Source organism: Thermobia domestica, chromosome 2, assembly GCF_964235325.1.
Source record: "Thermobia domestica chromosome 2, izTheDome1.hap1.1, whole genome shotgun sequence".
Classification (NCBI taxonomy): Eukaryota; Metazoa; Arthropoda; class Insecta; order Zygentoma; family Lepismatidae; genus Thermobia; species Thermobia domestica.
This window is the reverse complement of record NC_137455.1, coordinates 348,602,135-348,674,223: the sequence shown is the minus strand read 5'-3', so window position 1 is coordinate 348,674,223 and position 72,089 is coordinate 348,602,135. Positions and strand designations below refer to the sequence as shown.

At 36.5% G+C, this 72,089-nt stretch overlaps 1 protein-coding gene across 1 annotated transcript; it reads left to right on the top strand.

Moving 5' to 3' along the window:
- The first annotated feature begins 30,280 nt into the window (after window positions 1-30,280).
- On the top strand, window positions 30,281-49,447 carry LOC145678760 (uncharacterized). The gene is made up of 2 exons (XM_081749252.1): window positions 30,281-30,387; window positions 47,814-49,447. Exon 2 carries the CDS (start codon window positions 47,943-47,945, stop codon window positions 49,350-49,352), a length of 1,410 nt encoding a protein of 469 aa, XP_081605378.1. The 5' UTR covers window positions 30,281-30,387; window positions 47,814-47,942; the 3' UTR covers window positions 49,353-49,447.
- The last annotated feature ends 22,642 nt before the right edge of the window (window positions 49,448-72,089 follow it).

Here is a 72,089-nt window from a genome sequence, read left to right as displayed (position 1 = left end):
CCATCCGAGTGTGACGTAATGTTATGTTGATAAAGGTGGAACAAAACGAACCCTGCGATGCTTCCAATTCCCTTCATTCGCTGCCGCTCACTCAGCTATATTCTTAACGTAAATAAATCACTTTTTATGCATTATATATTATGTACAAGTCAAATGAGTACTATTTTTATCTTATTTTAATTATAAAGGTGTTATGAAAATAAAAAAATATGAAAAACTTTTCTTAGGTTGGGTTTGAACCCACGCTGAAAGCGATTATCATTCCTAGCACATTGTATTAGCACGCTCGACCACGAGGACCGACAGGCGGAGGCGTTTGATTTCTGCTATATGTACGCTGAATGGTGAGAAACCCATAACTTCAACCAATCAGAACCGCGTGTTTAATACCTATTGCTAGGGTCAAGCATGATTAAAAATATGGGTCTAGCAAATCACCGCCATGACACTACACCAATACTCATGCTGCACTCTGGTGGATAGCTTACGAATTATTGTTCCTGGTTCTTCCCAAGTGGTCCATCTCTACCAGACTTATAGCTTAGACGATGGAAAAGGACAGTAAACTTTAGTACATAACAACATATTTGCTTTAAATAAGAAACAATAATATTACGGAACAGCATCGAAACATAACTGAAAGTATTTCAAATGTGTATATGAGAAGAAAATTAGAATATACCATAAAACCAATGGGAAAGTGTTAGGTGGAGATGGTAAGGAAAACTGTTATAAGTAGTTAACGTAATGGAAAAAAGGTTATTACGACATTATTAGAAAATAAATTATCTTATTAGGAATATAGTAGAATATATGGTCGAAGGAAAAAGAGTATGGGAAAGAATAATGAAATTATTGGATGACTTACGGACTCTCCGAAATTGCAACAAGTGACCTGCCACTCATTACGAAATATTTACAATGATAATGAATATCAACTGACCCGATTTACTTTCAGTTATGTATGCAGACATATAGACGGCAATTCATTAATTTCGGATCAGGCAATATCCGTTAATGGATTCAGAGCATGTTCACAAATGATAGTGACTGCATTTTGTATCTACTGGATTCTTAAAATAGAATATCCAGAGGCAGTAATCACACTTAAATAGTATTAGATTACAAAGAGGCTCTCGCGATTTAGTCAAAAAATTTAAGTAGGAAATTGAACCAAACGAACAACTTATCACTTCCGAAAGTTGCTTGTTTTTCTATTATCTTTTCAATGGTATATCGGATAACACTTTTTTCATATAAAATTTTCAGGTGTTCTGTAGGGTTACATGGCGGAAAGTTCTATTGGCAGCAGATTTCGATGCACCTTCTGATATTTCCCTGTTCCATTTCGTGTTTCATCCTTTTATTTCCTGCCTTTGGTGATCTGATCTATTAGCATATAATATTTTATCTGACTTTGATAAAAAAAATTAAAGTTAAATGATGAAAGTGTCCCGAACAAGAAACTTATTATTACAAAAGTTGTTTTTCTGTCATTTTTCCAAAATTTTCTGATAACCCTCTAGGGCCTCATGATGGAGGGTCCTATGGTCACAATTAAAACCTTCCATAACATTTCTTTCTGAGATACTCCTGTTACGTTTTGTTTTAATCGTTAAATCTCCAGCCATTTGTTATTTATCAACAATGACGCTGATTGGCCATAAACTGACACGGATTGGACGTCGCAATTGACCAATCAATCTCCTTCCTCCCAGCACCTATATAATAGTCTTCTGTTTTCGGTTTCTCATATTTGACTCTGGAGACGAAAATACAATGTTGTCGGTTCTGGAAACGTTGGACGACGTAGAATTATCATGACTGAGTGCCCTTCACTGGACGGTCTATTTGCAACAGCTGGTGTATATAAGAAAAAAACTTCTGCTTTAAGTGGAGTCCAAATTACTAATCGGGTTTATTATCCTGGTCAAACGTACCTATCAGATCGAACCCGGAGTCACATGTATAGAAAAGAGGCACATTTGCGAATTTGCAATGTAAGTTCATTCTCTAGGATAAAGTTATATTTTTAAGCAATATATCATAGTAATTTTGATTGTAAATAATGAAAAAGAATTAAGTTCGTCCCTTCTCCATTACACAAAGAGAAAATCTATGATTCCAAGTATCAATCATACAAAATAATTTAAAACTTACCGATATTGTTTTGGCAATTCATTTTAGATAGAGAGATTACATTACAACAGAATGGTAGAATTTAATTATTGTTATTACAGTTTAGATTAAATGTGGTTGGCAAACTGGGTTTCTATATTCGTGTACGGGCAAAGACTAATTTGATGTCTGCAAATGTCTTTTACTAATCATTCCTTTATGCTGCGTCTCCAAGAATAACACATTTTATTACTCGTAGAATTTGCTATGTATTTGTATCTTTCAGATGTAATTACTTTGTATCGTCTTTGGTATTTTAACACCTCTTGCTCCTTTACCCCTTTTGATATAAAGCGTTGGTTTTGATATTGAAATCTGCCTAGGCGTTATTTCTACTGGCAAAACTTGTTTAGCACTTAATGATGTTTGAGACGCCTCGCCATTTCATGGGCTTTCTGTTTCAGTTTCCTCTTCGCTTTGGCGAAAACCAAAAACCACTCTTAACTGAAAAGGGAAGGACAATAATGCAAATGTGTAAATGAAAGCAACAAACATTATTCCATTCCTTTTACGAGCACAATCGAAAGCCCTGTGGCGGGACGGTTTTAGTTCCTGTGGTACGCCGCAAACTCGTGTGATCTTTTTTTTCTTTTTCTTTTTTTTTTCGTTCTTCGTTTTCTGCAGGCACCATCTCGCCATCATCAGACATTGAGGAACTCTGCTCACACCATAACACTATAGCATCGTTTTCTCTATATTTTTGCCTTCCCTTGTCCCTTTAACCCCTTCTGACTTTCCCTCCTCCCGCCTACGGAGACAAGTTCAATATCCGCTGATGCAAATAGCTCAGCATTCTCCTCTTCCCAAACCCCCCACTTTCCGCGATCCCCCCTTCCTCCAACCCGCGCTTTCGGCTTTATGAGAACATGTCACATAATTTCAGCCGTGTGCAAATTAGAGCTCTATTCCATTCTATACTATTCCCCGTCCCTATTTCCCCACATACTATTTCTCTCCCCCCACACACACACATTACACACACACATGCACAAATAAGCGTAAGAGCTTGAAGATCCCCTCGGGTCTGATTTCTATGCCTGGTATATTATATATTATTATTATTATGATTATATGTATGTAGCGTGTGTTTGATTTGCTCATCCCCATGGGCTATTTTAGTACTGTATAGCATTACTGTTTTTTTTTTCTGATGATTTCCTATACACTCCGTGGTGACACACTTATCAATTTGTTTTTTTTATTTCTTTCCCTCCCTTTTTCTTTTTATATACGTGTACATATATGTGTGCTTGCATATCTATGTATTGACGAACTCCCAGAAGTATTAATTAGCTTAAAAAGATGTGGAGATGCACATTAAACAAATATGGAATCCTCAGGTTCGATCTCATTTGAGTTTAGAGTAGACGACGTCGTGCCTATGAGTTTACACGGGTTAACCCGTTTATTGAAATACTATTCATTTCCAATAAGTGGAGGGCACGTGATAGAGTGTTTACCTCTGTTGCATGGGGTCCCTGGTTCGATCCCAGGCTAAGTAAGTTTGTAACGGACCATTGTGTCTGTGGGTTTTGTCGGGTACTCCGGTTTCCTCCCACATTTCATTCCACTAATTCATCCATCATCATTTATTTGCTTTAATTTTCCGTTTTCCTTAGCCTAAAGGGAGTAATCGTAGGACGTTAAACTGAAAAATTTCTTTTTCATTTCTTCCAAAAAGTAAGAATCAATCTTTTCAATCTTTTTTTAGTTTTTCGCATACTATAATTGTAAAATTTAAAATCCGAAGATTGACTTACAAAAAATGAACTTTTTAAAAAATTTTCATACCTCATGTCAATTCATTATGTTGATCATAAAAATATTAGTTAGGAAACTACAACCTCCTATCCAGAGATGTACGGAGCAAGTTTTTCTTGGGAGTCATGGCTTTTTTCAGTGTGGCCAAAGTTTTACATACTAATAGCAAACCGAAGGTCTTGTTTCAGGATGTGGAAACATTAATAACTGTAATGCTTAATTGAGGATTGTCCTCATTTGTAAGCTATGAACAGGCAAATAAATATGAATATGAATATGAATATGAATAATAATTTACCACGCATAGTTTACTGTAAAGGGATCTGTGTATTGGTGCTGGCGACCACATTAAAGACTGATAGGGACTGAACAATAGTTGATTGATTGGTTTTGAATACAATATATTTTTCAGTGAACAATGATGTGGTGCGTGTATTTTTGTCCGTGCTGTTTGTGTTTTGTGGGAATTAGTGTATTTTGGACAAGGACAGAGACCTTTGCCTTGTTATTGTGTGTTTATGTTGCACCGTAAGGAACGAGCAAGATGTGGACTATTGCCCCATAAGAATCAGCGACCGACTGTTCTGTGTTTAGCTGATTCAGCATCTTGTAATTATTGTGATGTAATTAATGTAATTGTTTTGCCATTTTAAATATATGATTGACTGACTTTCTCAAACTCCTCCCATGATCCTATACAACACCTCCCGTGACGTCTGGGACTCGCTATTTGGCTCATTGGTAATAGTTGGCGATCCTCTGGGCCCATCGTTAAATAGGACAGTATACTTCCGCCTGAGGGACTTGGCCAGTGGTTGTGATTCTGAACCACGAGAGAGTACAACGAAAAAGGTTCGAGACCAGAATACGGCAAGGTCTCTTGAGAGTAGAAGGAGCAGAGATTCAGGATACGAGACCTGATCTACGAGGAGGGACAGCCCAATACTTAGACGTCACGATGACCCCATGCCGTAAGCGTCGGCGGACCACCGATGGGCAACTAGTGACATCTCGCCAAAAATTGGCGGTCCCGCAGCGACGATCTGCGAGGGCCTCAATTCCGTTTTGAAAATTATACCACCAGCGGAAGAGACGCGACGAAACGCCAATGGACCACAAAATTACTCTCTCAAAATATATTAAACCATCTATATGTGTAATTCTTATACATTTTCTTTTTTAAAAAATGTAAAGAACAAATACTCGGAGTGAGCACGAACCATCAATCTTAGGTTTACTAGTCCCGCTTTCTGCCCAATTGGCCATGGAGGCGATGAAGAAAGCGTTACTTGTAGAGGGATAAATCGTTGAGATCTTTTTATTTTGGCTAATCAGAGTGCTCCTTTATCCGTGTATATTCGACGATAACCGTTTGGGATCAGATAAAATGCGCTCGCCATGTAATTTTATAACAAAATGACGCGTGTCTATTTACTTTATTTCATGGTCCTCCCGTATTTGTTTTCAAATGATCAGTGATAGTTACCATTTAAATTCATGCAATTATACGCACTCATCTCAAGATTTTTCACTTCATGATGTTGAGGCAGGAGTTACTCTTGACCCCTGGAGCTCACTTTAGGAAGAATACGTCAGGAAAAAATAATCTATATTACAAAATTGAAAGTAACTAAGTTTGTGATTCCTAATCTCTTGAACCGCCCGAAGGATCTCGATCACATTTTTGACGTAGATGGGGTTCTGGCCTGGGAGTGCTTTTGGCTATTCACTTTGACAATAGATCTTAGGGGAAGGGGAATTATAAAAAAGATAAATAAAACTTAATAACTCTTGAACCAAACGACCAATCTCGATCAAATTTTCAATATAGATGAGGATTGTGCCTGGGGTGTTTTTTATCATTTAATTTTGACGGAACAACATAGGAGAGGTGGAGGACAGGGAGATATACTAAAATCAATATATATAAAAATAAAAGTGACTATATTCGTGAGTTAATAAATTTCAGTTTCAGGGTAGATTTTAGGGGAGAGGGATGGGAGGAGGGGAAATATACACAAGTGAATGAAACTTAATAACTCTTGAACGATCCAACCAATCTCGATCAAACTTTCAACATAGATCAGATTAAAGCCTGAGATGTTTTCGTCATTTCACTTTTACGGTGCAACGTAGGGGAAGGGGAGATATATGTAAAAAAAAAAAAAAATAAAAGTGACTGTCTTTGTGACTTCAGCACGCTTAAACCACCCGGCCGATCTTAACCAAATTTTCAACATAGATGACGTTCGGGCCTCGATTTTTTAAAAAAATATTTTTACTTTGATGGACGAGTTTGGGGGAAGGGGATACATATAAAAAATAAATAAAACTTAACTCTCGAACCACCCAACCGATCTCGATCAAATTTTTAACATAGATGAGGTACGGCCCTGAGATGGTTTTGATCATTTCACTTTGACAGTAGAACTTAGGGAAGGATAGTGGATATATATATAAAACTTAATAGCTCTTGCACAACTGGACCGATTTTGATCAAATTTACAACCTAAATGAATCTTAAATCTGACATGGATTTTGTCATATCACTTTGACAGTATAATTTAAAGGTGGGGGAGGGAAGAGACATTTAAAAATGATCAAAAACTACCGATATTAGTGTAGAATCCATAGTTTTCGGGGCCACTGAGATGAACAATGACACTTCCGATGCCGTGGCCTGCAACATGGGGAGGAGAGGGGATATATATAAATAATCGAAAATGAGCAATACCAAGAAGTGCTTTGGTAATAGTAAAAAGTATACAATATTACAATATATTACAATTGTTATATCGTAATAACATATTACATTTTTTTCTTTATTTAACCCAGCGAACTGGGTGATTTATGCTAGTATATAATAATAATAACCTGATGCACATGACAGGTGATAGTTCGAGTTGGTCCCTTCGCAATTCTCTGCAACGAATCGAAGGAGCGCGGACCGAAATAAAGTCCACGTTGCTACGCGGTGGTAATTTCAACACCCCGACTCTAGACACCTCTTTCGACTCGACGAAACCTTGCCGACGAAACCTTGGACACGTCGCAATATAGAGGATCGGCATTTATCAGCAAGTTGGCCACTACATGTTGGCGACGTTTACGCCATGGGGTATTTTCCTAACAGACCCAGTCTCTCTTTACAAAAAATAATCTTTATGAATTCAGTTCTCTATATCCATGTTTACATTCCCAGAGGACAGCCTTCCGATCTCAGAAGTTCCTCAATTCGAGCTAGATCCCCTGCCATTGTTACTCACGGCTAGTGGCGTAAGATGGACTTATTGCCAATTTTCTCTTACACTCCCTCTTCACTACATAATTATCACACTTATTATTATTATTATTATTATTATTATTATTATTATTATTATTATTATTATTATTATTATTATTATTATTATTATTATTATTATATTTGTAGCTGTATCTTTAACCCTACAAAAGATTTCAACAGATTAGTTAAACTGATTTCTTCATCTTTTAAAAAACGTTTTCTCGTTATTATGTGCATCAAAATTTATCCTCTGCGGATGGGAATAAAGAGCATTATGAAGAAAGTGGATGTTCAGTTATTATTATTATTATTAAGTCTATTATTTAGTTTCTGTTTAACCGAATTATTGAAGTGCGCGGCATCGGAGTGCATTGTCCTCAGTTCAATTCTCGGTGGGAGCACTAACATTTACTAGTATTGATCAAGAATCATGAGGCTAGGGATACGCAAGAGACAAGATTTGAGACTGTCTTGTCTTGAAAATGTGCTGTAAAAGTGATGTCTCGACTCGAAAAATGTATATTTTTCTATTGGAAGAGCTGTGTCTTGACTCGAATTTTGTCAGGATAATTTTGTCTCGATTCGTCTCGTGCGCATCCCTACATGAGGCAATTGGAAAGCTACTAAAATAAGGGGTAGTGATGTCTTATCTAGAAGGCCAAATATAATACCACTTGGGAACGATACGTTGGATGTATCTCCCAGTTGAATGTTAACTATTCGGGTAGCCGTAGACGCTTTCATGGTCTGTAGCGTCAGGAAGTATTACCTTTATCTCCTGCAATTTACCTCACCTCTGTGTACTGAACGAGAATACCACACTTCGTGTCGCAAAAGCTCATGAAGTACGTCGGGTGACTATATCATCCACATTTCAGCTGTATATATGTACGAGTGTGCGAGAGCTTTTTCGTTGTGTCAATTTTTAGCACTATCCATATGTTTCAACCTATGCCACTGATCAATATTGCACTAATTATTGCTGTAGATAGTTCGTAATTATTTAAATAGACATCGTTTAGATTTCTCGTTCATATCTATACTATTATATAAAAGATTACAAGTTACCTACTCATGCACATAGAGTTCGTATTACTACGGCTAGAATGATGAAATTTTTACATGAAACCCATTTAATGTTAAGGTCTCTTTTACCATTTGCAATGTTGCATCACATGGCTTATGGACTATGGTAAACTCTAGTATGCAAAATTTCTGTGGTTCCCTTTTTCCTTGATACTCTAAGCTTACTTTGCTGAATGGTTAATCCAGCCCTGTGCATAACTGTATGTGAATAGACAATCTTAAACAATGAGAACATATAGACAGGAAAAGATGATGACAGAATTTCAGAAAACAAAGACATTACCTGAATTTAACAATGAAGAGTATAATCAATGGAAAGAAGATAAAATTATAGAAAAGAAAAAATCGAGAAAACAAAATATAAATTACTGAGGAAGATCAAAATTTGTAACTAGTTCAAATTTGAATTTGGGCCGTTAGACAGGTTTAAGAGTTAGGACACTTTGTCTTATTTTTATGTGGGTTCAATTACAGAGAATATTATTCACTTGTAAAGTTCACATCTTAACATTTCCAGAGAAAATGCTCAAAGGTACATACAATGCACTAGACATAACAGAACAAAGGAGAAATAGAGTACTAATTTTAGCAATTTTCGACGCGAATGGAGACAAACCACTCTGGTTCTCAATTTTTAACTTATTATCCATCACCTTTGTCCTTCACGAAATACCACACAGGACGTTTAACTAAAGATTTTTTTTCTCTTTTCTTTCTGCTGCTTGGTTCTATGTTACTCTTTGGTTTACTGGCCGCTCGGTATATTTGCTTCGTGTCGGATGCAGACAGGAGTTCCATCAAGCAGTCACTTGACAAACGGAGCGTCAGTCCGTGCTATGCGATGTCAGTTCGGTGTCGTTGTTAGACGCCAGAGTGTCCAGTTGGATCAACTAATGGTATCATTAAAGTCTTCCAGTAATGTAACTTTTAACTTTCGTAAGCTGCATGACATCACACAAACGGAAGAACCACAAACAAACTGTTGATTATAATCATTTTTTTAAAAAACGTAATATTTTCCTTTTATTTGCAGTATCTTATCTTTGTATTAATTAATTAGTTACAAAGCTTTTCACGATTTTTTTTTAATTCCTTTTTCTCAAAACTATTAGAACATGACAGACTTACTGATATGTTTAGCTTAATTCAGCTTCTTACTTTTATTCATTTGTAACCAAAAGATTTCAGTCTTTGGGGATTGTTTTCCACCACCAGCTTCCAGTGCTGGAAAATGAATGAAGTAGTCATTCACTAAATACAATAATAAATTCAACTCAAAATAAATGTTGGAGATGTAGCTCATCAGTACTAGTTAAATATTACAAGAACACAAACATCATTTTATATAAAAGTGCAGCAGATAAGGATAGGTACATAGATGAGAGTTGATATTCAAAGTCTGGCAGTGTCACTAACTGTTTCGATTATGCTCTATACCTTCTTCAGTAGATGTAACACATTCTACTCCTCTCTCTCTCGACCTAGTTGCTTGTGCGGAAGTTCTGAACGTAGTTCCTCCAAATTCTCCAAGCCAATGGTTTTGTCTCCCAGTAAGAGATACAAACCACTCCTTATGTCCTCCCTATTTTCATGTATGGTTAACCTATCATTACATACCGGATGTAAAAGCCATTAAAAACATGTAAAGTATACAGGCAAATAGGCACTTAAACTTTAAAAAATAGGCAGTAAAATAGGTACTAAAATGTAACTCGAAATAATGAAGATAAATACTCAATACAATTAAAAAATAAATTCAAGTCATAGATAATGTTCAAATAATATAGAAACATACCTATTTGTTAATATCTTCTTTTACTGTATATATGAAAATGAAGCTTGATATGTATTCCATGTATATTTGGTAAATACATTCTATACAGCACTCCAATCCAAATTTCAATTCAAACTTTAATTAATAACAATCCAAATTTTATACACTTATCAGTACACACAGCAGTACAAAAGTTTTACAGCACTTTATCAGTACACATAGTAATTCAAAGTTTTGCAATGTCTTATCACTTACCTTCTCGGAAGAGGCACAATTCTTTCTTGAAATACTAAAGTATATACATATTTTCTCCAGTAAAGTCTTATTTTGAAGAAAATGCATACAATAGGCAACATTAGGTACTAAAGCAATTATTTAGGCAGGAAGGGGCGAAATAGGCAAAATAGGTAAAATAGAATCGGCTTAAATTGAAAGTATAACTCACCTTATAAACTTTAAAACGTTATTTTTGATCATATCTTTGATATTAAAGAATAGGCATTTTGCTTAAAGTCCGGTCTCTAGTTTTTATACTCCGACCTCCTCTTCGCAACGTGTTCATGATGCCAGAGAATGACAGGTCGTTTTGTGAGTCGTAGACCTCAAAGCTGGGGAAATCACCTCATGTTCCTGTGTGGTAGCTTTCTGAGGAAATCGAAGTTCGAAGTCAAACCTCATCAGATAAGAATAAACAACAAATTTCATCTTTGAAATAAACGCAAACATAGTAACGTGACAATTTCGTATAACTGATGAAATCGGTGTAGGAAGCTAGAGGAGTGCCAATTGGACGCTCAAAGTATTCATAAATACCCTTAATATATGATAACTTCCTCAAGTACACTATAGTGACTCGGCAAAGTCATGAAACGTACGTAGCCAGACATAAGTAAAAAAATAGCAGATTGCAAAAAAATAAAAGTAATGAGCAAGGTTGTTGAAACAATACTATGGATAAAAGAAATCTATTTCACTTAGCTTAGTAAACCAAAATGATTTATAAAAATGCTTCCAGGAAGCTTTAGGCTACATAATCAAAGTCTTTTGTGATTAATAAAACATAATGAAATAATTAGAAGTAGTAGATGAAATAAATCTAAACGTCTGTCCATGGAATCGAACCAAGAGCCTCAGACGTAAAATATCGTTATACTATGTATCGTAATATAAGTCAATGTTGTTATGTAACTCCAATGATTTCAGAACTGAAACTTCGTTACTTCAAAATAAATTATAATGTTAAGAAATACTGTGCTGTATGAAAATACTAGTACTGCTTTCTAGTGGTTTAAATGTCCTTAATATACAGTTGCGTTACTTAAGGCCGTTGAGAATACGCCATGTTTGTTCTTTAGCCTATTGATTTATATAAAGTAGTATTCTTTTGTTTTCTTTAAATGTTTGCAATGCCGATAGTTTGAATTTATGATTTCTTCTCTAAGAACGGCCATAAAATATTAAACATATTTCAATTTAATATAGGGGCCGCGGTGGCTCAGTGGTCAACTATACGTTCGTGAGACTTCGTGCTAGTAACATCGTCTCTCGCTCGCTGACCGTTTGCGTTGTAACCCAGGACAAGTTGCGAAATTAGTTTGAGTACTGTGTTAATTCTCAGTGAGATACTTAAGTTTGTGTTAGTGTTTTGGATCTGCATATCCATATATATATATATATATATATATATATATATATATATATATATATATATATATATATATATATATATATATTATTTTTTTTCTTTTCGAAGTGATTTTTGTGGTCGTGTTTCGACGGAAAATTCAACATGAGTTGTTTGCGTGAGAATACCTTACGTATTAATTTTGGTCAAGTAAGTCAAAAGCCTACTTCAATTTTTATCCATGAATGGATACGAAACACATTCAAATTAACAATTGATCAACTCCATAGTATAGAACTGGACTACATAAGGAAACAACTGTATATTAAACTAGTCAACAAGGTGCTGTGTGAACGAATTCTCGCTTCAACTAATGGTGAAGTCAAATACACCGATAGTGACAAGGAACATTTACTTCCTATTGATCTTGCTGACAACAGCTTTACAGTTGTTAAAGTATCTTTGTGCCCCATGGAACTTAGTAACCAACAGTTAACTCGGGTTTTTTCTCATTATGGTGAAATGCAGTCAATCATAGACAAACAGTATTCTGCGAACCATGTTTATGTCACCCGTACTGGACGTAAATTGATTAAGATGAAGGTTAAACAAAATATTCCTTCATTTATTACAGTGTGTGGTTTAAGGCTATTTTGTAGTTACTCAGGACAAATCCAAACTTGCGCGTTGTGCAATTCACAGGACCATTTTGTTCAAGAGTGCCCCCGCAAAAAAGTTCCGCAACCCAAAGTTAATCCGCAAGTTAGAAGCTTCCCAACCGCCACCGCTCCGTATACCTCATAATCTTCCACACGAAAAAGATGCTTTGCCTACTGATAACTACACGGAATTTCCTCTGCTTACTTCTGCTCGCCCTGGTGCTGCAAGTCAAGATGTTCCAGCAGTTGAAACATCCTTCGATCCAGACATTCTCCCCGACCCACCTATGGAAGGGGTTCGTTCTACTGACCCGGAAGTTTTTGCTCCTTCGGAACCTACTGCAGTACCCTCAACTAATTCTGATCCCAAGGCCCAGGAAATTATCCAGGAAGGACAACTTGCTCAGGTAGGTGACCAACCGTCAGTTCAGGATATAAAAGTTGTTCCGAGTGCTCCCATGGACCATGATAATCAATCTGCCGTTGGGAGCACTTGGGAGCAGACTCAAACATCACACTCGATAGGAATGTACAACCCCTTACCAGTGACTCTGCTAGTGAATCTGATCTCAGTGCTACTGTATACGAAAAACGTAAACTTTCCAAACTAAAGACAACTGTTAGTGGAGTTTCGAAAAATTCTAAAGGAAGCCGTACTTCCGATGTTACCCTGGTTTCAGTTGCCCGAACCCGGGCCACTTTGAAAAAGTTGAAAGCTGGTATCCCCGTTGGGGAAGACTTATAATTATTTTCCTTGTTCTATTGTGGTCTATATTACAGCCTTTTATGCAGTGTTTAACATTTCGCTTCACTCTATTTTTGTTTATGATTATGTATAGTTTTAGTTTTGCCACCATTAACTTAAATGGATTTACTTCTCCTGTTAAACAAGAAGCATTAAGAGACTTTATCTACAAAGCAGACATTGATGTGTTGTTCGCTCAAGAAGTAGCCCTTCAAGAGTATAGTTATCTTTCACATCATACATGCTATTCTCGTTTTACGGAGAATGGGCTAGGTACAGCTATCATCTACCGTAATGATCTAGAATTTAAGGCCGTTAATGATCACCCAAATGAACGAATCTCCATTGGAATGCTTGACCGCATCAAATTATGCAATACTTACGTGCCATCTGGGTCTCACAAAAGGCGAGGGAGACAGGATTTCTTCAACACTGATCTTGCTCAGGCTTTATTTAATGGTGCCAACCCTTGTATTTTAGGTGGAGATTTTAATTCCGTTTTACAACCTATTGACCAGACTCCCAACTTTAACTTCTCTCCTGAACTCCAGCGAATAGTAGACACATATAATCTAGTTGATGTGTGGCGTCACTTTCGACCCACTGACCCAGGTCACTCATTTCATACTTCAAAATCATCCAGTCGCTTGGACCGTTTTTACGTAAGTCGCTCACTAGTAGCACAAGTACGAGATGTTACCCTCAAACCTGTCTGTTTTAGCGATCATTATGCTCTTGTTATGAGAATAACCCTACCAGTGTCAAAATTTTTGAGAAGTAGTCCTCTCTGGTATTTTAACACTTCTATACTTATGGACCCTGAATATCACCATTTAATTCGAGAGGAATGGAGAATCTTGTCTCCATTAATATCACGCTATCAGGGCAAACTTATGTATTTTTGGGATAAGCGAGTTAAACCTAGATTTCGATCCATAAGTAAGCAATATTGTATCCAAAGGAACCAAGCATATAATACTCAATATAACTATTACTCGCGCCTACTCAAGGAATACATGCAAGAACAATTGCGAGGCCGCCTGGTCAGGCCTCAAATACAAGAAATCAAAGCCCATCTATTGTCATTGCATAACCAACGAATGCGGGTTTTTTTGTTCGCAGCAAAATTGCCCCGGCCGCTGACATGGAACAGGCTAGTATTGTACAAATTCAAAAAGAACGACACAGAGGCAAACAAAAGTTGATTTCATCCATTAGGGGCAGGGATGGCCAAATTTATGAAGGTTTGCAGGTACTTCCCCAATTTGTTCAGTATTATAAACAATTGTATGCAAAACCTAATGTAAATAATGAAGATGAATCTCTTTTGGACTATATCCCTTCAATCCTAGATGTTAATGCTCAAGAGTATCTAAACAGTCCCTTTACCATCGATGAAGTTGAGACCTCCATTAGATTAGGAAAACGTGGCAAATCTACTGGAATTGACTCTCTTCCTTTAGAATTTTATCTTAGTTTCATTGATATTCTTGCCCCCTTTCTCACGGATCTCTTCAATGAATATCGAGAAAATTTTACTTTAGGAGAATCTCTCTCTACGGGTTTTACTGTTTTAATACCTAAAAAGTCTAACTCTACGTCTATTGATCATTACCGCCCGATCAGTCTTTTATGTGCCGATTTAAAAATCTTAACACGATGTCTAGCGCTTCGTATGAACCATTATATAGAAGAGTTGCTTAGTTCCTGTCAATACGGTCATGGACACCATGCGTTACTTTATGAAGCTTTAGCTAACATAAGATATTTTATAGCCTATCATGAGACTGCCGCCCCCACTCCTGTGGCCATTCTATCCACAGATTTTTCACAAGCTTTTGATAGGGTATCACACGACTATCTTTTTAAAGTCCTACACAAATTTGGATTTAATGGCATTTTTCTGTCCATGCTTCAGGGAGGGTATCACAACAGAATTACGAAATTGAAACTTAATGGTGGTTTAAGCTCCGCTATCCCTTTGTGTACTGGAATTCTTCAAGGTGACACCATGTCCAGTATTCTATTTAGTCTCTCAATCGCACCTCTAATATACGCGGCGCAGACCAAACTCAAGGGCATCAAAATTTATCACGCCTCTATTTCAGTCGCGAGTTACTTAGATGATGTACACTTCTATGTGAACAGTATTTCCACCTTCGACAATATTCAGAATCTTATAGATGCGTATCAAAGCATTTCAGGAGCAAGCTTAAATAAACAAAAAACAATGCTCCTCTGTATTCATCCAAAATATCAGGATCAATATAGTGCGTACTACACGGCAGTTAATTCCGTCAAAATCCTGGGTATTGAGTGGTTCAATACCATCAAACAAACCATTACTTTCAATTATGATATCATAGCACACAAAATACGTGGTCTTCTATTACGACATAAACCCCGCAATATGGACATGATCAGTAGAAATTTCTTTCTCAAACAAAAAACGTTCAGCCTTCTGTGGTTTGTTTGCTCTATTTTTCCTCTCCCTCTACAAACATACAAATTCCTCACGAGTCAAGCTTTGTTCTTTCTGTGGCATAATAAAGTGCTTCGCGTTTCACGTGAGCAACTCGTGTTACCTCCGGCACAAGGTGGCATAGGATTTCAAAACATATTGCTCCAAGGTCAGGCACTACTATTGAAACGAACCATCGACGTGTTCACGAATGATAGGAACAGTGTATCTAGTAACGTTATCTCTGCTTGTTTAGCTTGTGTCGACCTTCAAACACCTATTAATATTTTTCCTTGGGGCCATAAATTCCCACACCTGCGAGAACCAGTTCTTGATATAGCCTATGGGCTGATTGCCCGAAGCAACTTAGACCTCATGACTGTTAGAGCAATTTATCGCCGTTATGTGCAGACACAACACTTCGTCACGCCTCATATTCAATTGAAAGAGCCACAACTTCACTGGCCTTATATTTGGCGAAATATCAACGCTCCTTTCTTGACTACTCAGCAAAAATCTCTCTGGTATTTCATTGTCAACAACAAATACGAAACGCTAGACCGCCTCTTTAACTTAGGAATGGTGGATCACAATATGTGTTTTCACTGCAATAACAAAGATACTCTTGAGCATCGCTTACAATTTTGTACAGAGATTCAAAATATCTGGCACCATTTTAGCCTACTTATAAGTAAGATTTGTCGCTCGTCTCCCCACTACATTACGGCTAACAATATTCTTATTTATCCTGATTTTCATTATTTCCCTAATGCAAAAAATAACAGTGTAATTTGGCTCGCTGCATATACTCTTCTATATGTGCTTACCACACATCGACCGTATCATGTCGATGTGTATTCGTCTTTTCTGCGACACCATTTGCAGAAACTTCCTGTGCAATATAAACAAAAACATTTTGCCAATTATTTGGTTGTCTTAGTTTCATAACCTAGTATGTACTTTTCTTACCTGTGAATTGTTACCTATCTTTTAATCAACATGTTTTCTCTCGCCTGAATAACAGCCCAATGTGATGACTATAAACTCTTTGCAATAATTTGGTAGTCTTACTTTCATAACACTTATGTTTACTGTTCATAATTGTCAATTGTTCCTTCTTTATTTTATTTTTTATTTTTTTAATTTTTTTTTAATTTTATTTTTTTCTTTTAATTTATTCCAATTTACATTTCTATATAGTTTTTTTTTCCGGCGCATTGTTTCTGGATTATTTTTGTAACTGCCTAATGTAACTGTAATTCAATTGTGAATAAAGTCTTTAAAAAAGTGGTAGAGCGTTCACCTCTCGTGCTTGGGGTCCCGGGTTCGATCCCAGCTCTCGCCAAGTGAAGTTTGTGGTGGAGAAACACCGTGTGCGTGGGTTTTCTCAGGGTTCTCCCGTATCCTCCCACTTTCTTCATTCCACCATTTCATTCATTACTCATCATCACGGTCTCCTTTAGCCTAACCAGCATAATCGTGGGACGTAAAACTCAAAGATTTCATTTCATTTTTTGCAATTTAATATACTATACAGTCAATACCTAGACGGCCAATAGCGTAGCGACGGTACGAATCTTGAGATATCCAGTATCAGGAAAGCAAATTTTAGTTGATGATAGATCACAAAAGCTACCTTGAGAAAGATACTAACAATTTTCATTAAACTTGATGATAGCCCGTTTTTAGGTACAAGGATGCAAAATAATAAGTATTGGCTTTGGTATTTTTTTTTAAATCATTTAGTGGCATCAATAATCTATGTGGGAAGCATGGAAATGGTTTCAACAACTTTTATGAATAGAAAGCAATTTACCCAAGTACCGATTAAAAATGCAGTTTTGTATAGTAACGCTACTAAACAACATGTTAACCTATGAAGGAGACCAGGAAGAATCTAGGCAAAAGGAACATTTTTCCATATTTTAGTTAAATCAGATATAAGCCTGCAAATAAAACTAATGGTTAAATGGATATACTTTTCACAGATTAAAAATAAGAATTTTCTGCTTTACGTATATAATAGAAGCGAATTATTACAGAAGAAAAGGAAATTTTAATTGCAAAATATTTACTCTCTTGTATAAACAATGGTTCGAGGTATATATTTACTTTCTTATTTCTTATATATATATATATATATATATATATATATATATATATATATATATATATATATATATATATATATATATATATATATATATATCGTATTTGCCCATTTATATTTAGAAGACTACTAAATCTTGGCATAAAGAAAATCACTCTTTTTTGCTGCAGGTTCAATGTTTATATAAATTAGATTCTTTTTTAAAATAATTGAAGTAAGATTTGTGACTATATTCTAGAAGACAACTAACTTCAGATCTACAAAGCTTTTTTAATTTTTAGGGCTTTAGCTTACCAAAACTCCTTATTTATATTTTTATCCTGTTCGACGGGGAAGACAAAAAGTGTCAAGAAGTACTTGACCAGTCATCACCAAATTTGATGAAACTGTAGAAGATAAAAAGTTAGAAACCGCGTTATTTTTTCAAGTCGATACTCAAACCAGAAGTCTTAGAATTTAACTATTTCCAGTTGTAACGTTGATTACAATAGAGAAAAAACGGAAATAGATGGAGAGAAAAAAGGACTAAGTTGAATAAAATGCGAAACTATTTGTGTAGCAGAAGCTCTTCATTACTATTTCTCCGGCGACGAAGTCAACAGTATTGGTTGCCGAAATTACACTAGAATTATAAAAGTCCTTTTAGGATTTTCTGGGTACATTACATGTGAGTGTTAGCTAATCTTAACAAGTGCTAGATGGTGTCTATTAAAAACAAATTAAAATTATTGCTAAAATTTAAGTGTATTTAATTTGTAGTTGTATGTAATATATATATATTAGTGGTTGTATTCATACTTATAACATGTTTAAACTAAATCAAAACTTCCTAAGTTGCTGAGCTAACAAATAAACGATATATTGTAAATGTATTAAACAGATACATCTCTCTCTCTCTTTTTTTTTTTTTTTTTAATTTTAAAAATTCAGTGGTGTGCTCAGACTTTTGACAATGACTGTATATGTTCTCTTCAACTACGAAACTTTCAACACTCTTTAAAACCGAAGAGGAAGTATCCTCACCTACTGCTGACTGATCTCGTCTAGTTCGATAGATGAATGGGCTAAAACTTACGTTTGGTACTACGGAGTACTCAAAAGCTACGATAGAATATTGTAAAATACATTAAAATCAAATTTATGGTATGTTAACACCTCATATTTCTTCTTTGGTCTCTTAACTTTTGAACTAATTGACCCTTTTTTTTAAAAAAAAAAAGAAAAAAGAAATCGAAAGTATATATATTCAATGATTTACTTTCAATCCATTGAACGTGATCAATTCGTTTCGAAGTGATAGACAACAGGAATATGCCGTATTAATGCGCTTTGCAACTTTATTACACTCAACAATAGGCAATAGTACATTTTTCCTGGTTACTGTTCGTATTTCCATCATCATATAACATCCACAGCGTATCAGGAAAAGAATGGTGAAGTTTGGTTAGGTTACTAGCAATTTCTATTTCACGAAAAAAGTGCGGAATACTTTATTGCTTTCCCGGGAGAAAGACAAAAATAAACACACACCACAGTAAAATTCGATAGCGACCCATTGGCAGCACAATACAAGTTATAACCGTATTGAATTTTCACTCACACTCCAGCAAGAACATCTTCAGAAAACGCTTTCCTGAGGTGTGCTTTCAGATTACTAAAGCCGCGATTTTTTTTTTTTTCATTGCACATTATATTCATCATATGTCATCACAGGAAGAAATCATAGATCTGAACTTCTTGGTGGGTAACAAATTGGTCCTCCTGTTTCAATCTTAGGGAAAAGACTATCGAAGTAGTGTCGCACATCAACTTGGGAGTGAGATGGTATCTCATCTTGATGAAAGATTACTCGAAACGAGTCACTTCACAGTACATGTATCTGACGAAACACATGATTTTCAAGCATTTCCAAGAACACAATGTTGAAATATTGTGTATTACACAGGCAAAAAGTGTTGATGTCTTCCATAATACACCCACTTTCTGTCTCTTGTGTCCCGTTTCCATAGTAATCCCTCGCTTAACATCACCGTTCTTTTCGAAGACCCTGCGCTACATATAACAATAGTAAGCTCTTATTTGTATATAAGGTTTACAGATGATATGGCACTTGTTGCAGAATCTGAAGAGGAACTCAAGAAGATGTTAGAATACTTGAGGAAAGGCTATGAAAAATATGGGATGGAAATAAATGTTAGAAAGACAAAAACCATGATGATTGGAACGAAGCGGTCGTCTCATATATAAAAGCAGGAGGGGAGAAAATAGAACAGGTAACTACTTTTCGATACCTGGGTAGTATTGTTAGTGATGATATGAAGTATAAAAGTGAAATAAAAGCAAGGATAGGAATGGCGAAAGAAGTTTTAGGAAGAAGAAAATACTATTTTGTGGGACCTTGAATAAAGAGTTGAGAGAAACACACATAAAATGCTTCGTTTGGAGTATTGTACTGTATGGATCAGAAACATGGACATTACGCAAAAATGATGAAAATAGACTGGAAGTTTTTGAAATGTGGGTGTGGAGAAGAATGGAGAGAATTAGCTGGATCGAGCAAAAGCGAATGAGAAGTTCTTAGAAATGCTAGGGAAGAAAAGAACAACTTTAGATATTATTAAGAAGAGAAAGACAAACTGGTTGGGACATTGGCTAAGGAGGAACTGTATCATGAGGGACGTATTAGAAGGTATGGTGGCAGGAAAGAGAGGGAAGGGGCCAAGGAGACTACAGTTAATGGACGATATCAAAACAGATAATTCGTACGTGAAGACGAAGAGGCTAAGTGGAAGACCATGAAGTATAGAAGCTTCTCAGTTGCAGCAAGTGACCTGCCAATAATGGCAGAATACTTATGATGATGATGGGCTGCTAATTATCTGAAGTAACGATATGGGTATATAATTTCGTTCGGCGTCGGAATCGTTTAAAGTAATGGAACTTCAATTTAAAACATGAAATGCTTAAATAACTGTATTTTCTATCTCTGAACGTTTTAAACTAAAAGCATTCAACTGTATCCAAAGAAGACTACGCTATCTATACAAATAATAATCCTTCCCCACTAACAATTCAATCTCTTTGAATACTTTTTATTTTCTCAGACTGATGGATCTAAAAGTGCCTTTTGTTGATTTTTCCTGGCCATTTGAAAATAATAAAAGAAAAAGAAAGCAAAAAAAAAAAAAGTATCCCGAATGTCCATGATACGTTCTCCACTCGGCTCGTTTCCAGACATGTTTGACGCAGGTCAACCGCACCGGTTTGGATACTCTCCAAGAAACATTAATTGTAACCTCCCGGAACGTTCTCGTTTTCCACACGTGCACACAATTTCTTCCTTCTATCTATCTCTATTCAACATTATCTTCGTTTCTTTTTTTTCCCTATCCTCCTATTTTCATCTCTTTTTCTTCCATAAATGGCCCGATGTCCTTTATTGGCTTCGAAATATAATCGACAAAAAAAAAAAAAAATGATGGACCAAGTTTCTTTCTTAGCAGTTGATTACCGTTCTTGAATTGAAAAAAATGAATAGTCACTCTTTTTCTATTTTTCTTTTTCTAGTTACAAGTGGTTTGTGCATCACTCTTAGGGTTATGTAAGGCTACCAGATTTGTCAGAATTAAAAAAAAAAACTATTTTTAGGAAGGATTAAAATATGTGATATTAAGAATTTACGTATAAGAAACATATATGGTTTGATATGATAACGTAGAGCAATTTTAATTGAAAACTGGGACACTTTTACTAAAGAAAATAATTGCAGCATGTAGTAGTAAAGTCTTTCCAGCCTTAGAACGAAGTAGAGGTAAACAAAGCGAAATGTATTACTCCGCGGCTCACACGTGCTTCGGCGGCGAGAGATGTGAACAGCAAGATCGTCTGCTCACTTACTGTCGTTGCATAATTTCCAGACTATAAGGCTACAGTTTGTTGGTAAATAATTAACAGACTGACACTGACTACTGCTATGTTGGAGATTTGTATTTTCTTAAATACTTATATAAACGAGTTTGTCTCTATTCCTGTTGTCCTATTTTGTGTTTTATAACACGAGACAAAAACGGATTATTGTCACACATCGTCGCCATGAAACTCTGCATTCTACAATAATTTTAAATGAGTGGGGAAGGCGCGTGAACGCATACACATGCGCAATAAATACTATACGCCCAGATACGGGTGAGGTTGAAATAAAGCGACATCTGTTGTTAATTGTTATACATATTGCGCTTATTATCACAAAATGTAGGATAAATTCAGATATCTTTATTTGAAATTATTATTTTAGTAGGGATTATATTGCGGTAGGATACTAGTGCAGTGAGATCAACAACCAATCACTGGTCATCGACCCACTGGTAGTCAGGTGGGTTTGTTTACATCTACTTTTTTTAAGGCTGGAAAGAGAATAGACCTATATCACAATTCCTACCACGAACTCATGAAGTTCGGATTACGCTATATGTCCTTGTCTCATATATTCTCGGTACTGATGGGGACGGTTAACAGAAATCCAACCAAATTATGTTACACAAATCTTTGTTGATGTATTTTAATGAAGATTTTGTATTTCTTAAGAGTTCCATTTTCTTTTACTGACGGTCACAAAATCCTTGCAGGAAACCAAAATCCACAACCAGTGGGATTTGATTTGATTATCAGTTTTAGCGTCCCTTTCAGCAGCAAGGTTATATGAGACGTGGATCTACAATTTAACGTGAATTCCGAACTACATGAGCTCCCATCAGGAATCGAACTCGGATCTCCCACCCCAAAGGTGCGTACGCTTAGTGACGAGGAAGCTCTGACACCACCACTTGGAGTTCTGCTTGTTTTATTTTACAGTAGCTTCTGTTTTTGACATCAGAAAATCACGTTCAATCGAAACTGCATTATGATAAGGATTTTGTTGACTGACGAATGCTAAGATGTTATAACCAAACTATTTTTAAACATAGAACTGGAGCACCAGTTAGATACGAGATGAAGTCTAACCTGTAGCATTTCCTCTATAAATACTAAGCTACATCACACGGTTCTGTTGTTAATAATACGTCAAAAATCAGTTCCTCTAATTTATATATATATATATATATATATATATATATATATAGATAGATAGATAGATAGATAGATAGATAGATAGATAGATAGATAGATAGATAGATAGATAGATAGATAGATAGATAGATAGGTAGGTAGATAGATATACTTAGTAACTTATGAAAACATTTTAGCAATGACCAGGACTATACAGATTTTATTTATTTATTTATTTTATTAATTTATTTAATTCTCTGCCTGAGATTTAAAATGTCGGTTGTCTACTTTTGGTGCAAATTGAAGGAATTCCATATCTGAGACCCAAACAGCATGACCTTTTAGTGGTAAAAAGTTCGTAGTCCATCTACCAATAATTCAAAAAATGCTACGAATAAGTAATATAATATCTGTTGTCCTTTCTAGATTTAGACCCTTATTCCCCAAAGAATTATACTTTGTTCATCTTTTCATGTGAAAAATAAAAATGTATAACGTAAAACGTGTCAGAAAAACATAAAACTTACAGAAGAAACGTTAAAATCTGGCAACCTTAAGGTTATGCGTGTAATTGTTAGGGGATTATTTGTCAATGTCAACACTATTTGTGTCAGTGTTAGACGTATGTGTTAGTTAGTACTATAATTTATTTATTTATTTATTTAATATTATTTATTTCATTCATCTTTTCATGGGGAAAACAAAAAAATGTCTAGAAAAACGTAAAACTTACGAGAAACGTTAAAATCTGGCAACCCTATAGCTTTGAGTGTGATTGTTAGGTGGTAGTACGTCAATATTAACACTATTTGTGTTAGTTTTAGAAGTATTTGTGTCACCGCTATGGAAATACAAAATAATAGACCAATTCTGCTATTTTACGCTGTATTTTAAACATATACGGTACACAAATAATCACCTACTCAGCGTCGTTTAACTTCCTGTCAATGAGTATTTTTATCAATTATGTAGAATCTACTTTACTTCTGTTTTGTTTGTAGACGTTATTAAAGATGCCAAATCTTAAGAACTTTTACGTTTTTCTGGCAGTTTTACGTTCCACGTTCTTTTTCCCCGTAAAACAATTTCTTCCATTTTTAAAAACAAATAATACAAAGCATAATACTAGACATATTAAAAATGTTTTTGTGCGATTTTGTTAGTGTGGTTTTCTTTTACACTGAAATCCAATGAAATTTTCCAGTTTAACGTCCCCCAGATTATTCTCTTTAAGCTAAGGGAGACGATGACGAAATAATTTGCAGAATGAGAATGTGGGAGGAAAAGCGGGTAACTTGAGAAAATCAACAGATACAATATTGTCCACCACAAATTTACTTGGCTGGGATCGAATCAGAAACTCTATGGACCAAAAGTAAGCACTCTACCATTTTTAAAAGTTAACTGTCTTACCGAACGCTCCTCAGTAACTTAATTTCCCTAATTTTCACAATTTTAACTTCATTTTACTATTCCTCCATTAACTTTTAACAGCAGGGATACAAACATAGAAACATCGAAGACAGTTAAAATATCCCAAAGGCTCTTCTACCAGGAATAGACTTTGAGACCACGTACACCGAAAGCTCATGCGCTAGCCAATAGAGCAGCGTCCTTGAGCAACCGTGCACCCGAGATTTTTCTTTTTTAAGGTGGATCATCACCCGGAAGTCAGTACATATTTTAGCTCATTCCTTTAATTACTGCGCAGTGAAACGTTACATATTATAAATACAGTATACCGTCGATTATCCGAACGTCGGTTAACCGAACGACCGCTTAACCGAACTGTGTACTCGCTCGCACCTGTTACTCTCCCACCCTACCGTCCATCATCCCCCTCACTCCCAAACCAAGTTTCCCACAGTAGTCGCCGCACTGAGCCACTGCTGGCGGAAATTTGCTTCTAATGGGGCCTTCATAAGGCGCTGCTGGCCGGCCAAGCCGCCAGTCGCTGTGTTTCAACAATCAGCACACTTCTGTCGGTTTGGCACTGGCTGTAGAAGTAGCGGCAGTATCAAATCTGTTCACAGCAACAGCTGCGCCAGCTTAGAGTTGAGGCGTGCCGCTCCGCGCATGGCAAATAAACATGTACAGTTCGATTATCCGAACAAACCAGTTTTCCGAACACCCATGTCCCCCAATTACTTCGGATAATCGACGCTCTACTGTATTGTACTATACGATAGAGTTATGTTTCAGCTACAACACTGGACACTGATTCATTTGGTTGTGTTTTCTGATATCGAAAAAGGTTTCAAATAAAAGAAAATATATCATTCGTTTTACAATGAGCACACAAGATGGCACTTGCTGTCAGATCTTACTAGAATTGCTCATTTTTATGAAATGTTTATTTATATGTGTAAAGTATTTTAAAGTAACAATCTTATTACGAAATTGATATATTTTTGACCGTTTTTCGCGTTATGTTTCACATTTTATTCAAATATTAATTTACATTTAAGGAAATAAATTTTGAGAAATTTGCGCAGAACGCCATAATGCGTTGTTGCCAAATTTGTACGTTTACTGTGGTAGTCACAATAAGAAAATTCCTGGATTCTAGCGTTGCAGTTCGAGATGCAAAACTTAGCTGTGAATTCCGGTAAGGGTCGAAAATTAATTTCTCCAGTAAGTATCCAAGCAGAATTCCATGATAACTTCCTTTATTATCTGGCATAATTAAATACTTGAACTATCTGGCAACGCCACACTATGCAAGCAGCGTTTAGCATAGCACCGAGAACACTTAGTGATCCACCTTAAATTATAAGAACTGATTTCTCACAGATTGTTAACGATGCAACATAACGATGTAACATATTATGCAGAGAAAAAATGTAACAGGTTGCGTTTCTAAGTCCTATCTAATCGACACCCCAACCTTATATTTATGAATAATTTGATTTTAGCGCCTTAACTTTCATCTGTCAACACCCTCCTGTGTGTCTGATGATGCCTTAGAAGTGAGGTAAAGCTTTATTACGATAATCCTACAAAACCAACCGGCATGCATCTAGCGAGGTAAAAATAAAAAACTATCTATCTTGCTACAAAATGACACTAGAACCAGCTCTCGTAAGTAGAGTGAATATGTTTATACGAATTTCCAAAGTTTTAAAAATGAAATGACTAAAAAGAAATCTTTTAGTTTAACGTCCCACGATTATGCCCTTGAGACTAAGGGAGACGGATGAAATAAAATTAGTGAATGATGATGGGAGAGTTTATGGTATGAGAATGTGGAAGGAAACGGGAGTACCTAAACAAAGCCATGGATACGATTTTGTCCTCCCCAAACTTACTTGGCCGGGGGACTCCACACTCCATATGTAAGCTCTCTACCAGTGAGCCACCAATCCCTCTACAAAGTTCTTTCTGAAACCCCTGTATATTCTTAGGATCTAAGTTGTGTGTTACTTTCCTAATCATCATTACTGAGACGTCCAACAAAGGTGAAATACAAGTAGCTCTTGTATTGGTTACGTGCTACAGAAGAAAAGGCCGAAAGAAAGCGTGCTATCATAGTATGGCACTTTGGAAGATTTTTATCTTCCACTAAAGTGTCCCGGTTTCAAAATATTGCAACCTTACAGATTTCTAAACATTCGGAGATGACAGAAATACGTATAAGTTAATCATCCTCCACTTACAGAGTTTGTTGCAGTTCCAAAATTTCACAAAGCTGAAATCCATTGCATTTCAATAGCACTGTATATGAAAGTCCGAATGGGTTTGGCGGGAGATTCAGGTACAATTTTCACCAAGATTCTTTCCCTTAACTGAGTGTTTGTCATCCTCCTCCGTCACCGGTTTCTAATTTCCCGACTATCAGGATAGCATGTTCTGTTTGACGTCATGTATTGAGTGTCGTCATCATCTTCTATCATCCTTTTCTAAATTCTCTATTATAAAGATAGCAAATTTTCTTTGTCGTCACGTACTGAATGTTGGTCTCCCTTGTCCTGCATCCTTTTCTAATTTCCCAACTATCGGAATGGCGTGTTTTCTTTGACCTCACGCATTGAGTGTTGGCCATTATGTTCCGTCATCCTTTTCTAATTTCCCGACTATTGGGGGAGCATGTTTTGTTTTGGTCATCATCTTCCGCCATCCTTTTCTAATTTCCCGACTATCAGAATGGCGTGTTTTCTTTCACGTGACATAATGAGTGTTGACCACCCTTTTCCTTCATCCTTTCCTAATTTCCCGACTTCATCATTTTTCAATTTCCCAACTATCGGAATGGCATGTTTTCTTTGACGTCACACATTGAGTGTTGGCCATCATCTTCGGTCATCCTTTTCTAATTTCCCTATTATAAGGATAGCAAATTTTCTTTGACGGCACTTACTGTGTTCGTCATCATCTTCCGCCATCCTTTTCTAATTTCCCGACTATCATAATGGCATGTTTTCTTTGATGTGACACACTGAGTGTTATCGATCTTCCGCCATCCTTTTCTAAGTTCCCGACTATTAGCGTACCATGTTCTTTTGACGTCACGTACTGAGTGTTGGTCATCATCCTTTTCCTTTTCTAATTTCCCGATTATTAGGATAGCTGTTTCTCTTAACGTCACGTACTGAGTGTTGGTCAGCCTTTTCCTTCATCCTTTTATAATTTTCCGACTATCAGAGTAGCATGTTTTATTTGACGTCAGGTACTGGTTATCAACTTCAGAAATCCTTTTCTAATTTCCCGACTATCAGGGTAGCATATTTTCTTTGACGTCACTTACTGAGTGATTGTCATCTTCCGTCATCCTTTTCGAATTTCCCCACTATCAGAATAGCATGTTCTTTCCGTCAACCTGTTCTAATTCCTCGATAATCAGGATAGAAAGTTTATTTTGACGTCACAAACTCCATCCCGATTTCGAGTAATTTTTCCGGTCTTTGACCTGTTCTCTTCTTTCCTTTTTTTCCGGATTTTGACATTTTGAATCAATTTTGTATTATTTTCTTTAATACTATATATTTTTCTACATTTATGGACACAGTCTACATTATCTAGAAGTATGCAATTGTGTTTTTTTTTTATCTGTGACATTAAGTGATGAAGATGAGGATACCTAAACACACGAGTTTATTGAAGAGAATTTAATAGACAACTATAACTTTTTGCAATGTTTTGCACAGGTGTAACCAGAAAAAGGTCAGACGTAGCGAGCCAGTCCCTAGAACACTGTTGGCCCTCTAGAATACCATTGGATCACAATCTGAAACTGTTGTCGTTCTCAGAATTAAGGGATAATATATTTCTGGAAAAATATCCTTATTACGCCAATGAGGTAACGGTATTCTTCATTGACTTAAGTGTATATACTCTGAAGTTATAATAATAATAATAATAATAATAATAATAATAATAATAATAATAATAATAATAATAATAATAATAATAATAATAATAATAATAAACAATGGAATACATAAGAACAGGGCCCTAACTTGTGAGGGCAGGGAGGGCAACTTCCCCCCTCCAGGGAAGCTCGCTGCCGTTCGAGGGGGCCCACTTTAAGACAAAATTTTCTTACTCCATGTACGATACGAACATGAAATTATAAATGAAGCATCAAAACGAGTCACTATATTACATAAGCAAAACATCACACAAAAGGCAAGTAAAAACGAGTCATGGGCCCATTTCAGTAAAAAATGTCTACTATTAGGAGACCTAGAAATGATATATATTCATATGGCTTTGAGATTTGTCACTATTATCCCCTTAAGTTGTCATGTATGAAACGGGCCCAGAGGCGTAACTAACAGCCCCGCAGACCTTGCCGTATGGGAGAGCCCACAGGATCCGGAGGGACCATAATGAGTAAGAGAAAAATGGGAAATGGGGTTCCCAAGAACTAGAAAAACATCTTTTTCTAAGGGCCCAAATATGTGTATTATTGCTTGCCCACCCAGAAAAAATCTAAGTTACGGCGCTGCATACCAATAACCTTTTAAGAAAACGATATGTCTTTAATTTCATTCACAGGTGCAGATGGGTGCTATCAATTCGATAATATCTCGAAATAAAATAAGGGAAAACGGTGGCTTAGTGGAAAACAGCCTATTTATGATGGTTGGGGTCTCTTGGTTAAATTCTACGCCACTTAATTTGTATTGGATAACATCATGTCCGTGGGTTTTCTCCGAGCTTTTCCTATTTTCTCCCACATTATCATTCCACCAATTATTTTACTATTATTGTCTAAAGACATAAATGTGCGTCATAAAACCACAAATTTAATTTAGTTTTATTTCGAAATAAAATGACATAAATGGGGGAACTTCTTTTATTTATTTATAAGATAAAATATGGAAATTGAGAGCGCTTTCTTTAGATTGCAACTGTATGATTTTTTTATATATATATATAAAATGAAAGAAAGAAAAAAGAAGAATCCTGAAATTAGAAGTTCATTCTAGTAACAAAGTTGTTGTCAGAAGAAAGAGATTCGTGTACGCACTGCAATTCTAGTTCTGAATCAGACACTTGGACTACGTTTAAAAAACTTCCTTCTATCATTGTTCCTGTCCCCGCTTCTCGATCTCTTCCTCTTCTGACGTTTAACTTTTCGCTGAAAATTTGACCGATGAAGTTCGTTAAAAGCTGCCCGCACCCTTTTATCTTTTGGCAAAGCCATACATCTGACAAGGACTCTCTCTCTTTTCGAAAGATCAACTCCATTTTCATGCATATTTTTCACTTTCTGTCCTAAGTCATTCATCTCTGAAGCTATAAGTCTCTCCATCGCACGTCTCTTCACAATTTGACATATATTCCAGTACGCATATTCTGTACACATTCGAGAACATAAGCGATAGTTGTTTCTTTGTATGCGTGCACGCATTGTGCGGTACACATTAGGCAAAAATGCAAACACGTCACATGCGGCATATAGAATCATATCATCCGTCATTGGCCGTTTAGCCCAAAGATGGGGAAATCTTCTATACTCTCCGTGAATTATAGTTTTCATTGGATTTGGTATCCCTCCATACGTAGCCACGACATCATTTAAACTCCTACCACGGATTGTGTATAAAGGCTGTCCAGTTTCTTGCATTCTTATTATCGTGTCTGCAACTTGTGTATCAAACACTCTGTTTAATTCAATTCCGTAATTAGCAAACAGATGGCCGCTGTCACCACGACAGTCGTGGATAACTTTCACCTGGTCGTTGCTTTCCAGGATCTTCCTGAGGCCACCTTCAGTCATGATTTCAGGGCACGTTTGAAGGTCAAATAAGTACGCTCTTCGCTCCGATGTACCGATCTGCAACAGCGTGGTGCGGTTCTCAAAAGCGAATTCTGTGTCCACTGCAATAACAAGACCAGACTGTTTGATTTCCTCCACAGCAATACGAGAGCTCCTTACATTGGATATAATTCGCGTGGCGCAGAATACAAGTTTTCTCGTTTCGTCGTCCATTTTTATTTGTTCTGGTTTATCATCACCTGGGAAATCAAACAAACTGAAAATTTATAATGAAGAAATTTCAATAATTAGATTGTATTTAATTAGTGCATTTCAAATCCTCCTTTGTCGTCTTAGAAGACCGATGTTGGAGCATTGTTTTGAGTTGAAAAATTACAGTAATCTTTTTGTCCCCATAATTGTTTTTTATTGATTTAATTATCATGACGTTACTAGGTAAGATTTCTAACTTAATTTTCATACAGTGTTAGCAATAGTAATGTTAACAATAATATTATATTTTACACTGAAATTTATTCAATGTATTTAATTAAAGTATAATTTTGTTTAAAAGAAATAAATTTTACAAGACACTCATGAAATGAAGTGAAATTAATTTTAGTTTTTCGTCTCATCTTTATACCATGTACGCATCAGTCTTATTCAATCTGGGGCACGCGGGGTGCGCGATGACTTCTTAGGGAATACGTAAATCTACCGTAAATATATTTCATATATGTTGCGTGAATGATAAAAAGTATTTTTCTTGCAAGATGTAATTCGTGCTGCCATCTATTTCCAGGAACACCTTTGCTTAGAGTTGTCATATGCATATATTTTAATCACGCTCGAACCTAGCTATACCAGCTAAATAGAAGGTTGGTATTGGTTGGTCTGATTGGTGGAGTTATCCGTTTCTTGCCACGCAGCACATTTATAGCATAAATAAAACGCTTGCTGCTCTCCGTCCTCGTGGTCGAGCGTCAGTTCAGCGTGTGTTTTCATTGTGCGTGCTCTGTTTTCACTTGTTTTTTTTTTTTCCTGTCTTCAGTTTTGATGGTCCTGTGAATAGGAATGTTTAGTGGTTATACACTGTAAATTCTGTTAAGTCGTACGACGTCATGAATATTATTCGACAAAACACGTTAAAATTTGAATTTGACAAGAATTTTCCGTCAATTACGACCATCTCTGGCGGAACTACACATTTGGTTAAATGAACATTTTCCTGATCTAATGAATCAAGTGATTGCTATCCAATTACACAACGACAATTTCTGTGTCTATATTAAACTGGATACTGCTATACATTTTGAACATGTTTTACGTACTTTGTCAGATTCTGTTCCTTTCCGTCATTCGACTGGTGTTTCCTCTTTGGTGCATATTTTGGATGCTACAACCAATTATACTAAAGTTCGTATTTTCGAATTACCGTGCGAATTTAGTGATGATATAGTGCGTGATACGTTGCGCGAATATGGTGAGATTAAACAAATAATATATGTAAAATAGAGAGTTTACTTAAAATATCCTGTGTTGAACGGTGTCCGCACTGTTTATGTAGAATTGGGGAAACATATATCCTCTAAACTCCATTTCCTGGGTTATAAGGCCTCTATTGTGTACCCTGGACAGTTTGTTTTTTTTCGCTGCATAAGTACTGATCATCTAGTTTCCCAATGCAATTTCCCAGCTCGACAGTTACCCCGTCCTCAGCAAAAGACGGAGGAACTTCGTATGACACTTTATCCACTGGTACTCTCACGAAAACCCCGCAATACTCGTTAAACCACCGGTCTATTCCTACAAGTGTTCCTGATATGTCTTTAACTCCCCCTCCTGCAGTAAATGATCATATTGAATTTCCTATATTATGTTCAGAAGCCATAAATGATACTGTATCAACTACTCCGGCTCTACAAGAAAGTGTGGGGCCGCATCAACGAACCTCGACCAGTGCAGTGTTACATAGTTCCCGCTAAATTTGGCAACGTCGCAGAATGATGCTGTGCCATTGTCCACCTCAAATGATCTTCTAACCAAGGACCCAACAACAACTACTGACACTTCATTTGAATCTTCTTCGCCCCTTACTAGAGTTCCTGGAAATCAACTCAGGAGGTCATTAAGTAAGAAACGAAAAAGGATTTCAAATAAAACAGATAGTGGTAGTCAAGCCACCCAAGACTGTGTGAGCGATCCGGAAATACATATCGGTGGTAGTGACCTTCACTCTGGTATGGTTTGTAACACACTCTCTGCTACAGACGAGTCTCGTGATCGAAATGCTGTTACAGAACCTACCGTTTCGTATGTTCATGTGTAGTGCTTCTAGTCCTCAACGTTCACGTGATTTCTTTCTTTTTTGTTTCGGTGCTATATGCTTTCTTTTATACGATTCATCCAGTGCAATGTTCACGTGCAGTTTCCCAGACTGTTTAATTTTTATTTCTTTCTTTCTTCATTTTTTGAAGCAGTTGGTGTCATATGCATTCTTAAAGGCAGAAATATTTTTCTCCCTTCATTTCTGTTGTGTGGTGTATTCTTACACGCCTTCTTTGGTTTTTGTTGTTATTTTTTCACGTTGTTTTTCTTATATTTCGTTATTCACTTGATGGCAGGTCATCTGTATATTAATCGACTTAATGTTCGCCGTGTGTGTACTATAAATATTGCTGGCACTCACCATCCAGCGAAACCAAATAGTCTAAAAACTTTTGTGCTACAAAATGATTACGACCTGGTTCCACTTTAAGAAGTCAGCATGTCCAAATTTGAATTTCTGCCTCTGTACACTGCGATTGTGAATCTTGGTCCCCGGAACCGAAGTACTGTAATCCTAATCAAAAAGGTTACTGTCGTAGAACGTGTTCAGTGACTTCCATCTGGCCGTGCAATCAGTTTCTTTTGTGTTGGATGTAATATTATCAATGTGTATGGTACTTCTGGGACAGGTAATAGGCGTTCTCGTGAAGATTTTTATAATGAAGAAATTGTCCATCTTTTGCCAGATAATTGTGCTCCTATTATTATGGCTGGGGCTTTAATGTCCTTAAACGACAAATCGACATCACTGGCATTTTCTACTCTAGCGTCACTTTTACCCACTTTCTCCAACAGTTAAGCGTTCGGGATGTGTGGTGGCAACATTGGACTGTCTCAAAATTTACCTTTAAGAATAGTTTCATGATGGCAAGACTAGATTGCTGGTACATAACGTCTTCTCAGTGTTCCAATATAGTTAAAACGGACATCCGTACTATCTCATTCAGTGACCACGCAGCAGTTTATTGTGTTCTTAAAATTCTGACAGGTGTTTTGCATACGCGTGGTAGAAGTTACTGGAAATTAAATGCTCAACTTGTCCATTCAGAATGATTTCAGTCATTAAGAATGATTTTCGACAACGTTGGCAATTTTGGGTACATAAACAACGTTATTTTTTAATTATCTCCCAATGGTAAACTTCTTACGTTAAACGAAATATAAAACGTTTTTTTCAATGGCTTGGCAAAGAAGTTAAGCGTGAGACTCATCACACTTTAGAATATTACTATACTGTCTTAAACGATCTCTGGTCGCAATCTAGTAGCCCATTAAAATATCAGCTATATTCATAGGGCTAAAGCACAGATTAGACAGATTACACGTCACAGGTTTATGTGCATTTTTCTTCAGTAAATCGTCCTGGACAAATCAATGCTACTGCACTCGAGACATATTTCTTGGTGCCACTGTCCCAGCTGTTCCAGAGGTACACCAGCAATTGATGGCGGATATTACTCCGACGAAAGTACGAAAAGCATTACGCACATCTAAGAATCGTAAATGTCCCGGACCTGATGGGATTATTTATGAACTACAGTATATGCCATACTGGGATCTTGTTGGACTGGAGTTGTGTCACCTTTTAAATGAACGCTTAAGGAATCACAATTTCATAGATAATCAAGGTGTCCTCATATCTAAAATGAACTGTCCATTGACTATAGAGAATTACCGTCCGATCACGTTACTTAATACTGACACGAAACTTTTCTTTAAAGTGTTGAAACTTGTTTGTCATGAGCTTATTAGTGATTTCCAGGCAATGATTCATTTTACCAAGAATGTGGTTTCTGCACTTAGCAAGATCCGTGACATCACTGAATATTTTAAATTTAAACGCATCCCTGCATGTTTATTATCAGCGGACTTTCAGAATGCGTTTGACATTTTATCCCATGAATATCTCTACACTGCATTAAAAGCTTACAGGTTTCCTGATGATTTTATTGACCATATTTGTGCGTTTTACTCTTCCGCTACTTCCCCTAACAAATCAATGATCACTTGACGGCGCCTTTCTTAATAAGTCGTGGAGTCCGACAAGGATGTGCTATACATCATGCTAATTCTCCTAATTGTGTGTACTGTGGTTGCCTCGATACACTTTTGCATTGTGTATCGGAATGTAATGATACTCTTCGCATTTGGACCTCCTTATGTGGTTTACTTGCGGTGATCCGTCGTAAACCGGCTCACTATTTTGACCGCCGTATGCTTTCTTTTCCGGACTATGTGTGGCATCCCTATACTAAACTCAATGCTGTAAATTGGTTTATCGAGCATACTATCTATTATAATCTGTATTCTCGGCTGAAGTGTACCGTGGAGGAATATTATTTGTATTTAAAATATGTTCCGATACTTTTCTTCAGTCCATTAAGACTGACCTGTATGTATTTGCTAATGTTCTCACAGAAATCTTGTAAAATTTCATAGTATCCTTGTGCGACGTTATGTACTATCAGTGTCTATAATGTAATGTAATAAGTAATGAAGTTCAATAAATGTAATTTTAAAAAGTGTGCTAGTGAACGAGCTAGTAATGAAACTCGCTTTTGGCGCGAGTTCAAATCCAGTCGAAGGCAAGGTTTTTTTAATTTTCATAACACTTTTATCATTAAAATGAGATGGAAATAATACTCATTTCGCCTTGTATGTAATATATGATGCATAAAAAGTGATTTACTTACGTTACGAAACATAGCTGAGCGAACGTCAGCAGTCGAAGGAGCTTAGAAGCCCCACAGGGCTCGTTTCGTTCCACTTTACCCCCATGATAATACCACATCTCATTTCGTCACACTCGGGCGATCCAACTTTGAAACTCAAACGCCTTCTTGTGGCCAAAATGCATTTTTTTTAATGTAGCGTGTGAAAAAAATATGCCTCACCTTCTTACAAAATGTAGCGTAAACATAATTATCTTTTTTTAGTTTTATCAGCACACAAAGTTACAATTTTCTTTTATTACTATAATACAAAATACATACACCAGAATGTGTGGACAATCGCAAACTGGAACAATTCAGAAACGTGTACGAGGAAGGACCCAAAAGCAGCCGGACTTTCGTTTTTTAAAAAAAATAATTTATTACATTTTTTACAAAATTCTTTCCGTCTTCTTCAAAGTACTCTCCATTAAATGCGATTCATTTCTCCCATCTTCTTTCCCACTGTTTGAAGCATCTCTGGAACTCTGGAACTTTTATATTGTCCAATGCGCTCTGCGAAGTTTTTTTTTTTTACAGCCTCTACACCATCAAAACATTTTCCTTTTAGATTTTGTTTAATTCTCGGAAAATGTCAACATGTTGGTCAAAAAGTTTGGATCACTTTCAATCTGATTTTTCAAGTCCTGGCTCAAATTTAGACGAATGATTTGATCCTGTGTGAGCAGGCGAGAAACAAACTTAGTGGCAACATGTCTCATTTGCTAAACCTCGCGCTGGCACGAGTTCCAACTCACTCTGGCCTGTTATGAAATTTCATCGATCATGAAACGACGATCCCCGCTGATTTTGGGGAAGATTTGTTCGATGTTTTCGTCGTTTCGAAATGATGAAGAGCACTCAGAACGAGCATGATCTTCAACACTCATCTCACCACACTTAAAGCATCCAAAACACTCAAAAAAAATGTGTGTCATTCATAGTATCCTTCTTGAAAGCCTATTGAAGCATTTGGTAAGTTTTCATTTCCGATTTTCCAAGTAGGAATCAAACACACTCCTTGTTCCTTTGAATCTGGCATAACGATTTCGCAGGCGGCGGCAAACGAGAACAGTTGAGAAAAACAATAATACGATCAAACGTTAACCTCCCACGCAAGACGCCGCTTGACCAACTGATCTGGGAAGGTCTCTACTAGACTCACTTAGCAGGAGAACTCTCTACTACGCCTAGGAACGGTAGCGCTCTGTCAATCCGGTTTCTTTTGGGTTGCCCCCTCGTATTTAGTTCCTATGTTTAGGATCGAGCGTAAAAAAAGAATATATTTGCCATAATATACCTCCACTGTAAATACAGGACGGGCGTTGTCAAACGAAAGAAAAAAGAACTGAAAGCAGTATTGTAAACATACATGCGATATATAAATTATTTTGCCATTTAAAAATATATCAAATAACTTTTTTAATAGTACACTTTATTACTCGACTATTTTGATTATATTAATAGGTACTTTGTGAACTTCATAAGTCCCTTTCTAATTCCAACTAATGTTTAACAACGATCTTCATTGGTGTAGTTATCTGCTAATTTGATATTTCTCACCAGTGTTGAAAGATCTGAAGATTAAAATGTAGCAAGGTTATGGCCCAAAAGTAGCGGATTTGAATTATTTGTGGCCCAATCAGAAAAATGTCACATGTCTAGGTTGGCAATGGTCAGAGGATAATCGCAGTTTCTGAGTGTTTTTTGGTGGTGTGTCAGTTCGAACTTCATATGACGTCTGCTGCAGTGGAACTGCAGTGTGCAGTGAATTTGGCAGAAGGGAATTTTCAAGGGGATATGTTTGCTTAAGTCAACTTGTGGGTTCTGAAATAAACTTTACAACGTTTACAGTATGTCCATTCATCGTTATTCCTTACTTCTTTAATTTGTTTGCTAAATTCTTTATCTGGCAGCCATGAATTTTCGAAGAGTTATTGTGACTCCACTTACTTATTATGTTAATATAGACAACACAGTAACACAATTAAATTTACGATGTTCATGTTTACACTGCTCCGCATAAGTATTAGGAACAGGCATTAACTGACACAGCAACACGATCAGTAATACTGCAACAACGGAAACTTAACAAAAGTCTGGTTGTCATGTCTAGAACTTACAAAGCACCAACACAAGAGATAAGCTAGTATCGTACATGTTAGTTTTAGTTAGGGATGCACACGAGTCTAGAAATGTCTCGAGTCTCGACTCGACTTGACTCGAATTCGAGTCGAGATGCACTTTGTAAAATTCGGGATGAGTCGAGTAGAGACTGCTCGTATAAATCTCGACTCGACTCGAATGTCTCGAAAATCTTTCTATAATTTTTAATATTATTTTGAAGAAAGTATTCACTAAGAAACAGCCTTGAAACCAATTTCAGCACTTATTACTATAGGAAGGCACAAAACGCATAAACTTAATACTTAACCTTTCGAGCACGCAGATGAATACGCAGTTTTTTTGTTTGTTTGTTTGGGCGTGTTTCTGACGTGCAATTAATTCTTCGTAAACAAATACAAATATGTAGTATCTGAAGTGGATTGAGTTGGATTGAATGAAAAAGTGAACATGTATTCGAACTGCGCAACGTATTGTTAATTATGATGAACTGGAACAATTAGAAAAAAATGGAAGCGCGACTGATGAGCACCAAACATCAAAATTTCACAAGACATTACAACGAGATACTTTGTATAAATTGATAATTACTTGTATTTATCGGGCAGAAAGTGCTTCTACATAAGCACTATACCAAATATAATGTTAATTTAAAAATAACAAAAGAAGAATGTTTTCAAAATATATAAGATATATACATTATTGTATATTTAGTTGCTATGTAGTTGTTGATAGATACCTAAAAAACATGTACGATTGCAATACAGTCTATGTACATATTCGTTCAAAGAGAATCAACGAATAAAATTGTTTAAAACGTATCATCGTTTTGTAATTCCAATATAAAAGGTGAGAATACTAGTAAATGTAATCACGGAAGATATTTTAATGTGTAAACAAATACTACCACTCAAGATCTACTTATATTATTAGCCGAACCAGGTTGACGACTACCTTTGGTGAGTCGTTGTAAAAATTTTGGTTTACCTCACCCGGGATTCTTGCAAATTCATATCCCGAAGTAAAGTAAGGGTGAATTTACGTTTGTAATAAGGTTAATGACTACGAACTTGACAAGACTTAGAAGTGGTAGAATAATCACACGAAAAATGAACGGTGAGGCTATGCAGAAAGAAACCAGTGATAGTGATAACGGTGAACAAAATGCAGCACCAGGAATGACATTAGAAGACCGAATTTTATTAGTCTTACAGCGGCAAGAACAAAGCCGAAAAGACGATATGGAAGTCATGAAGCAGGAATCCAATAGACAATATGAAGGATTAAAGCAGATGATAGAGCAGAAGTCCGAGGAATCCAACAGACGATATGAAGAATTAAAGCAGACGATAGAGCAGAAGTCCGAGGAATCCAACAGACGATATGAAGAATTAAAGCAGACGATGGAGCAGAAGTCCGAGGAATCCAACAGACGATATGAAGAATTAAAGCAGACGATGGAGCAGAAGTCCGAGGAATCCAACAGGCGATTGGAGCAGAAGTCAGAAAAGACGAAACAATTTATTATTCAGGCAATGAATGACATCACTTCGCAGTTTGATGAAAAGTTAAAAAGAATATCTGAAGATTGCCAGGATAATCAAAACCACCTAATCCAAGAAGTCAGTGGTGTAAAAAAGGATTTGGAAGTAATAGAATCTTCTGTACAGCAACAAAAGATTCAGGTCATGGATAACTCCAACCAGATACGTGTGAATACACAGTTGATAGCTACCTTACAAGAGAAAATCAAGACACCACAGATCCAGGACAACACATACCACAACAACATGGATAATGATCGTGTAGAATTCCCTTGTTCACAAGAGATGACTTCGCCTTCACCCGTATCTGATGAGGACATTATTTTGGAAGAAATTCATCCGAGGAGTACAGATGGGCGGAAAAGAGATGGTGCAACTATACATCACGCCATAAGTAGGAATTGTCGCTCAACAAGAACACGGAATGATAAAAGGAAGGTAAAGTTAAGCGTCAAGATGAGTGAAATACGTGCTATGAGTAAGTTCAGTGGTAAATGTAATGAGAATGCTACTTCTTTCCTAGAAAAATTTCAGGACGAGTGCAATATAATGTGTATAGATAGATCACAATATATGAAACTAATCCCTCATTTATTACTCCCACCATGTTCTTTATGGTTTAAAGCAGTACGAGATCACGTTAGTACGTATGAGGAATTCCAAGCAGCGCTAATCGCAAATTACGAAAATGACTTTTTGCTTGCAAATAGAGATGCCACGATTAGAAACCAACATTTCAATCCTCGTTTGCACAAATCTGTTGTCGAGTTTGTTGTAAATACATACAACGAATTAAAAGTCGTAAATCCATTGCAATCGGAATCTAGAATCATAGCATCAATTCGAAATTTGCTACCGTTTAAGTTACAACAGATCCTATTTTGTACACAGTGTATGAGTTTTAACCATTTATTAATGCTTGTTCAATGTTATGAAACTCAATACCATGCTCTGAATCAACAATCAGGAATATGTAAAAGTAAAAATAATTCAGATCATTTTGTACCTGTTCGGAATCTAAATATCCGTAGTGTGAACGATACGGAACACAATCTAAACCGAGTAAATTCAAGCAATCAGAACGAGCAAAATAGACAAAGCTATGTAGGGAATCCGCCTAACCTAATTAGTCGTGGCAATCCTTATGTAAGACCATATACCCAAAACAGGTTCAGAAATAGACGAAATACATGGCGAAATTCCAGGAGTACAGTAAACTACGTGGATAGACGTAATCGGGGGTTAAGAGATGGCACTTCGCATCAAAATCCAGATATTGATGCAATTCCTGTACAGAACAGTAATACGAGACATAATCATGATTGTGCTGTACAATGTACTTTATTGGAACCATACACGAGTATGAATTTAAACTAATTGCAGCTGATGTGGTAGGGGTTAAACCCATATCAGCTATAGATTCTCATGAACATTTATCTTCAAATTTATGCGATAACGTCAAACTCACGTCAGCTATTGATTCTTATGAATATTTATCTTCCAACTTACATGTTCATGTTAATGATGAAAACGACCTTTTACATGACGTATCTGTAAATAATTATTCGGAAATAGCAGTTAATAGATGTCAGTACCAATTTATGCCTGTAGTAAATCGTTGTTGGTCCAAAGATGATACTGTCAATGATGGTTTTGATGTTGAAGAAAATTTTGTATTTATAAAATCATACAGTACAGCTAAAATACCTGTCAAAATCAATGGGTTAAGCACTGAAGCTTTACTTGACACAGGAGCAAACGCCTCTTTATTATCATATTCGCTATGGAAAGCAATTACTAGTAATTATTCGAATCCTAAGTTACAAAAGGCTGAGAATCTTATTATAGTTGATTTTACCGGTAAACATAAAAAGAGAGTAGCTGGAATTACTCGTGTGACAATAGCTATTCAAGGTTTTGAAATATCAATCCCTATTCTAGTAATAAAGGAACTGAATGAAAAATTAATTATGGGTTTAGATTTATTATCTCAATTGCGTGTCATGCTCGATTTTAGAAACCGAACGTTGACTATACCTGGCATACCTCAGGAAATCGTTCAGAAACTGCTTCCAAAATTAGATGATATTGCTTGTCAATATAATAATGTTCCTAATGTATTGAATAATGTTTCTGTTAGTTCAGGAAGTGGTAAATTAAATGATCAACGAACGAAAGACACAAAAAATTTGATGGATTCAAAAGACAATGTATTGTTTTCTGAGCGTGTTAAGTCACTCGAAAGTAGTCTTGATTTTACAGATAATACAGTAAAAGCTGACTTTAAGGAGATCCTATATAAACATAAAAATGTCTTTTCAGAACGTCCTGGGCGTTGTAAGGATTTTGTTTATTCTTTTAAGGTTAAAACAGACAAACCCATTGTAACCAAGCCCTATATAATTCCATATAGATACAGGGAAAATGTACGTCAGCAAATTACTGATATGTTAAGAGATGGGATCATTAGGCCTTCACAAAGCATTCACCTTAATCCATTACATGTTGTTCCAAAGAAAAATGGTTCTCTACGTGTGGTTTTAGATTTGAGACGCACGAATTGTCACATTGATCTGGAACAAGTGAGGTATCCTCCAGTGGAAGAAATACTAGCCTCTTTACAAGGGAATGCAGTCTTCGGAAATTTAGATCTAGTAATGGCATATAATCAGGTCGAACTGCATGAAGATTCGAAACCGTACACAGCATTTAGTTTTGAAGGTCACTTATACGAATACAACCGTGTAGTCTTTGGGCTTATCAATGGTAGTGCGGCGTTAGCATCCTGCTTAAATAAAGTCTTGGGTCAAGACTTACGCAGCAACGTGATAACCTACGCCGATGACATCTTGATCATGAGAAAAAATCCGCATGAATATTTGAAGTATTTAGATATAGTTTTAGACAGATTGGAAAGTTCGGGCCTTACTATCAACCTACAGAAATCAAAATTTCTGCAGAATTCTATAGAATTTCTTGGATACCAAATTGATGCCTCTGGTTTACAATTCAGTCAATCTAAAGTACAAGCCATAGAAGATCTGCCTGCCCCATTAAACGTGAAACAGACACGGCAAGTATTAGGGCTCTTCAATTGGTTTCGCAAGGCCATCCCGCGATTTGCTGAGATAGCCCAGCCTTTATTTATGATTATAAAGAAAGGAGTACCATGGCAATGGGGTCCGATTCAAGAACAGTTTTAATAAGTTGAAGGAATGCGTGAAGCGAAACATCCATTTGAATCACCCTCGATATGACGTTCCTTTCTATGTTCAGTGTGACGGTTCTCAACTTGGAATCTCTGCAGTACTCTGGCAACCTAATCCAACCATTCAGGAACCGGCCGTTATTCATTGCGCTAGCCGTACTTTAAAGAAAGCTGAGAAAGGATACACCACGACAGAAATCGAACTTTTGGCTGTACGTTTTGCGATACAAAAATTTGCTCCATATCTCAGCGGATGTCATTTCATAGTACTTACCGACCATAATTCATTGCGATACCTTAACAGCATACAGGGATATAATAACAGACTCCTTCGCTGGTCGTTAGAGCTTCAAGCTTATGATTTTGAAGTACAACACATTAAAGGGGTAGATAATGGACCCGTAGATACCTTATCACGTCTGTTTCCTGGAGAAGAACAACATATCTTGTCCATCAACGAATTTAAGATCTTACAGGATGAAATAGCTACCATTTCAATAGAAGATCTACAAGAACATCAAATGAATTATCATGAATATAAACAAATCATGGAACATTTGTCTTCATGCAGTGAGGGATGTAATTGTCCCAAACATTGGAATTCCAGATTTAAATTATCCAACGGAATTCTACTTATTAAAGATTTTAAATTCAAATCTAGAAACAAAATTTGCATTCCACCTACACTAACAACACGCATACTAAAGGCCTATCATGACGATTTCGGTCATTTTGGTTATGTAAAGGTATGTGCCTTGATTAATAAATCCTTTTATTGGAGAGGAATGAGAGCTCAAATCAAAAATCATATCAAGGACTGTATTGAGTGCATGCGAATTAAACATAACTACCAGGCTGTACAAAAACCTATGCTCTCAATAACGCCGGAGAGACCACATTCGTTTCTGCCTATCGATCTATATGGACCTTTACCAAGAGCAGCTACTGGAGAAACTTATCTACTTACAACCATGGATATCTTTTCACGTTATGTAGTAGCCTATCCTCTGCGTAGAGCAACTTCCGCTGCTATCATAAATAAAATCTTGAACGTATATATTCCACATTGTGGCCCTATCGAACACATATTATGTGATAATGGTTCACAGTTCAAAAGTGATGTGTTTATCAAAGCTATGAACAAGGCTAACATTAAAATCCATTTTGTAACTCCGTACCATCCTAGTAGTTCTGTCGTAGAAAATGTGCATCGCAATTTTGGTATGTTATTTCGACACTTTTGTAAAGACAAACATGCCGAATGGATCAAGCATGTCAGTCAAATCACGTACCTTTTGAATCATTCTATATTAGATACTTTAGGCGTGTCTCCTGCTAATGTACATAACGGTTCTGATTTGATTTTCCCTGTGGAACGACATTTTAATGTCAAGTTAGAAGATTCAACAATCGTAGATTCTTCCAATTTAGTGAATATGGTAAAAATCCGAAGACATAACAAATTTTTGAAACGTAATTCTCAAGTAGAGTCTTTGCAAGAAGGAAAATATCGAATCAAGGTCAATGACTTAGTTTTTGTTAAACAACATCCACAAAGTAATATGTTGTTAAAGAAGATTTACAAATTTTGTGACATTTTCTCAGGTCCTTATTTATGTTTTAAGGAAATAAACCCTAAAGTTTTTGAATTGTTGAACGCTAAAACGGGTACGTCAATTGGACTTCGTAATATAGATGAGTTGAAGGTTTGGAGACCTACCCAGTATACAAAAGAAAAATGGATGCGTCTAGTGAAAAAGTTAGTCGCGCCTGACATTCTTGCTCAAATAAATAGGAATGAAGGAGACTAAGAAAAAAATATAAAAGGGTGTCTTCTGTTTGTCTAGAAATAGATTTATTTTCTTCCTTTTGTTCGCTCGAACGTAGGTTGCGTTTAATTTTTGATTTTTATTCAATTTAATTTTCTTTGATTTTCATTAACCAACGATAATTTTCCAATGATTTTAATTCTTTCTTATTAATGTGAAGGATTATAATTTAATTCATGATTGATTAAACACAAAAATTGTTTACATTATATTAATTTGTGTTGAAACTTTATTGTCAAAAATAAGTATTAATGGAATAAAAGATTTAGTATAAATGTATTCATGTAAAGGAAACTAAATAATGTTATATATACATACGAGGGTTGATCAAAATGTATAGGACATAATTAATGGAATATTGTTCTTATAAACGGACCAGTGGTTCTTAAATATAAAAACCAAGCTCCCTTGTAACTTTTATATTCAATCCCATCGTCGGGCGACATTTTTATACAACGAGATACTTTGTATAAATTGATAATTACTTGTATTTATCGGGCAGAAAGTGCTTCTACATAAGCACTATACCAAATATAATGTTAATTTAAAAATAACAAAAGAAGAATGTTTTCAAAATATATAAGGTATATACATTATTGTATATTTAGTTGCTATGTAGTTGTTGATAGATACCTAACAAACATGTACGATTGCAATACAGTCTATGTACATATTCGTTCAAAGAGAATCAACGAATAAAATTGTTTAAAACGTATCATCGTTTTGTAATTTCAATATAAAAGGTGAGAATACTAGTAAATGTAATCACGGAAGATATTTTAATGTGTAAACATATACTACCACTCAAGATCTACTTATATTATTAGCCGAACCAGGTTGACGACTACCTTTGGTGAGTCGTTGTAACATGAAATATTTGTTGACGTCAAAGCCGCACACCTCAAAACCAGAAAAAAGATTGCCTCATCAACTATTCGTTGTCTTGTCCAAGTCAGTTGCTTCTTATCATAACTTCTGAAATTTCCTGCGAGTTAATCAGAACGTTAAAAAATTCCTACATCTTAAATTTATATAGATATAAACCCGTCCAGGCGATAGCAGCGTCACCTACCGAGGAATACTTGCTAGTCAGACACACGTACGGTGCAATTAGTATCAGCGAGAGTGCTGGCTGTGTGTAGAATAGGGGATCTATCTGAGTTTGACCGAGGGAGGGTTGTAATGGCCCGTAGACTCAGCACGAAAATTTCGGAAACTGCATTACTTGTTGGGTGTTCGAGGAGTGCTGTGGTGTGTTCAACAAGTGGCTAAATCAAGGGGAAACTACATCAAAACGTCGAGGGTTGCGCGCCCCCATCATATTATTCATGTTGGATGTCGTAGGATGGGCAGACTGGTAAAACACGACAGGCAGCAAACTGTGGCGGAACTAACATCAGACGTTAATGTTCGGCAAAGTACAAGTGTGTCAGAACACACAGTGCACCAAACACTCCTAACGATAGACCTCCGCAGCCGACGATCCATCCATGTGCGAACTACGACTGAAATGAACACGTGACAATCGCCACTGGACCTTGGCGCAGTGGCAGAGCGTTGCATTGTCTGATGAATCCCGATACCTTCTTCATCATGACGATGGGAAGGTGCGAATTCGCCTTGTTCCAAGGGAGCAGCTCCTTGGCACTTGTATTGTGGAACGGAGACAAGCTGGCGGCGGCTCAATAATGCTCTGGGGAACATTCATGTGAGCATCAATGAGTCTAGTGGAGCTCGAGCAAGGCACCATGTCGGCCGAGGCGTATCACACACTGCTTACAGACTACGTACACCCCTTCATGACGACCATGTTTCCCAACGGTAGTGGCATTTTTCGACAAGATAATGCGCCATATCACAAACCAGGAATGTGATGGAGTGGTTCGACGAACAAGTGATGTGCTGGACCCTCAACTCGTCGGATCTGAACCCAGTCACGTTCAATCTGGGGTGATTGAACGTGACGTCAGAGCGCATCAGCCCCCTCCCCGGAATTTACGGGAATTAGATGACCTGTGTGTGCACATGTGGTGCCAACTCTCTCCAGCGACCTACCAAGGATCATTATGTCCATGCCAAGACGCGTCGTCGTTGTTATCCGTGCCAAAGGTGGACGTACTGACAATTAGGTAGGCAGTCATAATGTTCTGACTAATGTGTGCGTGTATTTTAACTCATATATTTTGTCTCGACTAAATTTCGAGACGTCTCGTCTCGAATTCGAGTTGAGTCGAGACAGAAACTGTCGAGTTGAGATACGAGTCGAGACAACATTTTCTCGAGACAAGTCGAGACAGGCTTAAATTTCCACTAGACTCGATTCATGCGCATCCCTTGTTTTAGTAAAACTATTGTTCATTGTGAATTGAATACTCAACAAATAAAACTTTCATTGTATTATAAAACTTATAATTCGTGATTGCATATATACACCGTAAAACAAAAAAACAAAAAAAATAGCGCATTCTTAAGAGGTAGAGCCTGTAGATATTTAAAAGTAGCCCAAAAGTAGATTGTCGCCCAAAATTGTAATTTTGGTAGCGAAGACTCTTTAAAAGTCATCCAGTCCGCTACTTGTAGCCCAATCTGACAAAACACTGTTTCTCAGCAATTGTTTTCCTTGCAATATATAGAGCCTTTGTAATTCAAGTGTGCCCCTTCCGGCGCTGCTGTCGATGTGTCTTCCCGTATCTCCTTCGTAAAGGGAGGGACAAGTTGCTGCGGCCGAGATCTTTCAATTGTTGGAAGCGGAAGCGTTGCCACAATGAATTACTTCACGGACTGCGCTGTGCTATGTCTTGTTGGTCTTTCTAAGTATTATACGATCTTCACTCGTCAAGACCAAACGACAGAATGACAAATTGACAACACACCTGAGGTCATTCACTTCTTTCTCCAAAGTAAATGGAGGGTTTCATCCATCAGAGTGTGGCAGGGTGGGGCCGGAATATGTTTCGCATATTTTCCGGGAGCACACGGGAAATAGGTTCTGGTTAGGAAATTCACTGTAAGTCGTGATCAAATTCACTCAATGCTTTAACATGGATTGAGCTGTTGTTAGATCAAGTTTGTTTCTCTTCTTGCCACATTAACGAAAATATACTTTCTGAGTTGGATGTTAGGATGCTGAGTGACTGCTACTCTAAGGAACTGTCCATTACTTACTCATTCATCCGTAAAAGCAGGGGTAAAAGTGAGAGGGTACGCCCTTACCCTACTTCCAAAAATTATCTATGGCGTTCCCCCACTTCCTAAAAATTACAATGGGCAAAGATAGACATGAAGGACGGCGTGACGTCATGCATTCCCCTACCTTTTCAGATTCACTTTAACCCCCTGCGTAAAAGGGCCGTAAACCAGCGTAGTGAGAATATCCCCTTGGGTATGCTTGATCTGCCGGTGCTCGCAAGCAAATACAGGACAAATTATTATACAGGACAGGAAGATAGAATGTAAAACACAAGACAATCATTTATGTAAAGGATGTCTGACAGCCCTAGTATCTTATGACTATACGCTCTATCACTAACAATGTCATCTTGGTAGCTGCACTCGTAGTTGTTCTTTATATTCGTATAATATTACAAGTGCCTGAATTGTTTGTCTCGAAAGCTACAACTGTAACAGCACGCTATACCTGTAATTTAAGTCCCTTAACTTAGAGTTCGTCAGAAACCGATTCAAACAAACCTTACCATTTTATGCAGTTTTGTACACTCCTGCTGAGTTTTGTGCACCTCAGATATTGTGCACCACTTGAAAATAGTGCGAATATCAACAGCACAAGTTCATACAATGCCAACCAAGGCAATTGTTATGCCAAATTTTAGTAGTTATTTTGTGCAGTTTCGTGCACTATCTTCCGAGTTTTGTGCACCTCAGATTACCGAGATTATAACCACTTGAAAATAATGTCAACAGTCTAAATGCGTAAAATGCTGACCAAGGCAATTGTTACGTCAAATATCGGTATTCAATTTGTGCAGTTTTGTGCACAATCTGTCGTGTTTTGAGCACCTCACATAACTGAGATATAAACACTTGAAAAAATAGAAAAAGGGACATAAATGTAGTACATATAAGTATACATTTTATTCTATTTCACGAGTCATATTCCATGTTTTTTTTTCTTCTACAGATAATTCTGCTTGTTCAACAATGCTGTTCCTAATAATAACAATAACTATGACTATCAGCGTCAAAATTTTTCCAGTAGTCTAAATTCAACTAATAATTTATAAATTTGAAAAAGTATAATTAATTTACAATGGACCGAGAAGTTGAATCTTTTGTACTAAGTACCACAGAGGTTATATCAAACTTGGAAGATTGTTGGGTTGCTGTAAATGAAATTATGCAGGGAAATAATATAGTGTTTTGTGATGCTCAACACATCAGCTCTGATCCTACAGGCCAGATAGTACTGTTACAACTGGGAATAATGTCAGGAAGAGTATTCTTGTTTGACCTTATCACTTGTCCAAACGCTGTGACAGATGGAAAAGTTGGCCAAATTTTAGAATCTGAAGAAATTGTCAAGCTAATGCATGATTGTCGCATTGATAGTGCTAACTTGTATTCAGCGTACCAAATTATATTGAAGAGTGTTTTTGATACTCAAGTAGCACATGCTGTTATCCAAATGCAAGAAACAGGCGATCCTATTCATATGATCAAGGACGCAAGTTTGAACACGATAGCTTCAATCTATGGAGGAAGTCCTAATCCATTGAAGAAAAAGATGAAAGCTGAATATCGTAATCACGCGAAATATTGGTCGAAGCGTCCGTTGACAAAACATATGATTCTTTATGCGGCTTCTAATGTACTTGCCTTTCTGCCATATGTTTATGATACCATGTTCAGTCTTATAAAACCCGAGAACATGGAAGTGTTTCGAATGATGTGCGAGGAGTATGTTTCTTGGAATATTGCAAGTAAAAGTGTTAAGAAACGTGTTAAAGACAGAAAAATGGTGGCTGATGTGAAACAACTGGAAGGAAAACTCGCGACTTCAAGTGGAAGTACGAAGTTAAGCAGGAGAGAAAGAAAATTGGTACAACGTATGAAAGTACGTGATGATGACGACAAGAGTAGTGCAGAAGAATCTTTTCAAACGTCAACAAAAAAGAAAAATAAGAAGAAACACAGACGGAAAAAACATGAGGAGAAGAGAGAAAATACTGTCATTTCCCTAATCAGTGGAACTTTTAACAAACAGGTTATTGAAAGCAGCGTTACAAAGCTGAAGACCTTGAAATCGGAAATAAGCGCGTCCATATTGTCTAGGCAGTCATCATCACCTTTGACCTATATAGACATCTTACCCTCTCTAAACACGTTAGCAAGACCTAGTCAGTTACTGCAATTCGACTCTAAAGTAGCCGAATTTAGAGAAAAACAAGAAAGGCGTATTCACAGAATTCAAAGCTCTCCGAATGCTGCGAGATGCAGTAGTACTTCATCTTTAGATGAAAGCGACGTGCCTGCAGGAACATCATCGTCCTCGTCAGCAACTAGTAGATCGCCGAGTAGGTCGCGTAAGTCATCAGCAAGCAATAAGAGAGATCCATCGCCGTATGGATTGTCCTTGTCAGACTTGCCAGTGGTGAATCTAGAGTCAGATCCGGAAATGAAGGAACTGAAAGATAGAATAAAGCAGCTAAAAGGTGAATAATCTAACAATACAGAAGATATATATATTACTTTTTTATTATTCTTTCATATACACTATTTCCTGATTTCACCGCTGTTCTTCTGTCAACAAATATACTAATAATAGTTAAAATACTTTTTTAAGTAAATGTTTTGTATCTTATTTTGAGTAGGTGTTAATTGAGGTAACCATCCCTGAATCACATCTCAGTTCCTGGGGATAAGTATAGGATTATTTAAAAAGCGCGTCGGTTTTGTAACATCAAATTCTGAACTTTATTTTTTCAAAACACACTAACAAAATTCATAAACATGTTCACATATTCCGATTTCAGGTATGGTAAATGATGTCAGGTATATGATCTCTATCTAGTGCGCTTTCATGCAACTGTTTGTGAAATTCGCTATGACTTCCTGGCAAATTTCTACTTGGATTTCGTCGACGGTTCGTCTGTCTAATTTCCTCCTTTACTTCACCGATGGAATGGTGTTTATTAACATATACCAATGCTTTAAGAGTACCCCCAAGGAAAAGAGTCACAAGGAATTAAGTCGCAAACCTCGACGGGCCATTGCTGGTGAGCATCACGCGAAATGAGGCGATCCGTTTTGATAAAAAGTTTTCACAATTTTAGCACACGTTGCGCTATAGTAAACTTCTCCATGACTAGACAGACTGAAGAAATGCGAGAAATTCAGACTAAGGCGACAATAGGAATGTTTGTGGGTAGAGCAATAATACAAAATAATATCAGCAACCGACAAACAAAAATTTGCCAGGCGATCCAAAACCGACGCGCATTTTGAATAACCCTTTATATTCCGTAGAAATTACCTGATCCGTCGGGTAGTTAAATAAATAAAGAAAATTAGCAGATCTATTGCTACACACTGCCTAAAATTTACAAGAAAAAAGTGAAAGAGAAAATAAACTTTCTAAGGTTCATCACAATGATGTAAAATTCAATGGAAAAAGGTGCTGAATTCAGTAAACAACGCTGTAAAACTTAACGAACTAGGTTGGGAAATTCCGACGAACAGCCTTAATAAACTGAATAACGGCAATCTGCGTAAATACCTATTAAATTACTAACCGTACATATATATAATATTCCTTATTGGAAAAGCGTAATCACAGTTGGTAAACCTGTCAAAGTGAATAAAAAACTAAGTGTTAGAATAGACGAGGAAATGGCAGAGAAGAGTGCAATTAGGAATGAAGTTCGACTAGGATTATGTCTTTCGCCAACGTTATTTTAATATTTATCTACACAATCAAGACGTTCACCTCTGGTGCTTGGGGTCCCGGGTTCGATCCCAGCCCCCGCCAAGTGAACTTTGTGGTGGACAAACACCGTGTGCGTGGGTTTTCTCGGGGTTCTCCCGTTTCCTCCCACTTTCTTCATTCCACCATTTCATTCATTACTCATCATCACCGTCTCCTTTAGCCTCACCGGAATAACCGTGGGACGTAAAACTCAAAGATTTCATTTCATTTTTTCACACAATCAAGACTGCCTTTCGATTAAGAGGTAGAACGGTTTGCAGATGTTATGGCACGTGTAGCGGAATTTGAAACTTGAAGGAAGGGCTGTGAGGGATATGGAATGAAAATAAATGTTAAAAAGACAAAAGTTACGATGAGTGTCGGTGTCAAATATAGAAATAAAAGGGGAGAAAATGGAACAGATGACTAGTTTTTGATACCTGAGTAATATTATTAGTGATGATATGAAGTGTAAACATGAAATAAAAGCAAGGGTAGGAATGGAAAAGAAACCTTCTATGGAAGAAAAGTCGTGGGACCTTGAATAAAGAGTTGAGGAAAAGACTCATAAATGATCCGTGTGGTGTATTTACTGTATGAGTCAGAAACACGGACATTACGACTGGGAGCTTTGAAAATGTGGGTGTGGAGAAGAGTTGGGTGAATTAGTTGGGTCAAACGGAAAAAGTTAGAAGAGAGTGTTAGAAATGATGTATTAGAAAAGAAAGTTCTAACTATTATGAAGAAGAGGAAGAGAAACTGGTTAGGACATTGGCTAAGAAGGAACTATATCATGAGGGACATGCTAGAGGGTATGGTGGCAGGAAAAAGGGGGTGACGTCGAAGGAGACTACAATTCATGGACGATATCAAAACAGAAAACTCGTACGTGAAGTCGAAGAGGCTAGCAGAATACCGTGAAGCATGGAAGCTTCTCAGTTGCGGCAAGTGACTTGCCATTAATGGCAGAATACCTATGATGGTGATGTGTTGAAGTTGTACGTGATCAAACATACAATTACGGTTTTAACACTGTCAGCTGATAAAGAATTCCAGGCCCAAGTTCCGAAGATTATATTACTGGATCCCAATGGCATTTATATAGAACTAGAGTGAAAGTATATTGCTTCAAAATAATAATAATAATAATAATAATAATAATAATAATAATAATAATAATAATAATAATAATAATAATAATAATAATAATAATAATAATAATAAAGTGGACCTATGTAGTAGTTATACGTAAACATGCATTAAGTTCATTAATTATGCTTTTGTATATACAAGTTGAATTAAGAATCTCTTTCTCCTTTTCAAGTTATTTAAAAATATGAAGTGCTGCCCAAAGATAAAGCTCCAAATTATAAACGTATTACGTTAACCACAACGTATTGAAAAATGAAAAGCAGATCTGCTTTAATGCAATATTTTATTATTATTTCAACAGGCGATTATTGTAAAATCCACAAATAATGAAGATTCACATGAATCAATGATTGTAGTACTTTCGGAATGTACGGTGTAGGGAAAATTTATTTAAAAAGTAAAACTTAAAAAAATACCAACAATTTTAAGACAATTTAAGGGTCTTTGTTGTTGAATTACGTTTCTGCTTGTGATAATACCCATAATTCCTCTGGAAAGAAGAAATAATTACTTAAAGGTCAATGGTGTTAAAGTGATAAAAAGTTTTGCTTGTTAATTTCATAGTTTTTAAAAAAAAACTGTTGTTTACGTGGTTTTTTGGAGAAGGAACCGCAAATACATGCACATACAGAGTAGATACACCCTTCTCCCCCCTCCCAAGTAGGGATTAGAGACTACCCTTTCGCCCACATTATTGTGGTTTTATCATGAGATTAAATTCCCTAACCGCAACTCAGACTTCGTTTGTATAAGAGATCGGGCCAGAACACCGATACTGGCTCAGTTAGATTTAATGGCTATATGCCCAAAGTGTATTTACGCACTCCCTAAACTTATCTAGTTGCCATATTGGTTCATTACAATCTAATTTTCCAGCAAACGTGATTACAAGCCTCTTTTTTTTGCTTCTTCTTTCTTTTCCTCGAACATGAGAAATCTCTCTAGGTTGAGTTCAGATTTATGTGTATATTTAGCGTTTCTGAGGCTTCACATTCTTCCTTACGATACTGAGACTGCAGTGGCCCTGTATGTTGACTTAAATCTACCAAAAGTATGAAACTTTACAATAGTTGCTTAAAATGTTGGTTGTACTTCATTTTTTAACAAGAATTTCAGGAATGATGGGGAAAAAAATAGATCAAAAGATTGCAATCTTGGCCAAGAATTAATTTTTGGATCAGGGGCCACAAAATGTTTGAACGGCCTTTAAATCGAGTTTCCATATTATTTTTTTACGCAATAAGCATATCATACTGAGTTAAGAGATAGTTTGGGTTTGGCTACACAATGTGTAGTTCTCCAGATATAAGGCAATCCAAAAATAACTCTGAATATGTATATAGAACAGAGAGTTCAGAGGTGGATCTAGAACGTTAAAACTCTTGGGGGGGTATCCAGACCCCAGACTATGATACGTATATCCTGAGTGTACTATAAACTTTCAAAAATACATAAGTAATAGCTTCAATTATTTTTATTACTCAAAAAACTGGGGGGCCTAGGTCCCCCGGCTCCGGCCTAGATCCGCATCTGACAGAATTGAATAAGAAGTCCTGATTGATCAACACCCACACCAAACAGCTTAAACTAGAAATTTGAAATTTAAAGAGGGCATAGGATTTGTGTTATAAGATAAACACTAAAGAAAGATTTTTTGGAAAATAAGCTGGGAAGGGGCGAAAAGAAGGATGGCAATTATTATCTTAAAATGTCCGGCTCTCGGAAACTCTCAACGTTTGAGACATGAAATTTGCTGTATGAAGTTCTCACTTAAAATAATTAGATACGTCTTTCAGCGTTTTATTTCTTTTCAATATTTGACCTAGAAGGGAAGTAAATTAAATGAAATCTTTAAATTTTAAGTCCCATGGTTACGCCGGCTGAGCTAAAGGATACGATGATGACGAGAAATGAATGACATGGTGGAATGAGAGAAGTGGGAGGAAACGGGACAATTCCGAGAAAATCCATGCACACAGTGTTTGTCCACTCCAAAGTTCACTTGACGCAAGCTAGGATCGAACCAAAGACCCCATGCACCAAAGGTGGACGCAAGGGAAGAAAGGAACGAGAAGGAAAAGGGAAAGAAATTACAATTATACAGAAATTACAGAAATTACAATTCTAATTTTTATTATCTAATTTCTTCTTTACAGAAATTACAACTATAATTATTATCAAATGATGTCCATATCTCCGGATCTGTAGGGGTTAAAGACATGATATTCATTATTTAGACTTCTCATTTAAAATAATTAGACACTTGTTTCACCGTTTTGGCGTGGGAAACCCGGGTTCGATTCCCGGTGGGAGCTCATGTGGTTCGGATTCCACGTTAATCAGTAGGTGTACGTCTCATATAGCTTCGCTGCTGAACGGGGACGTTAAACTCAAAATCAACTCAACTCAACTTGTTTTACCATTCTTTTTAATATTTCCCTAGAAGGGAAGAAAAAAGAGTGGGGTCACAATGGTTATATATATATCCCGAAATTCGATGAGATTAGAGACATAAAATTTTGTATTTTAATTTTTCATTTAAAATAATTAAAGATTATTTCAGTGTTCTTTTTATATTTCCACGAGAATGGAAGAAAAAGGCAGGTAGAGAAGAAAGAGTGGTGGTTGCAATTGGTAAAATACGATGGCAATATCTCGAAGTCCATTAAGATTAGAAATATGAAAGAATATAGCCGAATGAGGAACTGAAAAATGCTTTACACGGATTGCTGTGATTATATATATATACCAAAGGTACTCTCCATATCAACGACAACTTTGGCCAGAAAATTAACTTCAAATTCCTTCGAATTTCGAAGCTATTATTGAAAATACGAAAATCGATTTTTTATATCTCATAAACGACATCAGTTACGAGGGTGGAACAAAATATATATGTAGTTAACTCGAGGAGTCTTCCAGGAAACAAGAAACAATGTATTTCGTCCTTCAAATTTCTATCGAAAAACACGTTATAAATATTCGAATTCAAATGTTTTCGTTTTATTCCTGAATGACCACCTTCTATTCCCCACCATAGATGCAGTACTAAAACATTTGTAATATATTTTGATCGTGGTTTGATACCTTAGGTGCAACTTGGTGTAAAATGAGGAAAACCAAAGTTGAGATGCTGTATTTTGCCTGCAATATAGGCAACCCACGTCACGCCAGAAATGCTTTTGACCGGCACGAATACTGTCAGGAGTAAAAGATGGTCGATTTTGAGTTTCTGACTCGTCATGAATGGCTCTACATGGTAATATTACTCTCATAAGCGTACCTATTCCAGATACAGTGTGAGAGTAGTCGTAGAACACTGATTTCCAGTCTGCCTTAGTAGGACATAAATATTTTTAATCGGGATTTACAGAAAACAACCTTCTGGAAGAAGTACGATTATGAGAGGTACATTAGCTGCATAAGGTGTCACTACATTAAGATTTAGAAGGGTGGCAACCCCAGTATGTACTTCCAGGGGAAGAGTGTCTCTGCATTACTGCTCATGGGGTTTGCTCATTTTCTTCCCAATAACCTTATTTCACTATACGCTCCATTGTCTTTTGTTAAACTTCTGCTCCATCTCTTAAAATCAACACGTCATACTTCCAGAAGTTGCAATTAAAATTTCAATTTTTAAAAAAGGTACAAAAAGCGAATGTCTGAAAAAGACAGTTACAAATGACTTGTGAAAGTAGTAAAAAGTTAGAGAGAAATTTCAAACGAGTCATATATTCATTAAAAAAAGTATCTTCTTCACGTCAAGACTTCTTGAGCATAGTAGAAATGTCCGTTTTATTGTTAAGGAATTAAAAAATCTCTACATACTACAAATAGAGCGTAAAATCTCATAGCATTTATCAGCGTCAGAAATTTTATTTCTGAATAACAAACTGAATGAATGACAGGCGTTTTCTATTCGATAATGAAAGACTTTTAAAGTCACATTGTATTTAATTACAGCGTTACTTCCTTTATACTTTAGACAAGTATAAAAGAGAAACCAATATTTTGTTAACACTTTTCCTTCACTTCGTTATAAGAGAAAAAGAAAAACTGTTGAAATATTTCATTGACAACAAAAGCAGATAATAATATCCGTTAGAAGCTGCAGACAAGTTATGTAGGAATGCCAGAAAGCTTTGCGTTAATTTAGATTTCTTTTTTTAAAAAAAAAAAAAAGACCCAGTCTTCTTGTTCTTTGGATAGGATGGTTCCAAACAACTTTTTTTTGGGGGGGGTTCTTTTCTTTTATTTTGTGGGATGAAAACATGGACAGCAGCAAATGCAAATTATTTTTCTCCATCCATCCTTTTTTGAATATTCATGGCCATCTCTAGGTTCCAGATGCTTGCAGAGGAAAAAGGAGGAGGAAAAATCCCAGGACAAAAGAAAAAAAAACCTTGGTCGAATGAAAATGGTGGCGAGTAAAAGAAATAGACCAAGTACGAAAGATTTATTTTTCCAAGTAGTGAGAGAAAAAATCAATGTAAAATAAGATATAAAAACTATTTTCTCTCTCTCTCAAAATATGTATTTAAAAAGAAAAACAAATTTTGTTTGTTTCCTTCGTGTTTTGGGTTTTTTAAAGTAATTAACTGTCATTTTAATTATGCTACTATTCAGGGTAATGTTCAAGTTTGAAAGCTGTACAAAAGGTTCAAAGCAGGCGAAATACTTAAAATTGAAATACGAGATGCATTCAAGTTAATACACCTCATTTTTTCTCACTAACTAATCACACAAAAACTATGAAACTTGTGTCACTTCTCGACGTAATTTACCTGCAACAGTACACATTTTTCACAAGGTCGACGTCTGATTCCGCGGCCGCAGCGAACACTTCTTTCGGAGCCTGTTTTGGCCACTAGAAAATCACTCGGCTAGTGAATGTGTGACCATGAAGAATATCTTTCATCATTGAAAAGAGCTAAAAGTCACTATAAGCCCAATCAGGTGAGTAGAGAGCATGATAAACCACTTCAAAGTTGTTGTCATGAAGAAACTGCTGTGTCATCTTCGCCGATGCGCTAGTGAGTTGTCCTGGTGGAGGAGGATATATGCAGACTTTTCAGCGGTTTCTCACGCAATGCTAGAAGAAGTTTCTTCTTCAAAAATCCATCGTGTCACCGTAGTGTCCTTTGGAAGGCAGTGAGTAAGGATTACTCCACAGGTGTCCCAGAACATGACCATCATCATGTTTTCAGCACTGGCGCTTACCTGACTTTTTCTTCTTTGTGGTGGTGAATTTATGTGCTTCAATTCAGCATACTCGCGCTTCGCTTCTAAAGAACAGCATCCACGACTCGTAAATTGTCATAATTGGTTAAAAGAAAGTTCCATTCATGCCATCATCGCGCGCCAAAATTGCCTGAAAACATGCCGTATCGAGCAGCTTTGTGGTCGTCGTTCAGCATTAGTGGCACACATTTGGGCAACACTTTTCGCATTTTCAGGTCTTAATGCAGGGTTGTATGCACAGATCCCACGGAAATGCCAACTTTGGAGGCAATGTGTTCTACACTCGTTCGGTGATCCTCAAAAACAACTTTCTTCACTCGTTCGATCATGTCACCAGACTGACTTGTGCAAGGCTGAAATTCTGTTGGCTTGTTGTCACACAAAGTTCTGCCTTCTTTGAACTTCCACACTCGCGAACGCATATTAGATATAATAATGACACCATCATCACATATCTCAGTCAACTGGCGATGAATTTCAAGCGGTATCACATCAATGAAGTGGAGGAATGATTACACGGTGTTCTTATAATGAAAATGTCGCCATTTTACGAATACCGTAAGTTTCAAAAACAGTAATCACTATTACCATTGCTGCCAGAGTTCTGTGCGCCGCACAGTGTTCCCATCACTATCATGCATTTGACAACGAATGCTCGCGTATTTTATAATAAACAACACGTTTCTATCTGTTACCAATCCTGAGAAGAAAACTTGAGGTGTTATAATTTCAATGCACCTCGTATGTAGTAGTACCAATGTTACGTAGAACTGTGTGTTTCCGATATAACGTCCAGTGTTTATGAATCACAAACAATTTAATATAAAAGGATGAAACGAAAAGTCAGAAAAAATGTTACGGGGCATATTTTATGGAGTGCTCTACTTACTCCACAGGGCATCCTATCATGGGGCTCGGTGGGCAATCGAATATTTTAAATAACAAAGCATGTAATTTTCACATCATTGAAAAACCACAGAGAAAAGTTTTCGTGTGGGGCATCCTTTATGAAGCAAATAAATATCATTCTCTCTCACTTTGAAATTTCCTAATGTGTTTGGACAAACCTTGCGGAAAAATCGTGGCTAGCTTTTTCGATATAAATAGTTGCTAAGTTCACTAACGGGTTTCCAAATTGGGATGTTAGGATTTAAGATTTAGATTTCTGGGTTTTCGGCATCTATGGCCACGTTCGCCCGTCACGTTTTGAAAGATGACGTACCTTTTCCAGCACGCTATCCGAGGAAAGGGTGAGACCTGGGAAGGAAGTTACCTGGGGCCTATAGGTTAGGTACCACCTCGATATTTGGCTGGTGTGAACGAGGAAAACCCAGGAAAACCTCATTCAAGGTGGCTGGCCTGAAAAAGCTTTTTAAACTTTTTCGACCGAGTGCCCCCACCGAGAAAAACCACTCCGAAGGCAAGATTGTTAGCAACTACGCTACGCGAGGCCACCACGGAAGTTAGCATCAAGCGTTAATCAAACTGTTAAGACGATGCAAAAGAAAAAAAACTCTGAATCGTCATATAACTTGTTCAAGACCACTGTATTGTTGATAATATGTGTATATTAAAATGAATACTTGAAATAAAGACGCTTCCTAAAGATAATATAGAATTTAAAATGAAATTCGCTATTAAAACTTCAGCAAAGGTAAGGAACGTGGTGTGGTAGGAAGTAGAAAAACATTTCCTGCAAAATGAAAAAGTTAACTTATTCTGGAATTTTGAGCTGCATAAATATGAATTGTCTGGTGAATAATAATAAAATTCCCTTACAGAGTATTATGTTTGTCTCTGTTTAATACAAGGTGCAGAATCTCATTCATTTGTTTTACGAATTTTACGAGTTCCCGTTTTCTTGTTTCACCACAAGGCAATTACTCCGAATGATGATAATGAGAGATATCATTAATCACAGGTAACTGTGTCAGCCGGTAAAATAAGCTTTCACGTAAATTAGAAGCCATTTTGTTGAGACGAAAACGAGCGCGTTTTATTTGTCCATTGAGTGCAGGAAGAATGTAAAAGTTTCAGCTTTCTTTGGTTCAAGTGCGAGTCTCATTTTATTTAACTGAGTATTCGAAAATGTTTATACTCTCTCTCTCTCTCTCTCTCTCTCTCTGTCTGTCTCCCTTATTGGCCCCTTTCTATCTGTGTTTCCTTTCTCTTCTTTTTTTCTCCTTTCTACAATGAATATTTACACACCGCTGTGTACTTTTGTTAAGTATTTCTGTGTGCTTTAGAGGTTCCAAGAAACCCCTTTACTCATTGTGCTTTCATTGGACGAGAGAAACTAAAGGAAATGTATAGAGGAACATGATTCGTTACTTTGGTTTATAAGTACAATAATTGAATTGTGAAATTCACAGAGGACTCTTCGCCTCTAAAAGTCTAGGTTTGACAGGAAATTTTTTTTTAAAAAAAAAGCTTAAGTATATTTAAACTATAAGAAGGAAGGAAGTGGTTTGATATTATTTAGCTGTACTATTAAGTAAGTCGACCCTTTAAGATCCATTTCAGGAAAAGAAAATTATGAAGAAAAATTCGAAGTAAATATCTGTTGATTTATTTTATTTTCACATTTATCTACAAAAATGGTGTAAAAAAGAACCAATAATATTATTTAAACATAAACCCCCAATTATGCTTTCTCCAACATTTTCCAACAAGAGGAAATATATATCGTAATTCAGAATCCAGCACATATGGTACAGTCACTCACATAAGTACCTGGACCCCTGACTGTAATAATTCCATTACTTAGGGTCCAGGTCATTTGCAGTTGTGAGAAGCCTAGACAGATGCAACCCAACTTACACGTGACTTTTCTCGGTACTGACAACAATTGGTACCACTGAGTGAAGTCTTTATGCAAGTAAAATTGTGAGTAGATAACGCACGAAATGTTTCTCCATTCTGAGATGAATCTCTTTCGTTCGGAGCGTGTTGTCCAATGAACATCATATGTTAGTCTCAATATTACTGTGTATGTAACGTATTATTATTTCATTATATACTCTATATTCAAAAAAATAAAATCACTGATCACACATGAATCAGAAAATGCTTGAAAGTAGAAGAAAATATCAAATCTAGAACAACTACGGGAAATAAGTTTGTAAATGATTGCCTCCATTGAGAGACCATCTCCAATTCTCCTTACTCCAATATATTTTTCTTTCTAGGGAAGAGAAGATCTTGCTTGTCACATGGAGTAAGCATTGAAATTGAAATTGAAACAGAAACACTTGATAAAGTTTGAGCCTGGCCGGAATTCGAACCCGGTTCTACCGAATAGAAGTTCAATGCGCTAACCACTTACCTACAGCGCCACTTAACTTTCCACCCAAACTAATACCTAGTTAAAATCGTTTCATGGAAGACTATAAACAATATATTGCTTCTGAGAATGTCTTAATCTAGATTATCTTAACTCAAAAGCAAGTTATATAGACGTTCCTCAATGAGGAAAATATCACGAAACGTTCTTCAAGTTGAGGCTACGTCATCGGTTTCAGGATTGATCCCGATTTACATTACATTTCTTCTTTACCATAACTTCTAATTTCCAAAGAAGAAAAGACGACAGAAATTATTTTCACATTCTTTGAATTGTATAAACACGTGTAGAAATAGACAGTTCTATGTTTATGTTCCACCACTACTAGTTTATTTTCTTATATTCATGTGATGAATTTGTGGCAAATTGAGCCGGTGGTAGTAGCCGAGTGATCTCGAGCGTTCCGCTTCTGATCATGGTGCGCAATCCATTAGGAGTTCGAAAAAAATGAAATCTTTAAGTTTTACGTCCCACGATTATGCCGGTTAGGCTAAAGGAGACGGTGATGATGAGAGATGAGTGAAATGAAGAACGTGTGAGGAAACGGGAGAACCCCGAGATAACCCACGAGCACGGTGTTTGTCCACCATGAAGTTCACACGGCGTGAGCTGGGATCAAACCAGGGACACCAAGTGCCAGTATAATTTGTAATGCAAGCTTGTAGGTTGGTCTACTTACCTTGATTTGGGACTTCCAAATTTCATCCGTTCTTCCACTGAAAATATCAATAATTCAACAAGGAAATAAGTAAACCATGGCAATTTAATTGAAATTCATCGTAATTTCGCCCATGACAAACACTTTACAATTTTATATCGTAAAGATCAGATCCACCGTTATTGTAACAGAGCGGTGCTTGAACGATTGACCGTAGAAATTCCAACTCCGATTAGTTAGAATTTCACAACCTGGTTTTATTACTCTTTAGTCGGTAGAGATGAGGCCGTGGATCATGTGTCAGAGTTGATGACGATGTGATTTACTGGGTCAGATGTTCGTGGTGGGTGGTGGGTCATAGCGGATCGTGGGTCAGAGTAGGTCACGGTGGGTGTTGGGTCAGTGGGTCGTGGGTCAAGTTTTCATTGATCAACGCCATATCTGGTCAAATCTGTAAACCCAAACCAAACAAAGAGCAATATTAATACAAAAAAAAAAAACGCTCAACATCTTAGCTATTCATGACATAAGTATTACATGATCCGAATAACTCTAGTATATCCACAAATCATCACTTGTAATATTTTATTGAAATAGAACATGACTTTTCCAACAACCTGATACTTTAAATGTTGTTAATACGCTAAGTTCATTGATCTCATCACTTATTCACTTACTCTTTTATGATCATCAAAACCTTTAGGGTACTTCCCGTAAATACAGAAAGATGAAATGTAGTATCCAAGCTTAGTATAGCGTGCAAGTAAACAAATAAAAAGCAACAAGATGATATTTGCAAACCCCCTACAATAGAGTTTGTTGATTATTCAACAAAAAGACTTGAAATCCAATCAGAAAATTCATAAAATATAAAATACTTAGTCAAATCTGGACTTTGCATTATTATTATTATTATTATTATTATTATTATTATTATTATTATTATTATTATTATTATTATTATTATTATTATTATTAATAATAATAATAATAATAATAATAATAATAATAATAATAATTTAGAAATAACAGATTTACAATGTCATTTACGTAAACAATACCTTTCAATCAAGAAAAAATAAATGCCACGACATGATTCGAACTCGGATCGCAGTAATGACAGTACTCTACTTTCACACTTTGCCATCAAATCCTCATACGAAGATAAGGAAATAAACTAATAGTTATATTAGATAAACATAGTACACACTATTTTTACACGTGTTGATATAATTCAAAGAATGTGAAATTAATTTCTACCCTCTTTTCTTCTTTAGAAACTAGAAGGTAAAGAAGAATATTGTACTGTAAATCGGGACCATCGCTGGAAACGATGAGATAACCTCAACTTGAAGAACGTTTAGTGATATGTTCCTGATTGAGGAACGTCTATATAAGTTGTTTTTGGGTGAAAGAAGGAAATCTCGAGTAAGTCATCGTGAGTAAGTGGTATAAGGAACATCTCATTATACGAGCATTAGTATTTTGTATAGCCTTATACGACGATTTTAACTAGCAAATATTTTAGATGAAAGATGAAGTGACGCAGTAGGTAAGTGGTTAGCGTATTGAACTTCTATTTGGCAGACCCGGGTTCGAATCCCGACCAGGTTGATTCTTTTCAAATGTTCCAATTTCAATTTCAATACATAGCCAGTGTGACAAAGAAGATCTTCTATCCTCCAGCAAGAGAAAAATGTTGGAATGAGGAGAATTAGAGAAGGTCTCTCAATGGAGGCAATCATTTACAAACTTATTTTAAAGAAATAATACATTACATACACAGCAATATTGAGATTAATATATGGTGTTCTTTGGAAAACACGATCCGAACCATAGACATTCATCTTTGAATGGAGAACTGTTTCGTTAGTCACCTACTTTACATTTTACCTGCATAAACACCTGGATCAGGGCTACCAACTGCTATCAGTGCCGAGAAAAGTTACGTGTAAGTTGGGTTGCATCTGTCTAGGCGTTCTCACAACTGCAAATTACCTGGACCCCAAGTAATAGAATTATAACAGTCAGGGATCCAGGTACTTATGTGAGTGACTGTACAAATAATAATAATAATAATAATAATAATAATAATAATAATAATAATAATAAATCGTGGAATCAAGTTGCATACAGCTACAGCTCACTTCTTGTTCCATGTCTCTGAACAATACTTAGTTACTTATTCGTAATATTGTGCATTTACTCCTTGTCAGTTCGAAAGCTTAGATAATGCGCTAATGATTCGTACATTCGGGGATGTCTAAACTGTCAAGTTGCGCCCAGGATTTCGAAAATACTAAATTCGGTAGAGCACAAAGTATGGGATCTGACCTGAGTTGCATTTAAATAAAATCGAACATAAACAAAAGAGATAGGTTGTGATGTTGAAAGGGGTTGAAATGGGCAAGAAGAGAATAGCGATTGGGATCGGTTAATCTACTAGTACTTACTTGTAGATCTCGGAGTTCCTTCCTAGATGAATCCTTTCGATGGGTTAACGTTCGTCCAATTCATTCGTTGGCCTCCTGGATGGCAAAGTGGTTAGGAATTAAGAGGCATCGAAGTTTAAACAGGAAAACCAATATTACAACGACGGTTGACTTAATCGAAAACAGTTACTTTGTCGCAAACAACACATAGCTGTGAACAACTATACAACGTTAGCTAAGACAAATGCTCCCTAAACTAGAGCAAGGTATGACTTTTGATAAGTTCGAAATTATTCCTCGCGCAGCTACATCTTGACTCGTCCCAAGTTCAATACCTACTCTTTCTTCCAAAGCTCTCCCAGTGGTTTTGTTCAACGTTCCTTCCGGCTGTCTCGATGAAAAAGTCTTGATCATACTACATAGATTAACCAAAGGTGAGGAGATGATAGGAATGCGGACTAGGAAACAATCTGCTGTTTCTATTAATTAAGAAATTACATGTGTAAGAAAGAAATGACCAACAGCAAGAAAACTTCCTTCTAGGGACAATCCATTCTAAGTGATCAAGCATGTGCCGCTCGACCATCTCCAAAAAATTTATTTTTTTCATGAGTGTTTATCCTATATAAGAGTACTTCAAAACCAAAATTATTTTTTTTCAACATCTCATGTCGACGCAGCGCTGCCGCCATTTTGTGTTTTCTCGATTTTAAGCGTTTACGTTGTTTTGAATATCTCAGCATGTATTTGTCCTACCAAATTGGAAATTGCTGTACTTCTCCAACTTATGCAGAGCGAAAATTTTGATCCCTTAACATTTTTGCGTAAAACCACTTAAAAGAGGTGAGATCAGGGCCTATAGTAGCAAAATTTGTGGACATACCCCACACCGTCCTGGTGCAGTTTGGCTGGGTTGAGTTGGCTTTCAGTTTAGTATCACTTTCAGCGACGAGGCTACATGAGACCTGGACCTACAGCCCAACGTGAAATCCGAACCACGTGAGCTCCCTTAGGGAATCAAACCAGAGTTTTCGGCGCCAAAAGTGCGTATGCAACTGTTTAGCCATAAGGGAGCCCACGGCTTAGCTGACTTATATAGAACGGCCCCCTGGTGAGTTTCGGATTACTTATAGAGGATCGTTGTTTACGGGATCGATCATATTGTGAAGATATTTGCAGTTTGAGAAACTCTACTATAATTTACTTACTAATTAAAGTTCATTGTTTCTAAATGTTACCATCTAACTCTTTCGTGAGGACGTCCGGGTTAAAAATAGGCTATTGTCAAAATTTGAATTTTTAAGTTTCACACAAGTCACAATTCATATACAGTATATTGATACAAAATTAAAATTTGAAATATCAAAATTATTATCTAGTACAGTTTTCTACAATTAGCGTTAATTTTCTTTCTTCTTCATACAGGCTTCTTTATAGAGATTAGGATTAGGAATTATAAAGTAATGTATCATACGATCCAAAAGTCGCGCACATCCAAATTCGATTCTCTATAAATCAGTGGCTGATCCAGGGGGCGATCGAAGCGATCGCCCCCTCCAGAAGAGGAAACTTTCTTATTTTTATATATATATATATAACCCTCTCAGAGTGTGGAGCAGTATTACAACCCACCGCTCCCCTCGAAGTCCGTATTGGATCCGCCCCTGCTATAAATAGGGTTATGGTTGGAAATGTCAATCGGCTACCCCAAGATGACACCATGGGTATTAACAACAACATACCAAGATGGAGGCCCGTCGCATGGGTTGTAAGCGCCCGGGGCGAGAATTCCCAGGCACCCCCTCCCTGAGTGTGTTATGAAAAACAACCAGAGTTTATTCTGTACTCCAAGATTTAAATATGGAATGTAAGATCATAATGTAAGACAAAAGAAGGTAGTATAATGTCAATTTTTTTTTTAAAGTGAATGGCTTTTTTTATTTAAAACATAAAAGTTAATGAAAATATGGTATTGAATTATTGAAATCGAGTGTTATTCTTGTTTATTTTAAACTTAATACACATCAACATAGTAATAACGTAGAATATACAAATAACGATACAAATATTAAAGCTCAATGTATAAGTTATAACGAAAACTAATTTTCTGACTTTCGCTAAAAAGGCCACAAAATAAACTTTTCTTTCCTTGTGATTAACACATAATATTTTCAGTAAATTTATCATAGCATTGGAATGCTAAAGTAACTTTTTCAGGTGATTAAACTTTATGTAATTATTTGTGAGTACAGTAGAACCCCTCTATTCCGTCACCTTCGGAACTGGGGATATGGTCGGAACGCAGAAAATGTCGGATTATCAGAAAATAAAGACACAATGCCGATTTACAGTAAAATAAACAATTACTGAACTCTAAAATGACTGTATTGTTCTCTACAGTAAAAACAAACAAATAGTCAGCACTAAAATCTGCACTGTACAGTACAGAAAACACGCACAAAGAAACAAGAGATGACGGAACACTAAACCGGACAAGCGGTAACAGCAAGTAAACAACAATGCTGCGAAGACAATAAACGACAATGGGCTTTCATGAGTTACCGACGAGTTGGGACAAGTTCGGACAAGTTCGGCTCGAACACAGTCAGATCAACCGGAGTGGCGGACCAGTCGAGGGCGACGAAAAGGGTTCTACTGTATTTGCTTCAATTCAGTCTTACAATTATAATTTATGTTCAAAATAAATGTACGGTTTGTTAATATTTGTTCTGCAAGACGATGTTAACGATATGTTGTTCCAAAACATGTAGTGTAAAGCTCATATAATGAAAACATAAAAATACTAATAAATTAAAATAGAAGTGAGCAAAATTAACTGTATAATGACATACTTTATTCAAACATTAAATTGTATTCTCCTGACTTTTCTGAGAAAATGTGAACAATTTCTCCTTGAAATCTAACTTTCTGGCTTTATCATTTTCAATAGCTAGTATGACCAATGAATTAAGTCTTTCCTGGGCCATTGTTGAGCGTAAATATGTCTATTACTTGAGCATTTCATGGACGGAATAGGAATAAAGAAATGTTATTGAATTATACTGAAGTTTCTTCAGTTTGTACCAAACTCGTCTTACGGATAAGAAATAAGTAGTAGCAGATCTCGGTCAGTTTTCCAAGATAAAAAAACTCTTCTCACAGAGGGCTGGAGACAGTTCAGGTTGAATAATCCTAGACGATGTTTTATATTACCGGTAATTTTACTTAGCCGTGGTCTGATCATTAAAAAATATTTCAATTAGCATTATTTTTAAAAAATCATTTACAAAGATGACAGAAGAATCTGAATTCCTTGAATTTTGTTTATTTGTCTTCCCGGTGCCCCCTTGGTCGCGGCGCCTGGGGCAATTGACCCGGTCGCCCTGCCCGCGCGACGGCCCTGCCGAGATGCAACTGAAATGCGTGTTAAGCACAGATACTTACATTAGTGATTGTGTAGTCTTTGGTGAGTTTTTAGTTTTTAGTTTTTTTTTTTTTTCAAAAGCAAGGAGTTTTCATTGTTGAACATTATTTTGCCACTGGATATTCCCATGCACGTGTTGCAGACGAATTTCATGCGAAATATCCTGATGTAGCAGTGCCTAAGAATTCAACCATTATGAGATTAATTGGCCGTTTTATAGAATGCGGATCTGTTACAGACAAGAAAACAACCGAGTACCCTGCCAATTTTTATTGATGCTAAACTGGCTTAGGTTAAAAATATGATGCAACGTTTGCCCTCAAAAAGTTTGAAGAGACTATCAATCAGCAAACTCTCATATTTCATATGGATGTACTCGGAGAGCGATAAAGAAGTTCCATTTTCGTGTGCATCATGCTTACAGTGTTCAGAAATTGAAAGAGCTGAATAAAGATAAGCTCGTGATGTCCTGTACGTGGTTTCATTCATTTGTTGACAACCATGGAGCTGCAGAGCTTGACTTTTTTTCTTCACGGATGAGGCGTGATTTCATCTTTGTGCATACGTGAACAGTCAAAACACTCGAATTTTAGTCAACTGAATATCCACATGTGTTATATGAGACTCCCTTACACTCTCAGAAAATTTGACTTTGGTGTGTCATATCACGTCGTTGTATAGTGGCCCTTGTTTCCTTTGAAACCACAGTGAACAGTGTTACGTATCAAGATATCATTACCAAGTTCATTGCGCTTCTTCATTAGGATCAACCTAATTGCTGATTCCAACAGGACAGTGCCGTATGTGACACATCTAAAGATATCACGCATTTCTTGCGGAATTTTTTTGGCTGCTGTATCATCTCTAAAGGATTATGGCCCCCACATTTACCCAATTTAACGTCCCTATGAGGTTGTCTTAAAGATATGGGGTTTTATGCAGAGTCGTTTACACGTATGATTAGCGTCATAGTAAAGGCCTGACTACTGCAGGGAACATATGTTAGTCGAACTGTTTAGTATGGCACTAATCATGCGTTAGAACGACTCTGCATAAGACCCAAGGTCTATAAATATACGCCACACATACTGGAGGAACTAAAAAGAAAGGCTGACATAACAAATAAGATTAACAGCGTGAGTATACGCGTGGTCCACAATGTGCGTTAAATTTGGTAAAGAGTTCACACTTGTATTACTGAACGGGGCAATCATTTTGAGCATATGTCGTGAAAATGTACATTAACAATAGTGTATATGTTGTGAAAATATACAATACTACATATCAAATAGTATTAAATAGTATTAATCAATGTTGTCTAGTTTTTTATTATTATTTTGATGTGCGCGAATTCTGGATCCCCTGTTATTTATAAGCTTTTTTCATGTATTAAGATGGCCTTTTTCGAAAAATTTGTTTTTCGATTTTCGGAAATATCATTTCTCTATTTTTCGTTTTTTGGAAAAAAATTCCATTTTCGGCTTTTCGAAAAAATTCGGTTAACGATTATTTTTTCGTTTTTCAAAAAGTTTTTTTTTAGAAGAAGTTCCGTTTTTTGTTTTCCGATGGCTTTTCATTTCCCAATTGAAGACTTTGGGGCAAAAACCCGTCAAGTTCAAAAAGTTAATGTGAAAACGAGGCAGTTTCACAAGGGTTTCTCGTCATCTGATTTTCTTCAGACTGGGCACAAATATACCAGACCGAAAATAAATCGACATGTAATTTTTCTCTCTTTCGAAAAATAGGTTAAGAGGGGCAGAGGGCCCTTTTTCAAAAACGGGTACTCTTGATTAAAACGGCCACATTAAAAAAACAAAACTCTGCCGATGCAAAGCTGACTTCAATGTAGGAAATATGTTTTTTGTCGTTTCCGCGAGAGAAAGGTTGCAGGGGGCAATGACCACCTTCAAAATGACAAAGGACCCACACAATCCTTACGGAAATTCGATTTCGGTGGAATTACTCGAAACCGTGATATTGTGTAGCTATTGTGTTCCTGAAAAAAGTTTCAATGGGTATAACCACAAATTACTGACCGTTTGGCCACTACAGGGCCACTTCTTTGAAAACAGCCGAAGATAACGATATTCTGGATTTCGGTAAAAAATGATTGAAACCGTGATATGTTGTAGATATTGTGATCTTGAGAAAAATTTTCAATGGGCATAACCACCAATCTCTGATCGTTTGGCCACTACGAGACCACTTTTTTGAAAGCTATTTCCTTTACACTTTCACTTTTTGGACTTGACAGGTTTTTGTTCCAAAGTCTTCAATTTTTTCCCGATAATTTTTCGTTTCCGGAAATCAGAAAATTGTCCTTTACAGTATCCTTTTCAGTATCGTGGTTATATGAGGTGTAGATGTATAGCTTGAAGTGGGATCCAAACCACTTGACCTCCCATCGGGGAGCGATCCAGTGTCTCCTCCCGCCCAAAAGCTCGTATGCTAAGCAGGTAGTCACAAGAGAAATCGATCAGACAGGGTTTTGAGCCTGAAACCTGAAGGCAAACTAAACCAAACAAAACCAGAGAATTAAGACAAATGCATTGGATTTCAACATTCCTTTTTCAGCTACAGGATGAAACACGTCTTTAGAATGAGATACCTGCTTTTTGTAGAACTCGATCCCTATAAACTCACATTGTTCTATTTTCATACACAGTCTGCAAACAAGAGTTATGAGTCCATTGATTTAAACTCAGTGTTGTGCTACACTTGTCTTTTGTCCTGGAATAAAATACCGCAGAGGTAGTGATAATCCAATATTCACAAAGAGGTAAAAGAAAGTCATAATTAGTCTCAAAATACAGGAGACAGGTGTTCTTGTCTTTCACGTAACTTTTCTTGTTAATCAAAAGACGCTCCGAATAATAATATAAAAAGGAGAGAAACGAAAAACACAATCGACAGTGAAACTTTCAGAAACTTAACTCCGTCGGAAGATAAACTAATAATGGAAGTTGCCTTATTGAGTTAGTTGGGTTTATTTAATTTCATGAAACGAAAAATACAGATTCTCATTTGATATCCTGTCTTTTCAAAACTATTTTGAATTTAGAAAAAAGAAAATCTTTCTAGAAAATGATCAGCCATATCTCTAATTGTATTTACATTTGAACTACTTTTATTTTTTTTTCTTACTGTGAAACGTTCCCAAAGTCTCTTCTCCAAAGCATAAAAAGACAAATAAAATATTTTAAGTTTAAAACAAGGAACTGAATCGTCAAATAAAAGTAATTAAATCCAGATAGACAAATAACAGAACTGTCATATATAACCGTCTGTGAATAGTGCATGCTCGATCCTAGCCACGGGAGCTAAATACACGGTTCTAATTAATTGAAGTTACCCGTTTCTCGCCGCGTAGCATACTAACTAACTAACTAACTAACTCTATGCACTATGGAACCCGGAGGTTCAATGCCGCCATCACATAAGCTCGCTACTGGCTTCTATCCTTAGCCAATTGGATCCAGTTTCTACTTTGTATTCCTATCTCTGCGAGATCCGTCTTAATATTGTCCTCCCATCTGCGCCTAGGTCTTACTAATGGTCGTCTTCTGATTGGTCTTCCAGTCAAGACTTTGAAAGCGTTTCCACTTTCTTCCATTCTAGGTACATGATCTGCCCACCTAAGCCTCCTAGACTTGATGACCCTAACAATGTTGGGTAAACCGTATAAATTATGTAGTTCCTCGATATGAAGTTTCCGCCATTCCCCATTCCCGTTCCTCTTGGGTCCGAATATTCGTCTGAGGATTTTGTTCTCAAATACTTTCAGTCTATGTTCTTCCCTCAGAGTAAGCTACCATGTTTCGAAATCATACAGAACAGGCATGATTACGTTTTATATATTTTAAGCTTCTAATATCTTGACAGAATTCGCGACGACAACAGATTTTGAACTCGAATAGTAACACGAATTCCCTGCCATTAGTCGACATTTAATTTCTTCGTGAATATGACTTTCGTCTGTTAATATTGATCCTAGATATTTGAAAGTATCAACTTTTAATCAAAAATATTATTTAATATTTTAACGCATCCCTAATTTGTCGTATTACGATCCCGACAAACTTCCATGTATTTAGTTTTTTCTGCATTACTTCTAAACCCATGTCCCTGCAAGCGTTTAATAAGATCTCTTTCTTTCTATTGTTCTCCTATCATCCCGTATTAAATTTACATCATCAGCATATGCCGTAACCTGGTGAATACCATTCAACTCAGACTCTGATTGCTTTCTTTGATTTTCCTTATAGTGTATTCCAGAACAAAGCTGAATAATAATGCCGACAACGCATCTCCTTGTTTCAAGTCATTTTCGATGTAAAAGCTCGTGGACAAAAAATTTCCTACCCGGACTTCCCTTTAGGATTCATTTAAACATATCTTACTTAATCTACTTAGCTTTCTCGGAATTCCAAGTTCTGTAAGAACGTTGTATAATGCTTCTCTCCTAACCGAGTTGTAGGTCTTTCTAAAATCAATAAACAGTTGATATACCGGGGTATTGTATTCCCACTTCTTTTCGAGTATTTGTCGAATGGTAAATATTTGGTCGATAGTTGATCGATTTCGTCTAAATCCGCAATGATAATCCACAATAATTTCATCTGCGTATGGGGTCAATCTTGCTAATAGAATATTTGAAAGGATTTTATAGGATGTTGACAGAAGAGAAATGCCTCGATAATTATTAGAGTCAGTTTTTATGAATTGGAACAATGATTGATTCTTTCCACTCTTGTGGCAATTCTCCCTTGTTCCAGATAAGGAGTATGAGTTTGTGTATCTTGTTCCACAATTTTTCGCCTCCAGCTAAAATTAACTCAGCCGGAATTTCGTCTACCCCAGCAGATTTGTATTTCTTTAATTTCTTTATAGCGGTTTCTGCTTCTATTCAGTTGGGTTCTGGAATATACGGTTCTGAGGTGTGTATCTCCTTTTCTCCACGCCCATTAGTTTTTGGCTGCGTGTTCAGCAAATCGTCAAAGAAATCTTTCCATCTATTTAAGATGCTATCCGTATCAGTAAGAACTGTTCCGTCAGCTTTCTTTAATATATAACCACGAGGTTGATAGACTTTATTAAATTCGTTGATCCCCTTGTACATGTCCCGAATGTTTTTACTTTTACTATTATCTTCAAGTTCCTTAATTTTATCTTTTAAAAAATCGCGTTTCTTTGTTCTAAAAGCTTTGAAAGTTTCCCATCTAATGTCTGGGAAAATTTGTGT

Coding starts and splice junctions, on each gene's coding strand:
- LOC145678760 (XM_081749252.1), top strand. CDS start 47,943: ATGGACCGAGAAGTTGAATCTTTTGTACTAAGTACCACAGAGGTTATA.